A 72,089-nucleotide genomic window follows, 5' to 3' on the forward strand; every position below is an offset into this window, starting at 1 on the left:
CACCTCCTACGTTTTATGATCCGGCAACCCCGAAGTGACAATAGTCGGGACAATTCCCGGTGATGACCGTAGTTTGAGGAGTTCATGTATTCACTCAGTGCTAATGCTTTGGTCTGGTTCTCTATTAAAAGGAGGCCTTAATATCCCTTTGTTTCCAATAGGACCCCTCTGCCATGGGAGAGTAGGACAAAAGATGTCATGCAAGTTCTTTTCCATAAGCACATATGACTATATCTGGAATACATGCCTACATTATATTGATGAATTGGAGCTAGTTTTGTGTCACCCTAGGTTATAACTGTTGCATGATGAATGCCATCCGACATAATTATCCATCATTGATCCATTGCCTATGAGTTTGTTTCATATTGATCTTTGCTAAAGTTACTTTTCCATTGCCACTGTTACAATTGCTACAAAACTGCTACTGTTACTTTTGCCACCGTTACCGTTACTTCCATACTACTTTGCTACTAAATACTTTGCTGCAGATATTAAGTCTTTCAGGTGTGGTTGAATTAACAACTCAGCTACTAATACTTGAGAATATTTTTTTCGCTCCCTTGTGCCAATAAATTTGGGTTGAATACTCTACCCTCAAAAACTGTTGCGATCCCCTATACTTGTGGGTTATTAGTTTGATGTCTACTACACAACTTTATTCTTGTAGACACGTGTTGGGCCTCCAAGCGCAGAGTTCTGTAGGACAGTAGCAATTTTCCCTCAAGTAGATGACCTAAGGTTTATCAATCCGTGGGAGGTGTAGGATGAAGATGGTCTCTCTCAAACGACCCTGCAATCAAATACAAGAAATCTCTTGTGTCCCCAACACACCCAATACAATGGCAATTTGTATAGGTGCACTAGTTCGGCGAAGGGATGGTGATACAAGTGCAATATGGATGGTAGAAATATATTTTTATAATCTTAATAAATAAAAACAGCAAGGTAGCAAATAGTAAACGTGCACAAAAACGATATTTCAATGCTTGAAAATGAGGCCTAGGGTCCGTACTTTCACTAGTGCAACCTCCCAACAATGCTAATATAATTGGATCATATAACCACCCCTCAAAGTGCGATGAAGAATCACTCCAAAGTTCCTATCTAGCGGAGAACATAAGAACAAATTGTTTGTAGGGTACGAAACCACCTCAAAGCTATTCTTTTCGTTCGATCTATTCAAGAGTTCCTACTAAAATAACACAAAGCTATTCTTTCCGTTCGATCTATCCTAGAGTTCATACTAAAATAACACCAAAGCAAATTCATATTCATAATACTCAATCCAACACAAAGAACTTTAAAGAGTGCCCCAAGATTTCTATCGGAGAAACAAAGACAAGAACGTGCATCAACCCCTATGCATAGATTACCCCAATGTCACCTCAGGAATCTGCGAGTTGAGTGCCAAAACATATATCAAGTGAATCAATACGATACCCCATTGTCACCACGAGTATTCAATTGCAAGACATATATCAAGTGTTCTCAAAAAATATTCAATCCGATAACAACAAAATCTCAAAGGGAAAAATTCAATTCATCACAACAAGATAGAGAGGGGAAAACACCATATGATCTGACTATATTAACAAAGCTCGCGATACATCAAGATCATGACATCTCAAGAACACGAGAGAGAGATTAACCACATAGCTACTGGTACAAACCCTCAGCCTTAGGGTGGACTACTCCCTCCTCATCGTGGTGGCCGCCAGGATGATGAAGATGGCCACCGGAGATGATTACCCCCTCCGGCAGTGTGCCGGAAAGGGTCTAGATTGGTTTTCGATGGCTACAAAGCCTTGCGATGGTGGAACTTATGATCTAGGCTAACCCCGACGGTTTTCGGAATATTTGTGAATTTATAGGGTAAAAAGGGGGTACGGGAGGCCACCAAGGTGGGCACAAACCACCTGGGCGCGCCTGGGCCCCCAGGCGCGCCCTGGTGGGTTTTGCCCCCCTCGGGGCACCCCCCGGGTGCTGCTCTGGCCCATCTTACTCATTCTGGTCCATAAAAATCTCCAAAAAGTTTTGCGGTGTTTGGACTCCGTTTGTATTGATTTCCTGCGATGTAAAAAACAAGCAAAACACAACAACTAGCACTAGGCACTTGGTCAATAGGTTAGTCCCAAAAAATGATATAAAGTTGCTATAAAATGATTGTAAAACATCCAAGAATGATAATGTAACAGCATGAATACTTCATAAATTATAGATACGTTGGAGACGTATCATAGTTGCGCAAAGCCGGTATTAAACATGGCACTCCAATAGTTCTGGCACTTAACCCAGCTCCTACTATAGCAGAAGGAACCATAGGGGGTGGCTCATAAGCCCCCTGTTTTTTTGGCCTACTCTCGGTGGTTTCTCCCACCATCCACAATGATCTAAGCATCTGTCCATGGATTAAGTGGAGAATTAACATGGGGCAGGTTACGACGCTGCTCACTGCTGTAAACTGTCGGCGAGTCAATACGCCGGCTGTAACTGTGACTCGGGAGGGGAGTTGAGTGCACCCTTTCACGACTGTATGAATAGGTGGCTTGTTGTGTGATGGGTGTTTGTAGGCGCTCGACCGCGTTCCAGGTTTCCACCGCGGCTGGCGAGTCACCAGTGATAGGAATTGCGGCAAGCAGGGTTGCTGCCGCTACCATGTTATCCACTAGGTTAGAGAAGTTCCCAGGTGGTGTCAAGAAACAATGTGGTGTCATATGATTGGGGGCGGGTTGGGTGCCGGCTCATCCCTCCGTACCGGCTCATGCTGACGAGGTTGATCCGCCACCCGGCTTCCTGGCGTGTCAGAGTTTAATTGGGGGTTAACCTGTGCTCCAGGAGTACTCGACCCTGCTCCAAGTGTGCCAAATAGGCACCTCGGGTCATATGCCATTGGCACGCGACTCTGGTGCCTTCTCTAGAACACCGCGTTAGATGCGTTCTGGTCCAGATTCAGACGCCAAGCCTCCACCTTCAAATGCCCTGCCTCTTGGATGTCTATTATATCAAGACTAAATTCATAACTTAAGCAAATTACCATGCTATTTAAAAAGGCTCTCAAAATAATATAAGTGAAGCACGAGTTCAACAATTTCTATAAAATAAAACCACCAACATGCTCTAAAAAGATATAAGTGAAGCACTAGAGCAAAATTGCCTAGCTCAAAAGATATAAGTGAAGCACATATAGTATTCTAATAAATCACGATTCATGTGTGTCCCTCTCAAAAGGTGTTTACAGCAAGGATGATTGTGGAAAACTAAAAAGAAAAGACTCATATCATACAAGACGCTCCAAGCAAAACACATATCATGTGGTGAATAAAAATATAGCCTCAAGTAAAGTTGCCGATAGACGAAGATGAAAGAGGGGATGCCTTCCGGGGCATTCCCAAGCTTAGGCTCTTGGTTGTCCTTGAATATTACCTTGGGGTTCCTTGGGCATCCCCAATCTTATGCTCTTGCCACTCCTTATTCCATAGTCCAAATCTCTACCCAAAACTTGAAAACTTCACAACACAAAACTCAATAGAAAATCTCATGAGATCCGTTAGTATAAGAAAATAAATCACCACTGATGGTACTATTGTGAACTCATTCTTTATTTATACTGGTGTAATATCTATTGTATTCCAACTTCTCCATGGTTCATACCCCCCAATACTACCCATAGATTCATCAAAATAAGCAAACAACAAAACAGAATCTGTCAAAAACAGAACAGTCTATAGTAATCTGTAACTCTCGAATACTTCTGTAACTCCAAAAATCCTGAAAAATTAGGACAACATAGGAGATTTGTATCTTAATCTTCTGTAGAAAGAATCAGCATTTTATCACGCTTCTGTTAAAAATGAGAATTGTTTTCCTGAGTGCAAAAGTTTCTGTTTTTTAGCAAGATCAAATCAACTATCACCATAAGCTATCCCAAAGGTCTTACTTGCCAGTTGGCACAAACACTAATTAAAACACCAAAACACAATTACTACAGAGGTAATAATGTGTATTTTATTCAAGAATAGTAGCAAAACAAAAACACACAAAAAAATTGGGTTGCCTCCCAACAAGCGCTATTGTTTAACGCCCTTAGCTAGGCATAGAAACATAGATCTAAGCGTTGTCATCCTTGGTATGAAATTCTTTTCTCATCAACCCCTCCAAAACTCGTCTTAGCAAATCTATCCTTTCCTTTATTTCCCTTCTAGTAGATGAACTTAAATCATGAAAAGGACTTTGATTAGTAATTTTGACATTCATAAACCCGTAGTCGGGATCATCACCATATATATCACCATATAAAACATGTATCTCATTTCTAACGGGTTCCTTCATCATCTTATTCAACCAATCCCTATTAAATCCTACATAAATTCCCCTTGTAATCCAATCAAATTCCTCGTAGGCCTCAAGGTACAAAGCTTGAGAGATTTCTGAACAAGGAACTCGCCTTCTAAGATTTTCACTATAAGATTGATAATCCCTAGCTTCCAAACTACGCATAGTTTCTTATCATGGAGGATATCTTCAATCAGAGGGTGTTCAACATATTTATTATAGAAAGCAAAAATATCCCTAGCCTCTTGTATTATAAAATCAAATTCTCGCATAAGGATATTAGTGGCAATCTTTTTAGCTATTGGATGATTAATATTGGGAACTTCGTAAAACACCTTTTGCAAAGCAGGATGGATGTGCACAAATTGTCTTTCTAGTTTCTCAACAAGCATAACAATGGCATCCGCATAACAATTTGTATCGAGAAGAATACATTTTTTTTACTAATAGGCATAGATCACGTACAATCAAAGAATTCCTAAATAACACTTTTTCCAATAATATTACCGTCTCCCATACGAACAGTTTTTGCTTTGTAATTAGGAGGAGTTTTAGTTTCATGATCCAAAGAACAAGATCCAAGTTTTTCCTCGAGATTATCGATGATAGCCTCCCCAGATTCAGACATGGTGGCAACAAACCGAGCAAACAAAAAAGGCAAGCAAGAAGACGAACGGAAGAAGGGAGAAGAAAAGGCAAATCTTTTTGAAAACCGTTTTAGAAGTGGGTGAGAGGAAAACGAGAGGCAAATGGCGAATAATGTAATGCAAGAGATGAGAGTTTTATGATGGGTACTTGTATGTCTTGACTTGGCATAGTTCTCCCCGGTAACTACTGGGGAATGCAGTATTTCAAAAAAATTCCTACGATCATGCAAGATCTATCTAGGAGATGCATAGAAATGAGAGGGGAGAGTGTGTCTACGTACCTTCTTAGACCTAAAGCGGAAGCGTTTAGTAACGTGATTGATGTAGTCGAACGTCTTCGCGATCCAACCGATCAAGTACCGAACGCACGGCACCTCCGCGATCTGCACACATTCAACTCGGTGACGTCCCTCGTACTCTTGATCCAGCTGAATCCGAGGGTGAGTTCCGTCAACATGATGGTGTGGTGATGGTGATGATGAAGTTATCGACACAGGGCTTCTCCTAAGCACTACGACAATATGACCAAGGTGGAAAACCGTGGAGGGGGCACCGCACATGGCTAAGAGATTGTCTGTTGTGTCTTTCGGTGCCCCCCTCCCCACGTATATAAAGGAGGGGGAGGAGGAGGCCAGCCCAGGAGGAGGCACGCCATGGGGGGAGTCCTACTAGGACTCCAAACCTAGTAGGATTCACCCCCCTTTCCTATTCCATGTGGGAGAAGGGGGGGAGGAGGAGGAGGAGAGAAGGAAGGAGGGGGACACTGCCCCCTCCCCTTGTCCAATTTGGATTGGGGCAAGGGGGCTTGCACCACCTCCTGGCCAACCCTCTCTCTTCTCCACTAAGGCCCATGAGGCGCAATAGCTTCCCGAGGGGGTCCGGTAACCCCCGGTACTCCGAAACTTATCCGAAATGACCCGAACCATTCCGGTGTCCGAATGTAACCTCCCAATATATGAATCTTTATGCCTCGACCATTTCGAGACTCCCCGTCATGTCCGTGAGCTCATCCGTGACTCCAAACAACCTTCGGTACATCAAATCACATAACTCATAATACATATCATCGTCGAACGTTAAGCGTGCGGACCCTACGGGTTCGAGAACTATGTAGACATGACCAAGACACATCTCCGGTCAATAACCAATAGCGGAACCAGGATGCTCATATTGGTTCCTACATATTCTACGAAGATCTTTATCGGTCAAACTGCACAACAACATATGTTGTTCCCTTTGTCATCGGTATGTTACTTGCCCGAGATTCAATCGTCGGTATCATCATACCTAGTTCAATCTCGTTACCGGCAAGTCTCTTTACTGGTTCCGTAATGCATCATCCCGTGACTAACTCATTAGTCACATTGCTTGCAAGGATCATAGTGAAGTGCATTACCGAGAGGGCCCGAAGATACCTCTCTGATACACGGAGTGACAAATCCTAATCTCGATCTATGCCAACTCAACAAACACCATCGGAGACACCTGTAGAGCATCTTTATAATCACCCAATTACGTTGTGATGTTTGATAGCACACAAGGTGTTCCTCCGGTATTTGGGAGTTGCATAATCTCATAGTCATAGGAACATGTATAAGTCATGAAGAAAGCAATAGCAGAAAAACTAAACAATCATTATGCTAAGCTAACGGATGGGTCTTGTCCATCACATCATTCTCTAATGATGTGATCCCATTCATCAAATGACAACACATGTTTATGTCTAGGAAACTTAACAATCTTTGATTAACGAGCTAGTCAAGTAGAGGCACACTAGGGACACTCTGTTTGTCTATGTATTCACACATGTACTAAGTTTCCGGTTAATACAATCCTAGCATGAATAATAAACATTTATCATGATATAAGGAAATATAAATAACAACTTTATTATTGCCTCTAGGGCATATTTCCTTCAGTCTCCCACTTGCGCTAGAGTCAATAATCTAGATTACACTATAATGATTCTAACACCCATGGAGTCTTGGTGCTGATCATGTTTTGCTCGTGAGAGAGGCTTAGTCAGCAGGTCTGCAACATTCAGATCCGTATGTATCTTGCAAATCTCCATGTCTACCTCCTTGACTTGATCGCGGATGGAATTGAAGCGTCTCTTGATGTGCTTGGTTCTCTTGTGGAATTTGGTTTCCTTTGCCAAGGCAATTGCACTAGTATTGTCACAAAAGATTTTCATTGGACCCGATGCACTAGGTATTACACCTAGATCGGATATGAACTCCTTCATCCAGACTCCTTCATTTGCTGCTTCCGAAGCAGCTATGTATTCCGCTTCACACGTAGATCCCGCCACGACGCTCTGCTTAGAACTGCACCGACTGATGGCTCCACCATTCAATAAAAATACGTATCCGGTTTGTGACTTGGATTCATCCGGATTAGTGTCAAAGCTTGCATCGACGTAACCGTTTATGACGAGCTCTTTGTCACCTCCATAAACGAGAAACATATCCTTAGTCCTCTTCAGGTATTTCAGGATGTTCTTGACCGTTGTCCTGTGATCCACTCCTGGATTACTTTGGTACATCCCTGCTAAACAAATAGCAAGGCACACATCAGGTCTGGTACATAGCATTGCATACATGATAGAACATATGGCTGAGGCATAGGGAATGAATTTCATTTTCTCTCTATCTTCTGCAGTGGTCGGGCATTGAGTCTGACTCAACTTCACACCTTGTAACACAGGCAAGAACCCTTTCTTTGCTTGATCCATTTTGAATTTCTTCAAAACTTTATCAAGGTATGTGCTTTGTGGAAGTCCAATTAAGCGTCTTGATCTATCTCTATAGATCTTGATGCCTAATATATAAGCAGCTTCACCGAGGTCTTTCATTGAAAAATTATTATTCAAGTATCCTTTTATGCTATTCAGAAATTCAGTATCATTTCCAATCAAAACAATATGTCATCCACATATAATATCAGAAATGCTACGGAGCTCCCACTCACTTTCTTGTAAATACAGGCTTCTCCAAAAGTCTGTATAAAACCATATGCTTTGATCACACTATCAAAGCGTATATTCCAACTCCGAGATGCTTGCACCAGTCCATAAATGGATCGCTGGAGCTTGCACACTTTGTTAGCACCTTTTGGGTTGACAAAACCTTCCGGTTGCATCATATACAACTATTCTTTAAGATATCCATTAAGGAATGCAGTTTTGACATCCATTTGCCAAATTTCATAATCATAAAATGCGGTAATTGCTAACATGATTCAGACGGACTTCATAAGGGAGAAGGTACAATTACCTCATCAAGTTCTACTTTCCTCCCACTCACTTCTTTCGAGAAAAACTCCTTCTCTAGAAAGGATCCATTCTTAGCAACGAATATATTGCCTTTGGATCTGTGATAGAAGGTGCACCCAACAGTCTCCTTTGGGTATCCTATGAAGACACATTTCTCCGATTTGGGTTCGAGCTTATCAGGTTGAAGCTTTTTCACATAAGCATCGCAGCCCCAAACTTTAAGAAACGACAACTTGGGTTTCTTGCCAAACCACAGTTCATATGGTGTCGTCTCAACGGATTTCGATGGTTCCCTATTTAACGTGAATGCAACCATCTCTAAAGCATAACCCCAAAACGATAGCAGTAAATCAATAAGAGACATCATAGATTGCACCATATCTAATAAAGTGCGGTTATGATGTTCGGACACACCATTACGTTGTGCTGTTCCAGGTGGCGTGAGTTGCGAAACTATTCCGCATTGTTTCAAATGAAGACCAAGCTCATAACTCAAATATTCACCTCCACGATCAGATCGTAGAAACTTAATTTTCTTGTGACGATGATTTTCCACTTCACTCTGAAATTCTTTGAACTTTTCAAATGTTTCAGACTTATCTTTCATTAAGTAGATATACCCATATCTGCTCAAATCATCTGTGAAGGTCAGAAAATAACGATACACTCCGCGAGCATCAACACTCATCGGACCGCATACATCAGTATGTATTATTTCCAATAAGTCTGTTGCTCGCTCTATTGTTCCAGAGAATGGAGTCTTAGTCATCTTGCCCATGAGGCATGGTTCGCAAGCATCAAGTGATTCCAAAAGCCCATCAGCATGTAGTTTCTTCATGTGCTTTACACCAATATGACCCAAACGATAGTGCGACAAATAAGTTGCCCTGTCATTATTAAACTTATATCTTTTGGCTTCAATACTATGAATATGTGTATCACTACTATCGAGATTCAATAAAAATAGACCACTCATCAAGGGTGCATGACCATAAAAGATATTACTCATATAAATAGAACAACCATTATTCTCTGATTTAAATGAATAACTGTCTCGCATCAAACAAGATCCAGATATAATGTTCATGCTTAACACTGGCACCAAATAAAAATTATTCAGGTCTAAAACTAACCCCGAAGGTAGATGTAGAAGTAGCGTGCCGGCGGCGATCACATCAACTTTGGAACTATTTCCCACGCGCATCGTCACCTCGTCCTTAGCCAATCTTCGCATAATCCATAGCCCCTGTTTTGAGTTGCAAATATTAGCAACAGAACCAGTATCAAATACCCAGGCGCTACTGCGAGCATTAGTAAGATACACATCAATAACATGTATATCAAATATACCTCTCACTTTGCCATCCTTCTTAACCGTCAAATACTTGGGACAGTTCCGCTTCCGGTGACCAGTCCCTTTGCAGTAAAAGCACTCAGTCTCAGGCTTTGGTCCAGACTTGGGCTTCTTCACTTGAGCAGCAACTTGCTTGCCATTTTTCTTGAAGTTCCCCTTCTGCCTTTTGCCCTTTTTCTTGAACCTAGTGGTCTTCTTAACCATCAACACTTGATGCTCCTTCTTGATTTCTACCTCTGCAACCTTTAGCATTGCGAAGAGCTCGGGAATTGTCTTATCCATCCCTTGCATATTATAGTTCATCATGAAGCTTTTGTAGCTTGGTGGCAGTGATTGAAGAACTCTGTCAATGACACTATCATCAGGGAGATTTACTCCGAGTTGAGTCAAGTGGTTGTGGTACCCAGACATTCTGAGTATATGTCCATTGACATAACTATTCTCCTCCATCTTGCAGCTATAGAACCTATTGGAGACTTCATATCTCTCAATTGGGCATTTGCTTGAAATATTAACTTCAACTCCTGGAACATCTCATATGCTCCATGATGTTCAAAACATCGTTGAAGTCCCGATTCTAAGTCGTAAAGCATGGCACACTGAACTATCGAGTAGTAATTAGCTTTGCTCTGCCAGACGTTCATAACATCTGGTGTTGCTCCTGCAGCGGGCTTTGCACCTAGCGGTGCTTCCAGGACGTAATTCTTCTGTGCAACAATGAGGATAATCCTCAAGTTATGGACCCAATCCGTGTAGTTGCTACCATCATCTTTCAACTTAGCTTTCTCTAGGAACGCATTAAAATTCAAAGGAATAGTAGCACGGGCCATTTATCTACAACAACATAGACATGCAAAATACTATCAGGTACTAAGTTCATGATAAATTAAAGTTCAATTAATCATATAACTTAAGAACTCCCACTTAGACACACATCCCTCTAGTCATCTAAATGATCACGTGATCCATATCAACTAAACCATGTCCGGTCATCACGTGAGATGGAGAAGTTTTCAATGGTGAACATCACTATGTTGATCATATCTACTATATGATTCACGCTCGACCTTTCGGTCTTAGTGTTCCGAAGCCATATCTACATACGCTAGGCTCGTCAAGTTTAACCTGAGTATTCTGCTTCTGCAAAACTGGCTTGCACCCGTTGTATGTGAACGTAGAGCTTATCATACCCAATCATCACATCGTGTCTCAGCACAACGAACTGTGGCAACAGTGCATACTCAGGGAGAACACTTATACCTTGAAATTTAGTGAGAGATCATCTTATAATGCTACCGCCGTATTAAGCAAAATAAGATGCATAAAGGATAAACATCACATGCAATCAATATAAGTGATATGATATGGCCATCATCATCTTGTGACTTTGATCTCCATCTCCAAATCACTGTCATGATCACCATCGTCACCGGCTTGACACCTTGATCTCCATCGTAGCATCGTTGTTGTCTCGCCAACTATTGCTTCCACGACTATCGCTACCACTTAGTGATAAAGTAAAGCAATTACATGGCGATTGCATTTCATATAATAAAGCGGCAACCATATGGCTCCTGCCAGTTGCCAATAACTTTGTTACAAAACATGATCATCTCATACAACAATTTATATAATCACGTCTTGACCATATCACATCACAACATGCCCTACAAAAACAAGTCAGACGTCCTCTACTTTGTTGTTGCAAGTTTTACGTGGCTGCTACAGTCTTAGCAAGAACCGTTCTTACCTACACATCAAAAACCACAATGATTTTTCATCAAGTGTGTTGTGTTAACCTTCAACAAGGATCGGGCGTAGTCACACTCGATTCAACTAAAGCTGAAGAAACAGACACCCACTAGCCACCTGTGTGCGAAGCACGTCGGTAGAACCAGTCTCATGAACGCGGTCATGTAATGTCGGTCTGGGCCGCTTCATCCAACAATACCGCCAAATAAAAGTATGACATGCTGGTAAGCAGTATGACTATTATCGCCCACAACTCTTTATGTTCTACTCATGCATATAACATCTACGCATAGACCTGGCTCGGATGCCACTATTGGGGAACGCAGTATTTCAAAAAAATTCCTACGATCACGCAAGATCTATCTAGGAGATGCATAGCAACGAGAGGGGAGAGTGTGTATACGTACCCTCGTAGACCGAAAGCGGAAGTGTTTAGTAACGCGGTTGATGTAGTCAAACGTCTTCGCGATCCAACCGATCAAGTACCGAACGCACATCATCTCCGTGATCTGCACACATTCAGCTCGGTGACGTCCCTCGTACTCTTGATCCAGCTAAGGCTGATACGTCTCCAACGTATCTATAATTTTTGATTGCTCCATGCTATATTATTTACTGTTTTGAATGTTTATGGGCTTTATTATACACTTTTATATCATTTTTGGGACTAACCTATTAACCCAGAGCCCAGTGCCAGTTTCTGTTTTACCCTGTTTTAGGGTTTTGAAGAAAAGGAAAATCAAACGGAGTCCAATTGACCTGAAACTTCACGGAACTCTTTTTTGGAAGGAAAGAAGCCCAGAAGACTTGGAGTGCACGTCAGGGGATCTACGAGGAGGTCACGAGGCAGGGGGCGCGCCTTCCACCCTCGTGAGCCCCTCGTGGCCCCCCTAACGTACTTCTTCCGCCTATATATCTCCATATACCCTAAAAACATCCGTGAGCACAATAGATCGGGAGTTCCGCCGCCAGAAGCCTCCGTAGCCACCGAAAGCCAATCTAGACCCGTTCCGGCAGCCTGACGGAGGGGGCAATCCTTCTCCGGTGGCCATCTTCATCATCCCGGTGCTCTCCATGACGAGGAGGGAGTAGTTCTCCCTCGGGGCTGAGGGTATGTACCAGTAGCTATGTGTTTGATCTCTCTCTCTCTCTCTCATGTTCTTGAGGTGATACGATCTTGATGTATTGTGAGCTTTGCTATTATATTTGGATCCTATGATGTTTCTTCCCCCTCTACTCTCTTGTAATGAATTGAGTTTTCCCCTTGAAGTAATCTTATCGGATTGAGTCTTTAAAGATTTGAGAACACTTGATGTATGTCTTGCCGTGGATATTTGTGGTGACAATGGGATATCACGTGATTCACTTGATGTATGTTTTGGTGATCAACTTGCGGGTTCCGCCCATGAACCTATGCATAGGGGTTGGCACACATTTTCGTCGTGATTCTCCGGTAGAAACTTTGGGGCACTCTTTGAGGTCCTTTGTGTTGGTTGAATAGATGAATCTGAGATTGTGTGACGCATATCGTATAATCATACCCACGGATACTTCAGGTGACATTGGAGTATCTAGGTGACATTAGGGTTTTGGTTGATTTGTGTCTTAAGGTGTTATTCTAGTACGAACTCTAGGGTTGTTTGTGACACTTTTAGGAATAGCCCAACGAATTGATTGGAAAGAATAACTGAGGGAGTCCTGGATTAGGGGGTGTTCGGGTAGCCGGACTATACCTTCAGTCGGACTCCTGGACTATGAAGATACAAGATTGAAGACTTCGTCCCGTGTCCGGATGGGACTTTCCTTGGCGTGGAAGGCAAGCTTGGCAATGCGGATATTCAAGATCTCCTACCATTGTAACCAACTCTATGTAACCCTAACCCTATCCGGTGTCTATATAAACCAGAGGGTTGTAGTCCGTAGGCAATCAACTCCATACACAACAATCATACCATAGGCTAGCTTCTAGGGTTTAGCCTCCTTGATCTCGTGGTAGATCTACTCTTGTACTACCCATATCATCAATATTAATCAAGCAGGAGTAGGGTATTACCTCCATCGAGAGGGCCCGAACCTGGGTAAAAAACATCGTGTCCCTTGTCTCCTGTTACCATCCGGCCTAGACACACAGTTCGGGACCCCCTACCCGAGATCTGCCGGTTTTGACACCGACATTGGTGCTTTCATTGAGAGTTCCTCTGTGTCATCGCCTTTAGGCCCGATGGCTCCTTTGATCATCAACAACGATGCGGTCCAGGGTGAGACTTTGCTCCCCGGACAGATCTTCGTCTTCGGCGGCTTCGCTCTGCGGGCCAATTCGCTCGGCCACCTGGAGCAGATGGAAAGCTACGCCCCTGGCCATCAAGTCAGGTTTGGAAGCTTAAACTACACGACTGACATCCGCGGAGACTTGATCTTCGACGGGCTCGAGCCACAGCCAAGCGTGCCGCACTATCTCGAGGGGCATGATCTAGCTCTGCCCCCGGACAGTGTCCTGGAGGCTGCACACGCATCGGTTCCGACCCCTAACTCGGAGCCTATTGCGCCAATCGAGGATGAGCGGTTGGACGTCACCTCGGGGGCTGCGATCCAAAAAGCGATCAAGCCGAACGCAAGCCCCGCACTCTGCACGACCCGTGACTCCGAGGATCCGGACTCCTCCTCGGACTCCGAACCCCCCGCGCCCCTGCCAATCGAATCCGATTGGGCGCCGATAATGGAGTTCACCGCCGCAGACATCTTTCAGCATTCGCCTTTTGGCGACATCCTGAATTCTCTTAAGTCTCTCTCTTTATCAGGAAAGCCCTGGCCGGACTACGGTCAGCGAGGGTGGGATACGGACGATGAGGAAATTCAAAGCCCACCCACCACCCACTTTGTAGCCACTGTCGACGATCTAACTGACATGCTTGACTTCAGCTCCGAAGACATCGACGGCATGGACGACGATGTAGGAGACGAATAGGAACCAGCACCTGTAGGGCGCTGGAAGGCCACCTCGTCATATGACATATATATGGTGGATACTCCAAAAGATGGAGATGGCGATGGAACAGTGGGGGATGACGCCCCCAAGAAACAGCCAAAGCGCCGGCGTCAGCGGCGCCGCTCTAAATCCCGCCAAAGCAAAAACGGTGATTCCGGCATGGGAGATAATACTACCCCGGATAGCGCCGAAGAACACTCACCTCAGCAAGATTCGGCACAGGAAGATGGAGAAGCCAGCCCTCATGAGAGAGCGGCAGACCGAGAGGTCGAGGATGATAACTATATGCCTCCCTCCGAAGACGAGGCAAGCCTCGATGACGACGAATTCGTCATACCATCAGACCCCGCCGAACAAGAGCATTTTAAACGTAGGCTTTTAGCCACGGCAAGCAGCCTTAAGAAAAAGCAGCAACAGGTCAAAGCTGCCCAAGATTTGCTAGCTGACAGATGGACTGAAGTCCTTGCGGCCGAAGAGTATGAACTCGAACGCCCCTCCAAGAGTTACCCGAAGCGCAGGCCGCTACCCCGATCAGAGGAGGAAGCACCTACATCACTAGCGCATGACATGGCAGACCGTCCACCTCGCAGCCGCGACAGAGAGGCCTCTCGGCCCTCCACCCAAGCCATGCCCCGACGCCGCTCAACTAAGGCACGGGAAAATGCGCCCGACCTACGAGACATACTGGAGGATAAGGCAAGACAAACAAGATCGATCTACGGATCGCGCAGGCGCCCTACGGCATGTGACAATGATCTTCACTCCGGATACAACAAATCCGGCCGGGCCGAACACAACAGACATAGCTCTTCCGAGCTGCGTCGTGATATAGCCCAGTACAGAGGCGCCGCACACCCGCTATGCTTCACGAATGAAGTAATGGATCATAAAATCCCAGAGGGTTTCAAACCCGTAAACATCAAATCATACGATGGCACAACAGATCCGGCGGTATGGATCGAGGATTATCTCCTTCACATCCACATGGCACGCGGCGATGATCTACACGCCATCAAATACCTCTCGCTCAAACTTAAAGGACCGGCCCGGCATTGGCTTAACAGCTTGCCAGCAGACTCAATCGGTTCTTGGGAGGACCTGGAAGTCGCATTCCTCGACAACTTCCAGGGCACTTACGTGCGACCGCCGGATGCCGACGACTTAAGCCACATAATTCAGCAGCCAGAGGAATCGGCCAAACAATTCTGGACACGGTTCCTAACAAAGAAAAACCAGATAGTCGACTGTCCGGATGCAGAGGCCCTAGCAGCCTTCAAGCATAACATCTGTGACGAGTGGCTTGCCCGACACCTGGGACAGGAAAAGCCGAAATCCATGGCAGCCCTCACGACACTCATGACCCGCTTTTGCGCGGGAGAAGACAGCTGGCTAGCTCGCAGTAACAACTTATCAAAGAACCCTGGTAATTCGGATACCAAGGACAAAAGTGGCAGGACACGTCGGAATAAGCAAAAACGCCGCGTTAACAGCGACAGCAATGAAGACACGGCAGTCAATGCCGGATTCAAAGGCTATAAATCTGGTCAGCGGAAAAAGCCATTCAAAAAGAATACTCAGGGCCCGTCCAGTTTGGACCGAATACTCGATCGCTTGTGCCAGATACATGGCACCCCCGAAAGGCCAGCCAATCACACTAACAGGGATTGTTGGGTGTTCAAGCAGGCAGGCAAGTTAAGGGCCAAAAACATAGACAAGGGGCTACACAGCGACGACGAGGAGCCCAAGCCGCCGAACAACAATGGACAGAAGGGCTTTCCCCCACAAGTGCGGACGGTGAACATGATATACGCAACCCACATTCCCAAGCGGGAGCGGAAGCGTGCGCTACGGGACGTATACACGATAGAGCCAGTCGCCCCAAAGTTCAACCCATGGTCCTCCTGCCCGGTCACTTTTGATCGAAGGGACCATCCCACTAGCATCCGTCATGGCAGCTTCGCCGCATTGGTTCTCGACCCAATCATCGACGGATTTCATCTCACAAGAGTCCTCATGGATGGCGGCAGTAGCCTGAACCTGCTTTATCAGGATACAGTGCGGAAAATGGGCATAGATCCCTCAAGGATTAAGCCCACAAGAACGACCTTTAAAGGCGTTATACCAGGTGTAGAAGCCAACTGTACAGGCTCAGTAACACTTGACGTGGTCTTCGGATCCCCGGACAATTTCCGAAGCGAAGAGTTAATCTTCGATATAGTCCCGTTTCGCAGTGGCTATCACGCCCTGCTCGGACGAACCGCATTCGCAAAGTTCAATGCGGTGCCGCACTACGCATATCTCAAGCTCAAGATGCCAGGCCCTCGAGGAGTAATTACGGTCAACGGAAACACCGAACACTCCCTCCGTACGGAGGAGCATACGGCGGCTCTCGCAGCGGAGGTACAAAGTAGCCTTCTCAGGCAATTCTCCAGTCCGGCCATTAAAAAGCCAGACACTGCCAAGCGCGCCCGGAGTAACCCACAGCAGGACCGCCTGGCACACTCTGAGCCAGCGTAGCAATGCGGCCCCAACCCCAGCTTTCGTGACATAGCGAAACCAGTACCTCGCGTACATAACTACGCCCTTGAAATACCATGGGCACAGGGGAAGGGGCACAATAACGGCATGCCCAAAATACGGCTTAAAACATACTAGGGGCTGCCGGATTCTTTTTTAATTTTTTCTTACTTTCAGGACTCCATACTTCGGACGACCTGTTCGGCAATTCGACTGCCGCACAAACGATGCAAGATCCAGGGAGGCAGACAAGCTATGCCGCATTATGGAACTCCCAGGTGGTCTCTGTTATGAGCGGTATACCTTTTTTAAATACAATTCCACGGCCTGCCCCTGGTCAGGACATACTGAATAGTCCAATATCTTTTGCTTACCGCACTATTTGTATCGTTCGGCTTTGATAAATAACCTCTCTATAAACAATGCTTAGCTTCTTGTCTATTTTTTGCATTATCTTCTTTTCACATTTATGTTTATTAAATGACATGATTGCACCCGTACACCATGGTACGGCAAACACGCCAGGGGCTTCAGTACCCCTCATAATGGTGTGAGAAGTCCGTACACTTTCACAAGTGCGGCACCCCGAACTTATAGCACTATATGCATCGGCTCCGAATCATGATTTGGGTCAATAGTTGGGTTTGCCCGGCTCCTATGTTTTGGTGCCTTACGTTCCGCTCTATCGGCTAAGGTAGCACTAGGAGAACCACTGCGATTGTGCCCCAGTTCAGCTGGGTTAAGCACCTCAGTGGAGAAAGCTAAAACTGACTATCATGATGAGGCGAGAGACCGGTCGCTGTTCGAGAGGTTTTTCGAGTCCCTAAAGACTTATGCCGCTTCGAGCGAGGAGCTGGCTTTGTCCGGCCAAGGCGTGGATAGCGCCCCGAACTCGGTCTTCCGAACTAGGGGCTTCGCCGAAATTTAAAATTATAGAGTTCTATGGCTAAGTGAGAGTGTTCAAGCATTATAGTCCGATTGCCTGGCTCGTTGTGCTGAGCGCCTCCCTCGAAGGACCCAACTATGGGAAAAAGAGCGCTCAGGTTTATCCCGAACACCCCAGCACTAGTGGCATGGGGGCAGAAGCCGACGACTGGCCATCTCTCAATTTTTTGATAAACGGCCGCACAGAAAGTAATATTTTAAATTCAATAAGCATTGCTTAGCACATATGAACAAGTTTTCAGCGCACAGGATAAACACGAGTGAGTTCATTCAAAAATCACATCCTTGGTACATTCATCCGCCACAAGGCGGGCACCTGCAAGAACATCCTTGTAGTAGTTCTCGGGCTTGCGATGCTCCTTCCCCGGCGGCGGCCCGTCCTTCACAAGCTTCTCACCGTCCAGCTTACCCCAGTGCACCTCTGCACGGGCAAGGGCCCGACGGGCACCTTCGATGCAGACGGAGCGCTTGAGGACCTCGAGCCTCGGAAAGGCCTCCACCAGCCGCCGCACCAGCCCGAAATAGCTCCCAGGCAGGGCCTCTCCGGGCCACAGCCGAACTATGAAGCCCTTCATGGCCTGTTCGGCCGCCTTGTGGAGCTCGACCAGCTGTTTCAGCTGGTCGCTCAAAGGCACAGGGTGTCCGGCCTCAGAATACTGAGACCAGAACACCTTCTCCGTCGAGCTGCCCTCTTCAGCTCGGTAGAATGCGGCGGCGGCGGATACGCTGCGGGGAAGATCTGCGAATGCCCCTGGAGAGCTCCGGATTCGGGTAAGTAACAAGTACTTTACTTTTATATTTCTACTTTGCATGAAGAATGCCTTACCCGCTGCTATCTTCCTCATCTCATCCAACTCTTGGAGGGCCTTTTGGGCTTCGGCCTTGGCAGACTTGGCAGTCTCAAGGGCCGTCGCGAGCTCGGATGCTTGCGCCTTTGACTCAAGCTCCAAACTCTCATGTTTTTTCATGAGAGCCTGAAGCTCTTGCTGCACCTCGCCGACCTGAGCCCCAAGTCTGTCTCGCTCGGTGCACTCCGCGGCCGTTTTCTTTTCGGCCTCAGACAGCGCCTGCTTAAGGGTTGCCACCTCAGTCGTGGCCCCTACAATAAGTAGTACAATCCTGTTATTTTTTGCAATCACGTCTTTTTATAGGCACCTTTTTCTGTAAGGTATTTCTTACCTTCTTTCTCCTCGAGCTGCCGCTTGGCAAGGCCGAGCTCTTGCTCGGTCCGCCCGAGGTCCTGTTTCAGGACACCCACCTCCGCAGTCAGTGCGGCGGTGGATAGCAGCGAAGCCTGCATACGCATATTGACTCTTTATTGTTAGACTCCTGCGAAATTTAATAGATCCTCTATTCGGCTTTTCTTTTCGAACGCCAAACAGAGCATCAGGGGCTACTGTCTATGCGGTAATATTTTGACATATTTTTACTTACCTCGAAGCCTATCAGAAGGCTAGCGCAAGCTTCAGTCAGTCCGCTCTTGGCGGACTGAACCCTCTGGATCACCATACTCATAATAGTACGGTGCCCCTCGTCGATGGAGGCGCCGTCAAGCACCTCCAGCAGATTGTCCGGCACCTCCGGTTGGACGGAGGCCGCCGGCTTAGAAGGCTCGCTCCTCTTAGAAGGAGTTCGTCCACCGCGGTCCGGAACTGTTGAAGATTCCGGCACGGTGTTCGGCTCAAAGCCGGACTTGGAGCCCTGGGGGGCCTTGTCCCCTTCACTCCTGGAGTCCGGGAGGGTGCCTTGCGGCTCCTCCAGGACCACCTCCTCCTGCCCCGGAGTTTGTCGCGACGCCACTTCGGCGTCGTCTGCAGTGCGGGGGGAGACAGCGGGCGGAACTGAGTTCACGTCCGATGAGTCCAGGGAGCCGCCTGACGATTCGTCGAATTCGGCCCGGGGCGGACTGCATAATTACATTCGACATTAGGGAAAGCTGTGCAACAAAGGAACATCATGAGTTATTCTGATATCCGAACTTACGATTTTGCCGGACGCTTGGCCCTGTTTGGCCACTCCTCTTTGCCCTCTTTAGCGTTGGGGGCGTAGTCCGGCGGAGGGGTCTTCCTTTTCCTGGACCCTTCGGCCTCCCCCGTTGGGGCGGCCTTCCTTTTCTTTCCTCCCCCCGCTGGAGGGGGAGAGTTTTCTTCTTCCTCCTCCTCGTTCTCACGGGAGGAGAGCGTCTCGAACTCGTCGGATGACGAGTCCGACACCACCACATTACGGGCACTCTTTCGAGTCCCCGTGGCCTTCTTCTTCTTGGCCTTCTTCTCCGGCACCACATAAGGCGCCAGAACCAGCAGCTTCACTAGGAGAGCAGGGGCTGGGTCTTCGGGCAAGGGAGCCGGACAGTTAATCGATCCGGACTGCGCCTGCCAAGCCTGTCAAAGGTGAGGGAGTTTAGATCCCGCATAGAGTCAAATTATGAAAAAACTTAACATCCTGTAAAAGGTGAAAATAGCTTACCTCGCTAGCGGGACGCTGCGAGCTGTATCCGCGGTCCTCGGAAGCGGATGTGGGAGCCTCGGCGCCTTTGGTTAGCACCTTCCAGACGTCTTCATACGTCGTGTCGAAGAGCCTGTTAAGGGTTTGGTGTTGCGCCGGGTCGAACTCCCATAGATTAAAGTCCCGTTGTTGACACAGGAGGATCCGGCGGACGAGCATAACCTGGACTACATTGACGAGCTTGATCGGCTTGCTCACCAGGGACTGGATGCATGTCTGCAGTCCGGTCACCTCTTTTTTGTCGCCCCATGACAGGCCCGTCTCTTTCCAGGACATAAGCCGCGTGGGGGGTCCGGATCGGAACTCGGGGGCTGCGATCCATTTCGGATCGCGCGGCTCGGTGATGTAAAACCACCACGATTGCTACCCCTTCAGGGTCTCCATGAAGGAGCCCTCGAGCCATAGGACGTTGGCCATCTTGCCCGCCATGGCGCCTCCGCACTCCGCCTGGCTGCCGCGCACCACCTTGGGCTTGACGTTGAAGGTCTTGAGCCAGAGGCCGAAATGGGGGCGGATGCGGAGGAAAGCCTCGCACACGATGATAAACGCCGAGATGTTGAGGACGAAGTTTGGGGCCAGATCGTGGAAATCCAGGCCATAGTAAAACATGAGCCCCTGGAAAAATGGGTGGAGTGGAAAACCCAGTCCGCGGAGGAAGTGGGGAAGGAATACTACCCTCTCATGGGGCCTTGGGGTGGGGAGAAGCTGCCCCTCCTCGGGAAGCCGGTGCACGATGTCTTTGGACAAGTATCCGGCCTTCCTTAGCTTTTTGACATGGCCCTCCGTGACGGAGGAGACCATCCACTTGCCTCCCGCTTCGGACATTGCTGGAGAAGGTTGGGGTGGGAAGTGCGGGCTTGGGCGCTGGAGAACATCCCCTTATATGGGCGGATGCGGTTGTGCGTCCCCACCAGCCTAGTAAAACTCGCTTGCCTCCCAAGCGCCGTGATAAATGGCGCGGTTGGGTTGCCCACGTCCGTATTGATGAGAATCCCGTAAAGGGGGTACACGATCTCTGCTTTGACAAGACGTGCCAAGGAAACCGCCTCGCAAAACATGCTGAGGTGGAAAAGTAAAAACGATTCAAGTAAAGGACTTGGCCGTAGTGTGATGACGCACTGCGGAATACGTTAGCAGATTTGATTTGTGTTTATATCATTCTCTCTATGGCAATATGTGGAAGCTTATTTTGCAGAGCCGGACACTACTCTTGGTGTTTACAATCTTCTATGAAGGACTTGGAGGAGGAACCCGCCTTGCAATGTCGAAGACAATTTGCGCGCCGGACTCGTCGTCATTGAAGCCTGGTTCAGGGGCTACTGAGGGAGTCCTGGATTAGGGGGTGTTCGGGTAGCCGGACTATACCTTCAGCCGGACTCCTGGACTATGAAGATACAAGATTGAAGACTTCATCCCGTGTCCAGATGGGACTTTCCTTGGCGTGGAAGGCAAGCTTGGCGATGCGGATATTCAAGATCTCCTACCATTGTAACCGACTCAATGTAACCCTAACCCTATCCGGTGTCTATATAAACCGGAGGGTTGTAGTCCGTAGGCAATCAACTCCATACACAACAATCATACCATAGGCTAGCTTCTAGGGTTTAGCCTCCTTGATCTCGTGGTAGATCTACTCTTGTACTACCCATATCATCAATATTAATCAAGCAGGAGGGGAGGGGAGAGGGCGAAGTGAGTGGGAGTGGCAGGGGAGGACTAGGAGCCGGAGGGGGAGGCGTGGCCTTATCCCCTCGCCGAGGCGTCGCCGGCGAGGTGGCTCGGTGGCGACGGGCGCGCTCTGCCTCGCTCGGTCGGAGGAACAGGAGGGAGGCGCGCCTCGTGGAGCTGGGCCGGCCAGGCTGGGTGAGGTGGGCCGGCCTGCTGGGGTGGGCCGAAGCCTAAGGGGAGGCCAGGGGCCCTCTCTCTCTCCCCTCTGCTTTCCTTTTTCTTTTTTCTTTTTTTAGCTTTCTGTTTTAGTTATTTTAGGCCATCTGCACATTTTGCAAAAATGTTGGTTCACCACCAATATTACTAGAAGAATACTTTCCACATGATGAGCATTTTAGTTTTCATGTTTGAGCATTTTGAATTTCACACAAACTTTGAATTTGAATTCAACTGGAATTCTTTGAGAGAGGAGACAAAGATGATCAAGCACTTGTTTAGCAAAATGATTAGCTTAACCCCAAGGGTTACTATAGCATCATTACACCGGGGTGTTACAACTCTCCTCCTCTAAAAGAAATTCTCGTCCCGAGAATTAAGTGGTAGAAGGGAACAGATCGGGGTATTCAGCATGGAGGTTATCCTGGCATTCCCAAGTGGCTTCATCTTTAGAATGATTTGACCATTGCACCTTGAGGAACTTTGTAACCTTCTGGCGCGTTCGACGTTCAGCTTCTTCAAGAATGCAGATCGGATGCTCTTTGTATGTGAGACCATCTTGAACTTCAATCAATTCCGGATCCACTTCACATTCCGGATCCTTGAAGCATCGACGAAGTTGCGACACATGGAAGACGTCATGGACGTGAGAGAACTGAGGTGGCAACTCCAATTGATAAGCCACCAGTCCATGACGGGCGAGGATGCGGAAGGGACCAATGTAGCACGGAGCTAGCTTGCCCTTCACTCCTAACCGATGAGTGCCTCTCAAAGGAGTGACACGCACATAAGCTTGTTCACCAGGTTGATAAGTTGAACCCCAGTGTTTCCGGTCATAGTTGCTCTTCTGACGGGACTGGGCTGCCTTGAGATCATCCCGGATAATGCGAACCTGCTCTTTAGCTTGTTGAATAATGTCTGGACCAATGAGCGTCCGTTCCCCAGTTTCTGACCAATTCAAAGGGGTTCCGCACTTGCGTCCATAAAGCACTTCAAAGGGTGCCATCTTCAAGCTGGCTTGATAACTGTTGTTATAAGAGAACTCCGCATAAGGGAGAGATTCTTCCCACTTCTTGCCAAAAGAAATAACACAAGCCCAAAGCATGTATTCAAGAATTTGATTGACTCGCTCGACTTGGCCTTGGGATTGGGGATGATAAGCAGTGCTCCAGGTAATATGAGTTCCCATTGCCTCTTGGAAACTATCCCAGAACTTAGAAGTGAAAATACTGCCACGGTCTGAACTGATCTCCTTCGGAATGTCGTGGAGTGATACAATTCTGGAGATATACAAGTTTGCTAATTGACTAGCAGTGATAGTCTCCTTGACTGGCAGAAAGTGAGCAACCTTTGAGAATTGGTCGACGACGACAAAGATAGCATCATTACCTTTCTGGGACTTGGGAAGGCCTATGATGAAGTCCATCTGAATCTTATCCCACTTCCATTCAGGAATCGAAAGCGGTTGTAGAAGTCCAGCCGATTTCTGATGTTCTGCTTTGATGCGACGACAAACGTCACATTCTTCAATATATCGAGCAATATATTGCTTCATATTAGACCACCAGTACTTCTGACGGATGTCTAGATACATCTTGGTACTTCCCGGATGAATAGAGAGAGGGGTGTCATGCGCTTCTTTCATCACCTTCTCTGTCATAAGCTCAAATCGGGGTACGACAATGCGATCTCTGAAGTATAAGGTCCTATCTTCAGCAAGCGAGAAATCTCGGGATTTCTCTAAGGCAAGATCCTTTTTCATCAAATCCACGTGAGCATCTTTGGCTTGAGCAGACTTAATTGCTTTCAACAGAGTTGGTTCCAGGACAAGGTTATTCAGAGAACCTTGTGGAACTAGTTGAAGGTTCAGCTTGCATAGCTCTTCATAAAGGCGGGGTTGAGCTTTGAAGACCATGTGATTGTTGCAATAAGACTTACGGCTCAGGGCATCGGCCATTACATTAGCCTTACCAAGGGTATAGGATATACCACAGTTGTAGTCAGCAATAGCTTCCATCCATCGCTGCTGACGGAGGTTTAGATCTGGCTGAGTAAACAAGTACTTCAGACTCTGATGATCGGTGAAGATCTCGCAACGATTACCGAGAAGGTACTGCCGCCATAGCTTTAGTGCATAGATAACCGCAGCAAGCTCAAGGTCATGAACTGGGTAGTTCTCTTCATGAGAACGCACTTGACGAGAGGCATAAGCAATCACTCTGCGCTCTTGCATTAGGACACAGCCTAATCCTTGACGTGAAGCGTCGCAATAGATGACAAAGTCCTTGCGAGAATCAAGGGGAGAAAGCACTAGGGCAGATGTCAGCTTGTCTTTGAGTGCCTGGAAACTTTCCTGACATTTGTCTGTCCAATCGAACTTAATGCCTTTGTGAAGCAGATTGGTCAGTGGCTTGGCAATCTTGGAGAAGTTCTCGACAAAGCAACGACAATAGCTGGCAAGACCGAGAAAGCTTCTGACTTGCTTGACAATCTTCGGATGGGTCCAGTCAAGAATACCCTAAACGCGCTCTAGGTTGACGGCAATACCATCCTTGGAGATGACATGACCAAGGTGGTGACTTCAGGTAACCAAAATCCGCACTTGGAATACTTGGCATAAAGTTCATGTTCTCGAAGCTTCTCTAGAACAAGTCGGAGATGTTCAACATGTTCTTCTTTGTTCTTCGAATATACCAGGATATCATCCAGATAGACTACGACGAACTTGTTGAGGTAATCCATGAATATGTAGTTCATCAGACGAGAGAATGTGGCTGGAGCATTGTTCAAGCCAAAAGACATGACGGTGTACTCGTAAGAACCATAACGAGTGACGAATGCGGTCTTTGGAATATCCTCTTCACGAACACGGATCTGGTGGTAACCCAACCTCAAGTCGAGTTTAGAGAATATTGATGAACCAGCAAGTTGATCATACAGATCATTGATCCGAGGAAGCGGATATTTGTTCTGACTTATAGCTTGGTTGATAGGACGATAGTCTTGTACCAAACGATTCGTTCCATCCTTCTTTTTTACAAAGAGAGAAGGTGCTCCCCAAGCTGAGGAACTTGGACGAATGAAACCACTGCGAAGAGATTTGTCGATTTCCTCCTTAAGTTCAAGGAGTTCATGAGGCGGCATCTTGTAGGGTCGTTTGGCAATAGGAACGGTGCCTGGTTTCAAATCGATGACGAACTTGACAGCCCGGGCAGGGGGTATTCCTGGACGTTCTTATGGAAAGACATCTAGGAAGTCGCGAACAACTGGAATATTTTCAATTCCCTCAAGAGGTGTTGTGTTCAACGCATTCAAGACATAAAGTCATGCTTTAGCGTTTTGAACAAGTTGAGCATGGTAGCTTACTATCTCATCGGAAGGATGTAGGAGGTGAACGACCTTGGTGGCGCAAACGATAGAAGCAGTATGCGCTTTCAACCATTCCATTCCCAGAATGAGGTCAATATTGGAAGACTCCAGAATAATGGGGGAAACAAGAAATTCCAACCCTTCAATCTCAACGGGAACGTCGTGACCAATCATGGTAGTTTGACATCGGCCCGCAGGGGTGCGTACCACAATCGGAGTGTTCATGGGCACGCATCGAATGTCGTGTGCATATGCAAAACTTTCTGACATGAATGAATGCGATGCTCCTGAATCAAATAAAACAGATGCTGGTACTGAATTAACGAGAAGAGTACCCATCACAATGGCAGGTTGGTCTTGAGCTTCATTCAGATCAACATGATTAGCTTGACCACGACCATATGGTCTGGCATTGTTGTTGTGGGGCTGGTTGTTACGGCCAGTTGAAGGCAAAGCCAGCTGGTTCTGATTCTGAGGGCAGTTCCTGGAACAATGGCCCGGAAGGCCACACTTGAAGCACAGACCATCATTGGGATTGTGAGCAGAAGCTTGGGGTGGTACAGCCCGAAGGGGCTGCCTCTGCGGTGGAGGAGGCAGACGAGGTGCAGCATAGGACTATCTTGGTGCAGGTGCAGTTGGACGATACATGTTGTGGGGAATCCATATCTGATGCTTCTGCGCTGACGGGCCCGAAGATGAGCCAGCATCACGGCTGCGCCTAAGGGATCCCTGGTGTTCCTGAAGACCAGTCTCAACCTGAATAGCCTTGTTCACCAAGGTGGCGAAGTCGGCAAAGTCATGAGCAAGCAGTGCTAGCTTAATATCAGGGTGAAGTCCATCACGGAACTTTTCTTGCCTACGAGCATCAGTTGCAATGTCTTCTTCAGCATAATGAGACAAGTCCAGAAATTCCCGCTGATAAGCATCTACGGTATTGTTGCCTTGGGTGAGGTTGCAGAAATCTCGCTTCTTCCTGTCCATGATTCCTTGAGGAATGAAGCGGGCACGGAAGGCAGCTTGGAAATCCGGCCAAGTGATGACCGTTCCAGTAGGTAGGGTACGCCTGTGGCTGTCCCACCATTGAGCAGCAAGACCCTTCAGAAAGAAAGATGCAAAGGTGACATAGCTAGTAGGGGCCACACTAGCAGACTCCATTTCATATGTGATGTCATGGAGCCAGTCATCAGCATCAAGGGGTTGAGTTGAGCTGTGGTAAATAGTTGGGTTGAGACGCATGAAGTCCTGCAGAGTTCCTGGGGTTGGCTGTTGATTCATGTTCGGACGAGGAAACCGAGCCATCATTCCTTCCATGAATTGGCGATTCAGCTCAAACTGTTGCATCATTCCAGCAAAGAATTCGGGCGGTGGTGGATCGTTGGCACCACGGCCACAACCAGCGGGTCTAACCATCCTGCTAACATAAAATAGGGGTAGTTCAGCATTGAGCATTGTAAAAACAAGGATCATTCATGATGAAACATGCATAATGAAAGAGATACAATGGATACCACTTCGTTGTCATCACGACGGTGTGTGTACTATCCAGAACACTATTCTAAGGAAAACTATGGCTTATCCAGCTTTGGGGTGGATGTGGTCACGGGATCCTAATGTTAGAGTTAGTAAAACCATTTTAACCCGAATAGAAGAGAGATTAGTCCCAGAGTATAGACGAGAAATAAAAGATCCTAATACCACCCAATGGCGACGTGGGCCCGTAAGACACACAGCCATGTTAGTAAAAGTTTTTGTAGTGACTAGACTCGACTTCGGTCAAGGAGTTGGAAAGGGGGCTACCTACAGGCAGTCGGCTCTGATACCAACTTGTGACGCCCTCGATTCAATCGTACACTAATCATACACGCAAATGTGTACGATCAAGATCAAGGACTCACGGGAAGATATCACAACACAACTCTAGACACAAATTAAAATAATACAAGCTTTATATTACAAGCCAGGGGCCTCGAGGGCTCGAATACATAAGCTCGAAAACACAAGAGTCAGCGGAAGCAACAATATCTGAGTATAGACATAAGTTAAACAAGTTTGCCTTAAGAAGGCTAGCACAAAAGCAACATCGATCAAAAAAGCAAGGCCTCCTGCCTGGGAGCCTCCTAACTACTCCTGGTCGTCGGCGGCCTCCACGTAGTAGTAGGCACCCTCAGTGTAGTAGAAATCGTCATCGAAGGTGGCGTCTGGATCCTGGGCTCCACCATCTGGTTGCATCAACCGGAAAGAAGAAGAAAGGGGGAAAGGGGGAGCAAAGCAACCGTGAGTACTCATCCAAAGTACTCGCAAGCAAGGATCTACACTACATATGCATCGGTATCAATGAAAGGGGTTGTATCTGTGGACTGGACTATAGAATGCCAGAAAAGAAGGGGAAAACCTAGCCTATCGAAGACTAGCATCTTTTGGAAACCACCAACTTGCAGCAACAGGAGGGAGTAGAGTAGCATAAAGTAAGGTAGTAGTAGTGTTATCAACCTCGGCCAGAGATCCTTTCTCGACTCCCTGCGAGAAAGAAATCCCAGAGCCATACTCTCCAGTTATCATCACAATCCAATTCTCATCACCATCCAGTTCTCATCACAAGTATCCAGTTCTAGTTGTATCGATCGGGATACAACTCCAAGTGTCCGTTACCATAGGACAGGCTATCGATAGATGTTTTCTTCCCTGCAGGGGTGCACCAACTTACCCACCACGCTCGATTAACTCCGGCCGGACACACTTTCCTGGGTCATGCCCGGCCTCGGCCAAACAATACGCCGCAACCCGACCTAGGCTTAATAGAGAGGCCAGCACGCCGGACTAAACCTATGCCCCCAGGGGTCATGGGCCATCTCCCCGGGAACTCCTGCACGTTGCGTACGCGACCGGTGAGCAGACCTAGCTACCTCCTTCAACAAGGCAGGAGCTTATGCAGTCCAACCCGGCGCGCGCCGCTCAGTCGCTGACGTCTATTAAGCTTCGGCTGATGTATACGACGCAGAATGCCCATACTATGCCCACGTGATGGTTAGTGCTATCAGGCCAGAGGCCCCTCGGATCAAATATCCAACCCGTAGTGGATTAGGAGCACGCGGTAACGAGCAGAGACTCACGATCGATGTGACCCCGTCGCCCCGTCTCGAGTACTTGCGCCAAGGGCTAAGAATGCCCGGCCATGCCTCGTAAGTATCTCGCGGGCACCTTCCAGGTTAACCCGACTCCACATCACTCGCAATTAAGCTCGCACGGGTACCACTCAGGGTCGACCCGTCTTAAGTAACATGGTTCAGTGCAAAGTCATAGTAACCATAGTAATTGTGTGTCTAACACCAAGGGGAAAACCCGAGGAATCACCCCCGGTGAATTCCACTTGATGTTGTCATCAAGGTGAACGTAAGAGGATCCACCCTCGAGGTTCACGTTTGATGGGTTGCACGACAGAGCCGTAACGGAAGTGGTTAAGGAGGAAATCACCCTCGATGACCTCGACCATAAAACTACACTATGGAGATCTCATCAGGAGTGATGTAAGAGGTTCCACCCTCGGCACTCGATGGTAACTCTACAGAGTCGTACAACTAGGGGGGTGATGTGCGGTGTCGGGGCCTGGACGTCGATCACGTTGATCGAGTCATCGAACATAAAGCGGGGCAGCTGGGACAAGGTGGGGGTCACTGATGGATCACTAACCATCCTATACTAAGCAGTTTAGGATAAGCAGGTAAGGTAAGAAAGTAGGTAACAACAACAGGCTATGCATCAGAGTAGGATCATACAGAAAGCAGTAGCAGTTCTAATGCAAGAATGAGAGGGAAAGAAATGGGCGATATCGGGATGCTCAAGGGGGGTTTGCTTGCCTGGTTGCTCAGACAAGAAGAAGAGGTCGTCAGTGATGTAGTCGATCACAGCGGCATCACTGGTCTCGGGGTCTACCAGAGAGAAGAGGGGGAAGAAACAGTAAATACAAAGCAATCAAAGCATCACAAGGCATAACATGACGAAGGGCAGAGCTAGGGTTGCCCTAACGTAGTACTACACATTGCAGACGCAGGGGATAAACATCCGAGGATGAATTCCCGGCGTTAGGCGGATTCCGAACAGATGAAAGAGAGGGGACGGTTCCATGTTCAGCATGCTAGGGGCATGTGACAGATGAACAAACCGCGTATTCGGATTCGTTGGATTTTTCTGAGCAACTTTCATATAGAAAACATTTTCATCCGAGCTATGGTTTAATTACTATGAATTTGTAAAGTTTAAAGCATATTATGAAATTATTTATAAAGACAGAAAAGGAAATTATGATGTCATCACGGCATCATTACTACATCAGCAGTCAACACACTAGCTGACCGGTCAACGGGTCCCACGGGGGACCCACTGGCAGTGACTGGGCGATGCCCAGTCAGCCGTTGACCGGGTCAACAAGGCCAGCCGGGCCACTGGCAGTGACCTAAGGGGGTGGCCCCGGTCGGCCACGTCGGCACCGGCGCCAGTGGAGCCGCGGCGAGTGCTCCCGCGGCGGAGATGCGCTGGATCTCACCGGAATCCGGCTCCGGGCGGCCGTTTGGGGAGCGGCCGGTTGTTTTCGAACGGCCACTTCGCCGCGGGTCCGATGGTGGCGACAGAACGAGCGGAGGGGGCCGGCAAGGACGCCGGCGATGAGCCGTGGCGGCAGCCGCGTACGGACCAGGCGGAGGCATGGCTACGGGGTGTTTGCGAGCGCGTTTAGAAGGGGGACGGGCCCAGCAGCGCGCCGCGAACACGCTAGGGCGGTCGGGAGGGGCAGCAGCGGCTTGGGAGCGCGGGGCGGGCAACAACGGCAGCAACCAGAGCGCGACAAAGGCGGCAGGGGTTCGTCCTTTAGACAAAACGAAGCGGGAGCGGGTCAGGGGGTGAGCTAGGGGTGGCGCTCGGCGCTAGGGGCGCTCTGGAGCGCGCCCACCGCACGCGCTGGAGCTGGAGAGCTCGAGCGGCTCGCATAGCGCGGCCATATCTATGGCCGGATCACGAGGGTGGGTCCGACTAGCTAGAGAGCACGCGAGGACACGGGGGAGAGAGGAGTCTGTGGGGAGCTCACCGGGCCCAGCAGGTGTGCAAACATGGGCTCGGGGGAGGCTCGGCGGAGCGAATCGACCGCGGCGAGCTCGGGCGTCCGAAGGTCGAAGACGACCTCGAAGTCGATGGGGAAGGGGCTCCGTGCGTGGGGAGGTTGCTGCAATCGGCGTAGGCGAGGACGAGGAAGCTCTCGGACACGGGCGGATGGAGGATGGCGGCCGGTGGCCACGGGCACGGCGAGGCCGCGGCGATGGCTTCGCTCGGGCGGCGCGGTGCGGTGGAAATGAGGAGGGGAGAGGGCGAAGTGAGTGGGAGTGGCAGGGGGAGGACTCGAGGAGACGGAGGGGGAGGCGTGGCCTTATCCCCTCGCCGAGGCGTCGCCGGCGAGGTGGCTCGGTGGCGACGGGCGCGCTCTGCCTCGCCCGGTCGGAGGAACAGGAGGAAGGCGTGCCTCGGGGAACTGGGCCGGCCAGGCTGGGTGAGGTGGGTCGGCCTGCTGGGGTGGGCCGAAGTCCAAGGGGAGGCCAGGGGCCCTCTCTCTCTCCCCTCTACTTTCCTTTTTCTTTTTTCTTCTTTTTAGCTTTCTATTTTAGTTATTTTAGGCCACCTACACATTTTGCGAAAATGTTGGTTCACCACCAATATTACCAGAAGAATACTTTCCACATGAAGAACATTTTAGTTTTCATGTTTGAGCATTTTGAATTTCACACAAACTTTGAATTTGAATTCAACTGGAATCTTTGAGAGAGGAGACAAAGATGATCAAGCACTTGTTTAGCAAAATGATTAGCTTAACCCCAAGGTTTACTGTAGCATCATTACACCGAGGTGTTACAAAGCTATATCTTTAGATCTTGCAATCGAGTCTTTTAGTTTCTTGTTTTATCACTAGTTTAGTTTATAAAAGAAAACTATAAAAAATGGAATTGAGTTTGTCTCATACGCTTCACCTTTTTAATATCTTTCGTGAGTATGATGGAAAGGATAATTGTGCTCAAGTGCTAGAAGAAGAAATCTATAAAATGTTTGGCACTAAATATTTGAATGATGAGCATGATTGCAATGTTGTTAGTACGAATTCTTTGAATATCCATAATACTAATGATGATTGCACTAGTTATGATGAAAATGTCTCCTATAAACATGTCATTTTTTGTGGAGTGCATTGGGTTTGTAAGTACACACCAAATAGGGAAGATAGATATTGCAAGAGGCATAAGTACTTAGAAACTAAACTGTTGCAAGAAAGTCTTGATGATTGTGCTGAAAAATTCAATATTTTTCGCGCACCTTGTGAACTTTGCAATGAACATGGTCATTTAAATCTCCAATGCAAATTGTTTCATGACCGAATCGTATCCAAAAATTGTGATAATTTGATTACCCTTGAGCATCATAAAGAGCTTAGTCTTCTTTTAGGGTATGAGGAAATGAAACGTATAACTGAGGGTATTCCAAAGTTTAATCTTGATAAACTTCTTGGATTTGATCTAGAGGATATTTATATGTATTGTGCGGTGAATTGTATTGAAAATCCTTATATTGCCAACTACATAAAGAAAAGAAAAGAAATAGAAGATGAAGAGAATACTAATGAAAGGGAAGAGACTTCCCAATATCCTCCTATTATTTCTTATGATGAATCAGGTAACGAGGAGGAGCCTCCTATTCAACCAATCTCATTAATAAGGAGCTCCAAAAAGAGGATTGAACCCACACATGATGTGGTGAAGAAGAAAAGAAAAAGGAAGAGAGGTAAAAAGATATCTCTCTCAAATAATGCTGCTCCTATTACTATTGTGCCTCATGAAAATATAATTGTGGAAGATAATGATACTTCTTATGATCTTGAAAATCTTTTTGGCACTTGCTTGGAAGAATATGATAATTGCTATACTATTGGTGCTATCCATACTATTAATTATGAGAGTGATTATGCTTATGATATGAAAAGGCCCAAGCTTGGGGATGTTATGTTTGATGAAGATGATGTTTTTGAGAATGTATTTTCTGCAATTAATGTTTGTCCCAAGCTTGGGGAAGCTATAATTAATGAAGATGATATTTTTAGTCTCCCAAGTTTTGATATGCAAATTTATAATGATGATAGCATGCCTCCTACTTATGATAATTATTGTGATGATACATATGCTATAAAAAGTAGTGATTATATTTATAAAACATGTCATGATTATGATTACCCCTTCTCTAAACATTACTCTTTTAATGTGGAAACAATTTATAGTATCCAAGTCTCTTATGATACTTCCACTATCCCGAATGAGAAGAATTTTGCTTATATGGAGAGTAATAAAATTTCTATGCTTGTAGATCATGAAAAGAATGCTTTAGGTGCTGGTTATATTGTTGAATTCATTCATGATGCTACTGAAAATTATTATGAGGGAGGAACATATGCTTGTAGGAATTGCAATAATATCAAGTTTCCTCTCTATGTGCTTAAAGCTTTGAAGTTATACTTGTTTTACCCTCCTATGCTAGTTGATTATTGTTCCCACAAGTTGTTTGCTCATAAAATCCCTATGCATAGGAAGTGGGTTAGACTTAAATGTGCTAGTCATATTCTTCATGATGCTCTCTTTATGTTTCAATTCTTATCCTTTCTGTGAGCATCATTGAAATCATCATGCCTAGCTAGGGGCGTTAAACGATAGCGCTTGTTGGGAGGCAACCCAACTTTATTTCTGTTTCTTGCCTTTTGTTCCTGTTTAGTAATAAATAATTCATATAGCCTCTGTTTAGATGTGGTTTTATGTTTTTAATTAGTGTTTGTGCCAAGTAGAACCTTTGGGAATACTTGGGGAAAGTCTTGTTGATCATGCTGTAAAAAAACAGAAACTTTAGCGCTCACGAGAATTGCTGCCATTTTTATTTGGAGAGTGATATTTAGTTAATTCTTTTTGCAGATGATTAATAAATAAATTCCTCAGGTCCAGAAATTTATTTGAGAATTTTATGAGTTCCATAAGTATATGTTTGATCCATATTACTACAGACTGTTCTGTTTTTGACAGGTTCTGTTTTTGACAGATTCTGTTTTCATGTGTTGTTTACTTATTTTGATGAATCTATGGCTAGTAAAATAGTTTATAAACCATAGAGAAGTTGGAATACAGTAGGTTTAACACCAATATAAATAAAGAATGAGTTCATTACAGTACCTTGAAGTGGTGATTTATTTTCTTATACTAACGGAGCTTACGAGTTTTCTGTTAAGTTTTGTGTTGTGAAGTTTTCAAGTTTTGGGTAAGGATTCGATGGAGTATGGAATAAGGAGTGGCAAGAGTCTAAGCTTGGGGATTCCCATGGCACCCCAAGGTAATATTCAAGGACAACCAAGAGCCTAAGCTTGGGGATGCCCCGGAAGGCATCCCCTCTTTCGTCTTCGTTCATCGGTAACTTTACTTGGAGCTATATTTTTATTCGCCACATGATATGTGTTTTGCTTGGAGCGTAAATTTATTTTGTTAGGATTTGCTTTATATTATTTAGAACAATGTTTTTCATCTTTTATTTCAATAAAAGTGGCATTGATAGCCTTTACTTTGCCTATTTTAGAAGTCCACATGTTGCTGTTTGAAAACAAAAGGTTTACCGTTGTTGCAATAATTCCCTAGAAAAGTCAGAATGTGATAAAATGTTGAAACCTTTTGCATATTAAGCTCTGATAAATTTACTACATTGGGAATTTTCTTTCATAAATTTTGGAGCTAGGGATGTATGGATGTTGCAGCATTCTTTACAGACTATCCTGTTTAGGCAGATTGCTGTTATGTTTGTATTGTTTGCATATGTTTGCTTCTTTAATGATTCTATTTGAGGATAGGACTATTAAATATGCAGAGGCATTTAGTATGCAATGTTGAATAATAATTTTAGTGATTTGCTACAGTAGAGTATGATAAGGTTTTTGCAATGGTCTATACTAACTTATCTCACGAGTCCTTGTTGAGTTTTGTGTGGATGAAGCTTTTGAGATTTAGGGAGACCGTGATATGAGAGGGATTAAGGAGACACAAAGGATCAAGCTTGGGGATGCCCAAGGCATCCCAAGATAATATTTCAAGAAGTCTCAAGCATCTAAGCTTGGGGATGCCCCGGTTGGCATCCCACCTTTCTTCTTCAACAACTATCGGTTAGTATCGGTTGATCCTAAGTTTTTGCTTCTTCACATGATATTTGCTATTCTTAGATGTCATTTTATTTTGTTTTTCTTGATGTTTGAATAAAGTACAAAGATATTAAATTATTAAATGTTATAGAGTCTTCACATAGTTGCATAATTATTCAACTACTCATTGATCTTCACTTATATCTTTCGGAGTAGTTTGTTGTTGCTCTAGTGCTTCACTTATATCTTTAAGAGCATGGTGGTAGTTTTATTTTATAAGAAATATATGAACTCTCATGCTTCACTTAGATTATTTTGAGAGTTTTAAATAGCATGGTAATTTGCTTAAATAATCCTAATATGGTAGGCATCCAAGAATAGTAAAAACTTTCATATAGAGTATTGAATACTATGAGAAGTTTGATACTTGATAATTGTTTTGAGATGTGGAGATGGTGATATTAGAGTCATGCTAGTTTAGTGGCTATGAATTTGAGAAATACTTGTGTTTAAGTTTGTGATTCCCATAGCATGCACGTATGGTGAACCGTTATGTGATGAAGTCGGAGCATGATTTATTTATTGATTGTCTTCCTTATGAGTGGCGGTCGGGGACGAGCGATGGTCTTTTCCTACCAATCTATCCCCCTAGGAGCATGCGCGTAATACTTTGCTTTGATAACTTGTAGATTTTTGCAATAAGTATATGAGTTCTTTATGACTAATGTTGATTCCATGGATTATACGCACTCTCACCCTTCCACCTTTGCTAGCCTCTCTAATACCGCGCACCTTTCGCCGGTATCATACACCCACCATATACCTTCCTCAAAACAGCCACCATACCTACCTATTATGGCATTTCCATAGCCATTCCGAGATATATTGCCATGCAACTTTCCACCGTTCCGTTTATTATGACACGCTCCATCATTGTCATACTGCTTTGCATGATCATGTAGTTGACATCGTATTTGTGGCAAAGCCACCGTTCATAATTCTTTCATACATGTCACTCATGCATCATTGCACATCCCGGTACACCGCCGGAGGCATTCATATAGAGTCATATCTTGTTCTAAGTATCGAGTTGTAATTCTTGAGTTGTAAGAAAATAAAAGTGTGATGATCATCATTATTAGACCATTGTCCCAGTGAGGAAATGATGATGGAGACTATGATTCCCCCACAAGTCGGGATGAGACTCCGGACGAAAATAAATAAATAAAAGAGGCCAAAGAAGCCCAAATAAAAAAAGAAAGAAAAGAGGCCATAAAAAAGAGAAGGCCCAAATAAAAAAATAAAAAATGAGAGAAAAGAGAAGGGGCAATGCTACTATCCTTTTACCACACTTGTGCTTCAAAGTAGTACCATGATCTTCATGATAGAGAGTCTTCTATGTTGTCACTTTCATATACTAGTGGGAATCTTTCATTATAGAACTTGGCTTGTATATTCCAATGATGGGCTTCCTCAAAATGCCCTAGGTCTTCGTGAGCAAGCAAGTTGGATGCACACCCACTTAGTTTCTTTTGAGCTTTCATAAATTTATAGCTCTAGTGCATCCGTTGCATGGTAATCCCTACTCACTCACATTAATATCTATTGATGGGCATCTCCATAGCCCTTGATATGCCTAGTTGATGTGAGACTATCTTCTCCTTTTTTGTCTTCTCCACAACCACCATTCTATTCCACCTATAGTGCTATGTTCATGGCTCACGCTCATGTACTGCGTGAAGATTGAAAAAGTTTGAGAACATCAAAAGTATGAAACAATTGCTTGGCTTGTCATCGGGGGTTGTGCATGATTTAAATATTTTGTGTGGTGAAGATGGAGCATAGCCAGACTATATGATTTTGTACGGATAGCTTTCTTTGGCCATGTTATTTTGAGAAGACATAATTGCTTAGTTAGTATGCTTGAAGTATTATTATTTCTATGTCAATATGAACTTTTGTCTTGAATCTTATGGATCTGAATATTCATACCACAATTAAGAAGAATCGCATTGAAATTATGCCAAGTAGCACTCCGCATCAAAAATTCTGTTTTTTTTATCATTTACCTACTCGAGGACGAGCATGAATTAAGCTTGGGGATGTTGATACGTCTCCAACGTATCTATAATTTTTGATTGCTCCATGCTATATTATTTACTATTTTGAATGTTTATGGGCTTTATTATACACTTTTATATCATTTTTGGGACTAACCTATTAACCTAGAGCCCAGTGCCAGTTTCTATTTTTACCCTGTTTTAGGGTTTTGAAGAAAAGGAAAATCAAATGGAGTCCAATTGACCTGAAACTTCACGGAACTCATTTTTTGGAAGGAAAGAAGCCCAGAAGACTTGGAGTGCACGTCGGGGGATCTGCGAGGAGGTCACGAGGCCGGGGGCGCGCCCACCCCCCTGGGCGCGCCCTCCACCCTCGTGAGCCCCTCGCGGCCCCCCTGACGTACTTCTTCCGCCTATATATCTCCATATACCCTAAAAACATCCGTGAGCACAATAGATCGGGAGTTCCGCCGCCAGAAGCCTCCGTAGCCACCGAAAGCCAATCTAGACCCGTTCCGGTAGCCTGTCGGAGGGGGCAATCCTTCTCTGGTGGCCATCTTCATCATCCCAGTGCTCTCCATGACGAGGAGGGAGTAGTTCTCCCTCGGGGCTGAGGGTATGTACCAGTAGCTATGTGTTTGATCTCTCTCTCTCTCTCTCATGTTCTTGAGGTGATACGATCTTGATGTATTGCGAGCTTTGCTATTATATTTGGATCCTATGATGTTTCTTCCCCCCTCTACTGTTGGGGAACGTTGCAGAAAACAAAAAATTTCCTACCCGTTTCACCAAGATCCATCTAGGAGTTCATCTAGCAACGAGTCATTGGATGCATCTACATACCTTTGTAGATTGCGCACGGAAGCGTTCAAAAGAACGGTGATGATGTAGTCGTACACGACGTGATCCAAATCACCGATGACCAAGCGCCGAACGGACGGCACCTCCGCGTTCAACACACGTACGGGACGGGAGACGTCTCCTCCTTCTTGATCCAGCAAGGGGAGGAGGAGAAGTTGATGAAGATCCAGCAGCACGACGGCGTGGTGGTGGATGCAGGGCGTCACAGTAGCAGGGCTTCGCCTATACTACGAGGGAGAGACGTAACGGGGAGAGAGGGAGGCGCCAAGGCTCAGGTATGAAGTCCCTCCCTCTCCTCAACTATATATAGGGGTGCCAAGGGGGGGGCGCCGGCCCTAGTAGATGGATCTACTAGGGGGGGCGGCGGCCAAGGGGTGGGGGGCTTGCCCCCCAAGCAAGGGGGCGCCCCCTCTAGGGTTTCCCCTCAACCCTAGCCGCATGGGCCCTTGGGGGGGTGGCGCCCCAGCCCACTTTGGGCTGGGTTCCCTCCTACTTCAGCCCATGGGGCCCCCGGGATAGGTGGCCCCACCCGGTGGACCCCCGGGACCCTTCCGGTGGTCCCGGTACAATACCGGTGACCCCGAAACTTGTCCCGATGGCCGAAACAGCACTTCCTATATATAATTCTTTACCTCCGGACCATTCCGGAACTCCTCGTGACGTCCGGGATCTCATCCGGGACTCCGAACAATATTCGGATTACTGCATATTCACATCTTCACAACCCTAGCGTCACTGAACCTTAAGTGTGTAGACCCTACGGGTTCGGGAGACAAGCAGACATGACCGAGACGACTCTCCGGTCAATAACCAACAGCAGGATCTGGATACCCATGTTGGCTCCCACATGCTCCACGATGATCTCATCGGATGAACCACGATGTCGAGGATTCAATCAACCCCGTATGCAATTCCCTTTGTCAATCGATATGTTACTTGCCCGAGATTCGATCGTCGGTATCCCAATACCTTGTTCAATCTCATTACCGGCAAGTCACTTTACTCTTACCGCAATGCATGATCCCATGACCAGACACTTGGTCACTTTGAGCTCATTATGATGATGCATTACCGAGTGGGCCCAGTGATACCTCTCCGTCATACGGAGTGACAAATCCCAGTCTTGATCCATGTCAACCCAACAGACACTTTCGGAGATACCCGTAGTCTACCTTTATAGTCATCCAGTAATGTTGTGACGTTTGGTAGACCCAAAGCACTCCTACGGTATCCAGGAGTTACACGATCTCATGGTCTAAGGAAAAGATACTTGACATTGGAAAAGCTCTAGCAAACGAACTACACGATCTTTGTGCTATGCTTTAAGATTAGGTCTTGTCCATCACATCATTCTCCTAATGATGTGATCCCGTTATCAATGACATCCAATGTCCATAGCCAGGAAACCATGACTATCTATTGATCAACGAGCTAGTCAACTAGAGGCTTACTAGGGACATGTTGGTGTCTGTTATTCACACATGTATTACGATTTCCGAATAACACAATTATAGCATGAATAAAGACAATCATCATGAACAAGGAAATATAATAATAATGCTTTTATTATTGCCTCTAGGGCATATTTCCAACAGTCTCCCACTTGCACTAGAGTCAATAATCTAGTTACATTGTGATGAATCGAACACCCATGGAATTCTGGTGTTGATCATGTTTTGCCCTAGGGAGAGGTTTAGTCAACGGATCGGCTACATTCAGGTCCGTATGTACTTTACAAATCTCTATGTCTCCATCTTGAACATTTTCACGAATGGAGTTGAAGCGACGCTTGATGTGCCTTGTCTTCTTGTGAAACCTGGGCTCCTTGGCAAGTGCAATAGCTCCAGTGTTGTCACAAAAGAGTTTGATTGGCCCCGACGCATTGGGTATGACTCCTAGGTCGGTGATGAGCTCCTTCACCCATATTGCTTCATGTGCTGCCTCCGAGGCTGCCATGTACTCCGCTTCACATGTAGATCCCGCCACGACGCTCTGCTTGCAACTGCACCAGCTTACTGCCCCACCATTCAAAATATACACGTATCCGGTCTGTGACTTAGAGTCATCCAGATCTGTGTCGAAGCTAGCGTCGACGTAACCCTTTACAACGAGCTCTTCGTCACCTCCATAAACGAGAAACATTTCCTTAGTCCTTTTCAGGTACTTCAGGATATTCTTGACCGCTGTCCAGTGTTCCTTGCCGGGATTACTTTGGTACCTTCCTACCAAACTGACGGCAAGGTTTACATCAGGTCTGGTACACAGCATGGCATACATAATAGAACCTATGGCTGATGCATAGGGGATGACGCTCATCTCTTCTATATCTTCTGCCGTGGTCGGACATTGAGCTGAGCTCAATTTCATACCTTGTAACACAGGCAAGAGCCCCTTCTTAGACTGATCCATATTGAACTTCTTCAATATCTTATCAAGGTATGTGCTTTGTGAAAGACCTATGAGGCGTCTCGATCTATCTCTATAGATTTTGATGCCTAATATATAAGCAGCTTCTCCAAGGTCCTTCATTGAAAAACTCTTATTCAAGTAGGCCTTGATGCTGTCCAAGAGTTCTATATCATTTCCCATCAATAGTATGTCATCTACATATAATATGAGAAATGCTACAGAGCTCCCACTCACTTTCTTGTAAACGCAGGCTTCTCCATAAGTCTGCGTAAACCCAAACGCTTTGATCATCTCATCAAAGCGAATGTTCCAACTCCGAGATGCTTGCACCAGCCCATAAATCGAGCGTTGGAGCTTGCACACCTTGCCAGCATTCTTAGGATCGACAAAACCCTCCGGCTGCATCATATACAATTCTTCCTTAAGGAAACCATTAAGGAATGCCGTTTTGACGTCCATTTGCCAAATTTCATAATCATAAAATGCGGCAATTGCTAACATGATTCGGACGGACTTCAGCTTCGCTACCGGTGAGAAAGTCTCATCGTAGTCAACCCCTTGAACTTGTCGATAACCCTTAGCGACAAGCCTAGCTTTATAGATGGTCACATTACCATCCGCGTCAGTCTACCTCTTAAAGATCCATTTATTTTCTATGGCTCGCCGTTCAACGGGCAAGTCAGTCAAAGTCCATACTTCGTTTTCATACATGGATCCTATCTCGGATTTCATGGCTTCCAGCCATTTTTCGGAATCCGGGCCCGCCATCGCTCCTTCATAGTTCGAAGGTTCACCGTTGTCTAACAACATGATTTCCAAGACAGGGTTGCCGTACCACTCTGGTGCGGAACGTGTCCTTGTGGACCTTCGAATTTCAGTAGGAGCTTGATCAAAAGTATCTTGATCATTATCATTAACTTCCTCTCTAGTCGGTGTAGGCACCTCAGGAACATTTTCTTGAGTTGCGCCATTTCCCGGTTCAAGAGGTAATACTTCATCAAGCTCTACTTTCCTCCCACTTACTTCTTTCGAGAGAAACTCTTTCTCTAGAAAGGACCCATTCTTGGCAACAAAGATCTTGCCTTCGGATCTGAGGTAGAAGGTGTACCCAATAGTTTCTTTTGGGTATCCTATGAAGACGCATTTTTTCCGACTTGGGTTCGAGCTTTTCAGGTTGAAGTTTCTTGACATAAGCATCGCATCCCCAAACTTTTAGAAACGACAGCTTAGGTTTCTTCCCAAACCATAATTCATACGGTGTCGTCTCAACAGATTTCGACGGAGCCCTATTTAAAGTGAATGCGGCAGTCTCTAAAGCATAGCCCCAAAAAGATAGCGGTAAATCAGTAAGAGACATCATAGACCGCACCATATCCAATAGAGTGCGATTACGACGTTCGGACACACCGTTACGCTGAGGTGTTCCAGGCGGCGTCAGTTGTGAAACTATTCCACATTTTCTTAAGTGTGCACCAAATTCGTGACTCAAGTATTCTCCTCCACGATCTGATCGTAGAAACTTGATTTTCCTGTCACGTTGATTTTCAACCTCACTCTGAAATTCCTTGAACTTTTCAAAGGTTTCAGACTTGTGTTTCATTAAGTAGACATACCCATATCTACTCAAGTCATCAGTGAGGGTGAGAACATAATGATAGCCACTGCGAGCCTCAACACTCATTGGACCGCACACATCAGTATGTATGATTTCCAATAAGTTGGTTGCTCGCTCCATTGTTCCTGAGAACGGAGTCTTGGTCATTTTACCCATGAGGCATGGTTCGCACGTGTCAAATGATTCATAATCAAGAGACTCTAAAAGTCCATCTGCATGGAGCTTCTTCATGCGTTTGACACCTATGTGACCAAGGCGGCAGTGCCACAAGTATGTGGGACTATCATTATCAACCTTACATCTTTTGGTACTCACATTATGAACATGTGTAGTAATACGCCCGAGATTCATTAAGAATAAACCATTCACCATAGGAGCATGACCATAAAACATATCTCTCATATAAATGGAACAACCATTATTCTCAGATTTAAATGAGTAGCCATCTCGAATTAAACGAGATCCCGATACAATGTTCATGCTCAAAGCTGGCACTAAATAACAGTTATTGAGGTTTAAAACTAATCCCGTAGGTAAATGCAGAGGCAGCGTGCCGACGGCGATCACATCAACCTTGGAACCATTCCCGACGCGCATCGTCACCTCGTCCTTTGCCAGTCTCCGTTTATTCCACAGCTCCTGCTGTGAGTTACAAATATGAGCAACGGCACCGGTATCAAATACCCAGGAGTCACTACGAGTACTGGTAAGGTACACATCAATTACATGTATATCAAATATACCTTTTGTTTTGCCGGCCTTCTTGTCTGCTAAGTATTTAGGGCAATTCCGCTTCCAGTGACCGCTTCCCTTGCAATAAAAGCACTCAGTCTCGGGCTTGGGTCCATTCTTTGGCTTCTTCCCGGCAGCTTGCTTGCCGGGCGCGGCAACCTCCTTGCCGTCCTTCTTGAAGTTCTTTTTACCCTTGCCTTTCTTAAACTTAGTGGTTTTATTGACCATCAACACTTGATGTTCCTTCTTGACTTCTACCTCCGCTGACTTCAGCATTGAGAACAACTCAAGAATGGTCTTTTGCATCCCCTGCATGTTGAAGTTCATCACAAAGCTCTTGTAGCTTGGTGGAAGCGGCTGGAGGATTCTGTTAATGACCGCATCATCCGGGAGATTAACTCCCAGCTGAGACAAGCGGTTATGCAACCCAGACATAGTGAGTATGTGCTCACTGACAGAACTATTTTCCTCCATCTTACAGCTGAAGAATTTATCGGAGACTTCATATCTCTCGATCCGGGCATGAGCTTGAAAAACCATTTTCAGCTCTTCGAACATCTCATATGCTCCATGTCTCTCAAAACGCTTTTGGAGCCCCGGATCTAAGCTGTAAAGCATGCCGCACTGAACGAGGGAGTAGTCGTCAACACGTGTCTGCCAAGCGTTCATAACGTCTTGGTTCTGTGGGACGGGTGGATCACCTAGCGGTGCTTGTAGGACATAATCTTTCTTGGCAGCTATGAGGATGATCCTCAGGTTCCGGACCCAGTCCGTATAGTTGCTGCCATCGTCTTTCAGCTTGGTTTTCTCTAGGAACGCGTTGAAGTTGAGGACTACGTGGGCCATTTGATCTACAAGACATATTGTAAAATATTTTAGACTAAGTTCATGATAATTAAGTTCATCTAATCAAATTATTAATGAACTCCCACTTAGATTAGACATCCCTCTAGTCATCTAAGTATTACATGATCCGGGTTGACTAGGCCGTGTCCGATCATCACGTGAGACGGGCTAGTCAACGTCGGTGAACATCTTCATGTTGATCGTATCTTCTATACGACTCATGCTCGACCTTTCGGTCTTCTGTGTTCCGAGGCCATGTCTGTACATGCTAGGCTCGTCAAGTTAACCCTAAGTGTTTTTGCATGTGTTCCGAGGCCATGTCTGTACATGCTAGGCTCGTCAACACCCGTTGTATGTGAACGTAAGGATCCATCACACCCGATCATCACGGCGTGCTTAGAAACGACGAACTTTAGGAACGGTGCACAGTTAGGGGAGAACACTTCTTGAAATTGTTATGAGGGATCATCTTATTTACTACCGTCGTACTAAGTAAACAAGATGCAAAACATGATAAACATCACATGTAATCAAATAATTAACGTGACATGATATGGCCAATATCACATAGCTCCTTTGATCTCCATCTTGGGGCTCCATGATCATCTTGTCACCGGCTTGACACCATGATCTCCATCATCATGATCTCCATCATCGTGTCTCCATGAAGTTGCTCGCCAACTATTACTTCTACTACTATGGCTAACGCGTTTAGCAATAAAGTAAAGTAATTTACATGGCGTTTCTCGATGACACGCAGGTCATATAAAAGAATAAAGACAACTCCTATGACTTCTGCCGGTTGTCATACTCATCGACATGCAAGTCGTGATTCCTATTACAATAGCATGAACATCTCATACATCACATATAGATCATTCATCATTCATCACAACTTTGGCCATATCATATCACAAACCACTTGCTGCAAAAACAAGTTAGACGTCCTCTAATTGTTGTTGCAAGTTTTACGTGGCTGAATTAGGGTTCTAGCAAGAACGTCTTCTTACCTACCTTAAAGCCACAACGTGATTTGTCAACTTCTATTTACCCTTCATAAGGACCCTGTTCATCGAATCCGCTCCAACTAAAGTGGGAGAGACAGACACCCGCCAGCCACCTTATGCAACTAGTGCATGTTAGTCGGTGGAACCGGTCTCACGTAAGCGTACGTGTAAGGTTGGTCCGGGCCGCTTCATCCCACAATATCGCTGAAGCAAGAAAAGACTAGTAACGGCAAGAAAGTTGACAAATCTACGCCCACAACTAATTGTGTTCTACTCGCGCAAGAAGAACTATGCATAGACCTAGCTCATGATGCCACTGTTGGGGAACGTTGCAGAAAACAAAAATTTTCCTACTCGTTTCACCAAGATCCATCTAGGAGTTCATCTAGCAACGAGTCATTGGATGCATCTACATACCTTTGTAGATTGCGCACGGAAGCGTTCAAAAGAACGGTGATGATGTAGTCGTACACGACGTGATCCAAATCACCGATGACCAAGCGCCGAACGGACGGCACCTCCGCGTTCAACACACGTACGGGACGGGAGACGTCTCCTCCTTCTTGATCCAGCAAGGGGAGGAGGAGAAGTTGATGAAGATCTAGCAGCACGACGGCGTGGTGGTGGATGCAGGGCGTCACAGTAGCAGGGCTTCGCCTATACTACGAGGGAGAGACGTAACGGGGAGAGAGGGAGGCGCCAAGGCTCAGGTATGAAGTCCCTCCCTCTCCTCAACTATATATAGGGGTGCCAAGGGGGGGGGGCCCTAGTAGATGGATCTACTAGGGGGGGCGGCTAAGGGGTGGGGGGCTTGCCCCCAAGCAAGGGGGCGCCCCCTCTAGGGTTTCCCCTCAACCCTAGCCGCATGGGCCCTTGGGGGGGTGGCGCCCCCGCCCACTTTGGGCTGGGTTCCCTCCTACTTCAGCCCATGGGGCCCCCGGGATAGGTGGCCCCACCCGGTGGACCCCCGGGACCTTCCGGTGGTCCCGGTACAATACCGGTGACCCCGAAACTTGTCCCGATGGCCGAAACAGCACTTCCTATATATAATTCTTTACCTCCGGACCATTCCGGAACTCCTCGTGACGTCCGGGATCTCATCCGGGACTCCGAACAATATTCGGGTTACTGCATATTCACATCTTCACAACCCTAGCATCACTGAACCTTAAGTGTGTAGACCCTACGGGTTCGGGAGACAAGCAGACATGACCGAGACGACTCTCCGGTCAATAACCAACAGCGGGATCTGGATACCCATGTTGGCTCCCACATGCTCCACGATGATCTCATCGGATGAACCACGATGTCGAGGATTCAATCAACCCCGTATGCAATTCCCTTTGTCAATCGATATGTTACTTGCCCGAGATTCGATCGTCGGTATCCCAATACCTCGTTCAATCTCGTTACCGGCAAGTCACTTTACTCTTACCGCAATGCATGATCCCGTGACCAGACACTTGGTCACTTTGAGCTCATTATGATGATGCATTACCGAGTGGGCCCAGTGATACCTCTCCGTCATACGGAGTGACAAATCCCAGTCTTGATCCATGTCAACCCAACATACACTTTCGGAGATACCCGTAGTCTACCTTTATAGTCACCCAGTAACGTTGTGACGTTTGGTAGACCCAAAGCACTCCTACGGTATCCGGGAGTTACACGATCTCATGGTCTAAGGAAAAGATACTTGACATTGGAAAAGCTCTAGCAAACGAACTACACGATCTTTGTGCTATGCTTTAAGATTAGGTCTTGTCCATCACATCATTCTCCTAATGATGTGATCCCATTATCAATGACATCCAATGTCCATAGCCAGGAAACCATGACTATCTATTGATCAACGAGCTAGTCAACTAGAGGCTTACTAGGGACATGTTGGTGTCTGTTATTCACACATGTATTACGATTTCCGGATAACACAATTATAGCATGAATAAAGACAATCATCATGAACAAGGAAATATAATAATAATGCTTTTATTATTGCCTCTAGGGCATATTTCCAACATCTACTCTCTTGTAATGAATTGAGTTTTCCCCTTGAAGTAATCTTATCGGATTTAGTCTTTAAAGATTTGAGAACACTTGATGTATGTCTTGCCGTGGATATCTGTGGTGACAATGGGATATCACGTGATTCACTGGATGTATGATTTGGTCATCAACTTGCGGGTTCCGCCCATGAACCTATGCATAGGGGTTGGCACACGTTTTCGTCGTGATTCTCCGGTAGAAACTTTGGGGCACTCTTTGAGGTCCTTTGTGTTGGTTGAATAGATGAATATGAGATTGTGTGACGCATATCGTATAATCATACCCACGGATACTTGAGGTGACATTGGAGTATCTAGGTGACATTAGGGTTTTGGTTGATTTGTGTCTTAAGGTGTTATTCTAGTATGAACTCTAGGGCTGTTTGTGACACTTATAGGAATAGCCCAACGGATTGATTGGAAAGAATAACTTTGAGGTGGTTTCGTACCCTACCATAATCTCTTCGTTCGTTCTCCGCTATTAGTGACTTTGGAGTGACTCTTTGTTGCATGTTGAGGGATAGTTATGTGATCCAATTATGATATTATTGTTGAGAGGACTTGCACTAGTGAAAGTATGAACCCTAGGCCTTATTTCCACACATTGCAATACTGTTTACGCTCACTTTTATCATTAGTTACCTTGCTGTTTTTATAATTTCAGATTACAAATACCTTTATCTACTATCCATATACCACTTGTATCACCATCTCTTCGTCGAACTAGTGCACCTATACAATTTACCATTGTATTGGGTGTGTTGGGGACACAAGAGACTCTTTGTTATTTGGTTGCAGGATTGCTTGAGAGAGACCATCTTCATCCTACGCCTCCTATGGATTGATAAACCTTAGGTCATCCACTTGAGGGAAATTTGCTACTGTCCTACAAACCTCTGCACTTGGAGGCCCAACAACGTCTACAAGAAGAAGGTTGTGTAGTAGACATCAAGGCCGATGGTGAGTTCCGTCAACACGACGGCGTGGTGATGGTGATGATGAAGTTACCGACGCAGGGCTTCGCCTAAGCACTACAACAATATGACCGAAGTGGAAAACTGTGGAGGGGGGCACCGCACATGGCTAAAAGATTGTCTGTTGTGTCTTTGGGTGCCCCCTCCCCACGTATATAAAGGAGGGGGAGGAGGAGGCCGGCCAAGGAGGAGGCGCGCCATGGGGGGGGAGTCCTACTAGGACTCCAAACCTAGTAGGACTTATCCGAAACGACCCGAACCATTCCGGTTTCCGAATGTAACCTTCTAATATATGAATCTTTATGTCTCGACCATTTTGAGACTCCTCGTCATGTCCGTGATCTCATTCGTGACTCCGAGCAACCTTCGCTACATCAAATCACATAACTCATAATACATATCATCATCGAACGTTAAGCGTGCGAACCCTACGGGTTTGAGAACTATGTAGACATGAACGAGACATGTCTCTGGTCAATAACCAATAGCGGAACCTGGATGCTCATATTGGTTCCTACATTATACGAAGATCTTTATCAGTCAAACCGCACAACAACATACGTTGTTCCCTTTGTCATCGGTATGTTACTTGCCCGAGATTCGATCGTCGGTATCATCATACCTAGTTCAGTCTCGTTACCGGCAAGTCTCTTTACTCGTTCCATAATGCATAATCCCATGACTAACTCATTAGTCACATTGCTTGCAAGGCTCGTAGTGATGTGCATTACCGAGAGTGCTCGAAGATACCTCTCCGATACACGGAGTGACAAATCCTAATCTCGATCTATGCCAACTCAACAAACACCATCAAAGACATGTGTGGAGCATCTTTATAATCACCCAGTTATGTTGTGATGTTTGATAGCACACAAGGTGTTCCTCTGGTATTCGGGAGTTGCATAATCTCATAGTCATAGGAACATGTATAAGTCATGAAGAAAGCAATAGCAGAAAAACTAAACGATCATTATGCTAAGCTAACGGATGGGTCTTGTCCATCACATCATTCTCTAATGATGTGATCCCGTTCATCAAATGACAACACATGTCTATGGCTAGGAAACTTAACCATCTTTGATTAACGAGCTAGTCAAGTAGAGACACACTAGGGACACTCTGTTTGTCTATGTATTCACGCATGTACTAAGTTTCCGGTTAATACAATTCTAGCATGAATAATAAACATTTATCATGATATAAGGAAATATAAATAACAACTTTATTATTGCCTCCAGGGCATATTTCCTTCAGCAACGACGCCATAAATTCTTCTAGCTACTTCTTGAGATTGCGTTGGTTTTTCCCTTGAAGAGGAAAGGGTGATGCAGCAAAGTAGAGATAAGTATTTCCCTCAGTTTGAGAACCAAGGTATCAATCTAGTAGGAGAAGAACGCACAAATCACCAATACCTGCACAAACAATCAAACACTTGCACCCAATGCGATAAAGGGGTCGTCAATCCCTTCAAGGTCACTTGCAAAGGTAAGATCTGATAGAGATAGATAAATAAAACTAAACAAAAGATAAAATATTTTTGGTTTTTTTGTTGTATAGATTTGAAAGTAAAGATTGCAAAATAGTAGATCAGAAACTAATATGATGGAAAATAGACCCAGGGGCCATATGTTTCACTAGAGGCTTCTCTCTTGAAGGCAAATAATATGATGGGTGAACAAATTACTGTCGAACAATTAATAGAAAAGCGCAAAGTTATGACGATATCCAAGGCAATAATTATGTAATATAGGCATCACGTCCGTGTCAAGTAGACCGACTCCTGCCTGCATCTACTACTATTACTCCATACATCGACCGACTCCTGCCTGCATCTAGAGTATTGAGTTCATGAAGAACAGAGTAACACTTTAAGTAAGATGACATGATGTAGAGTAATAAACTCAAGCAATATATATGATGTAAACCCCATCTTTTTATCCTCGATGGCAACAATACAATACGTGCCTCGCTACCCCTACTGTCACTGGGTGAGGACACAGCAAGATTGAACCCAAAGCTAAGCACTTCTCCCATTGCAAGGAAAACCAATCTAGTTGGCCAAACCAAACCGATAGTTCGAATAGAATTGCAAAGATATCAAATCATGCATATAAGAATTCAAAGAAGATTCAAATAATATTCATAGATAATCTGATCATAAATCCACAATTCAACGGATCTCGACAAGCACACCGCAAAAGAAGATTACATCAGATAGATCTCCAAGAACATCGAGGAGAACATGATCTTGAGAATCAAAGAGTGAGAAGAAGCCATCTAGCTACTAGCTATGGACCCGTAGGTCTGAGGTAAACTACTCACGCTTCATCAGAAGGGCAATAGAGTTGATGTAGATGCCCTCCGTGATCGAATCCCCCTCCGGCAGGATGCCGGAAAAGGCCCCAAGATGGGATCTCATGGGAATAGAAGGCTGAGGCGGTGGAAAAGTGTTTTTGTGGATGCTTCTGGAGGTTCAGGAATATATAGGAGGAAGAGCTAGGTCAGTGGAGTCATGAGGGGCCTACAAGGTAGGGGGCGCCCTACCCCCTGGGCGCGCCCTCCACCCTTGTGGCCGCCTCGTGGCTCTTCTGACTTGATCTCCAAGTCTCTTGGGTGTCTTCTGGTCCACGAAAAATCATCGCGAAGGTTTTATTCCGTTTGGACTCTGTTTGGTATTCCTTTTTCGCGAAGCTAAAAACATGGAAAAAACAGAAACTGGCACTTGGCTCTAGGTTAATAGGTTAGTCCCAAAAATTATATAAAATAACATATTAATGCATATAAAACATCCAAAACAGATAATATATTAACATGGAATAATAAAAAATTATACATACGTTGGAGACGTATGAGGTGGCCGGATCAGATGTCACAGTCGCAGTCCTTGAAGAATTGAGAACCGGCGTCGTCCAGCCATAAAGATGGCAGCTCATATGGGTCTGGAACCATGTTGCATCGGAGCAGCCCCCGAGCCCGCCATCTTGTAGTTGATAGATTGACTCCGTCTCGCCGGTGGAGGACTAATCACTTGAGTAGGGTTTCCGCAAGTTCCACCCCTTGCGTGAAGCCAACGAAGACACGCTTTTGGCCGGCTTGGATCCGAGCGGGTCGCGCGCGCTGGGCCGACTCGACGAGGTTGGTGCAGGTTTCCGACTCAGGTTCAGACCCGCCGATCTTGCCGATGAAGACGTGAATTCCGTCGAAGGGGACCCGACACCCGTATTCGATTGAGTTGGCCTCGGGACCCCAGCCAGCGTCGTCGATGTAGAGCTTGTCGCGGTGACTCTTGGTCATCCTGCCAACGGCGTATCCCTCGATCCCTAGGAAATAGCCCTTCAAGAACTCGAAATCACTGTGCGCTGGCCCCACGGTGGGCGCCAACTGTCGTGGTTTTGTCACGACAGATGTCCTAATGAAAGGACTTAAGCGTGAAGCCATCACAACGATGATTAGCTTGTCGGGGTTGAGCGAGACGAGAGACACGAGTTTACCTAGATTCGGCCCCTCACGGTGGAGGTAAAAGCCTACTCCTGCTCTTGTTGCTTATTGCTTGAATATCGATTACAAGGGAGCGGATTCGCTTGACCTAGATCTCGATTGATTGTAACCTATCTATTCTATGTTGGGGACTCGCCTTTATATACCGATCGAGGCCACCGGCTTACAAGAGTCCGGGTCGGGTTACGATACGTGACGGAACCTTACTCTAAGTCGCCTTGCTTTACAAGGTAAATTATTACATGGCGGGTTACACTCTTGGGCTGCCTTTTGACCTTGGGTTCTAAGCCGACCCATCTTGTGGGCCGCCCTTCTTATACGGCGTCTTGTCCATCTTGGCCCATCAGAAACTCAGCTCTTTAAGTCGCCAATGATCGTGGGGTTATATCCCCAACGCTAGGGAAAAACAGAAGTTGATATGAACGCGGCAAAACTTGATAACAAGTTTTTGGCCATGACATAATCATTATCTTAGTGCGAGACATGTCTAATTAGTAAATATACGCGAACACTATACAGAAAAGATGGTGCAAAAAGAATGACGTCTCGTGTTAAACTGGAGTAATTAGAAAGCTAGCAACCGTTTTGCATCTTTCTGGCGATATCACGTTGGTTTAAAAAATGATGCAAAACCAACATGATATCACCATAAAAATGGTTCTCCAATACTTTAGATGGACCTCAAACTTTCCTTTTCCCTTTGCCCCTTATAGAAAAGAAACCTACTGAGAACCCTAATAATGTTTCTATTTCTGATGCTAAAACTCAGGAGCGTGAAGAGCATGAACCTAGTCAGGATAATGATAATAACGATGATGATAATGATGCTACACCTAATGATAATAATGAACCTGAAAAGGAGGTAGAGGTAGAACCTGAAGTAGAACTTGATGACCCACCTCCAAGGAATAAAAGATATGATAAAAGAGATTATGTTGCTAGGAAACATGGTAGAGAAATGGAACCATGAATACAAAAGCCTATGCCTTTTCCTAATAGGACATTGAAATCTAAAGATGAAGACATTTAACCAATTTGTTGAATTACTTAGACCTCTTTGCCTTCATGTTCCTTTGATCAGTGATATTGAAATGCCTCCTTATTCCAAGTACATGAAAGATATTGTTACTAAAAAAAGGAAAATACCTGAAGCTCAAACAATGCAAACATGGGGGATATTGTTACTAACAATGCAAACAAACCATGAGCCACAAATAAGAACATGACCGATAAAGGGGGATCAAGTTCGCAATCCATGAGTACAAAAGCCTATGTCTTTTCTGTGCATTTTGTCCTCACTCGTGCGTGCCTGAGAGCAACTTCCCGGTCGGTCATCCATTCTTAAATCGCTCCAAGCCAAACAAGCTTAATTTTAGAGTTCTTTTCGAATGGGCTCCCAAAAAAGAAGAAATTCCTTATTGATATGAGTAGCCTATGATTCCTATAAGCCAGACTCTCACACCACATGCTGGTTCGTTCAAATCCAAGCAGACTACATTAAATTTCAGGAAGTATCACACCAAGGTAACACAAGTCATTATCCAGCTTACCCACCTGTGAGCAAAGCCCAACTTTCACATCGCTCGCTCCAAGAACACCAAATCCACATGAGCATTGGCCTCGAACAGATCCAACTTATAAGCACAATAACTATTGTGCATAGGGTTTTCGCATGCTGAATATAATGCAAAGATTCAAAAGACAATAAGGATAAGGCGGCAAGGACGTATGCACTCCGAAACACATGGGTTGACCAATACTAGGGAGAAATAGAAGTAGATATGAATATGACAAAACTTGATAACAATTCAAGCAAGCACTATATATCTTTTGGCCATGACATAATCAACATCTCAGTGCCAAACATATATAATTAGGAAATATATGCGGACAGGACACTGCAAAAAGAACGGCGCGGAAAGAACGGCGCTTCTCTAGCGTCATTCGTCAAACTCTAGCCACGGTTTCCCCTCAAAAAAAAAAAAACTCTAGCCACGGTTCTCCAATGCTTGAGATGGACCTCAGACTTTACTTTTCCCTTTGCCCCTTATTGAATCGACCTCAGGTCGGTCTAACGTGCGAAGAAAGGGCAAAAAAGGGTTAGGCTGGCGTAGAAAAGGTCCAAACTATACTAGCCAGGGAAAGAAGCGATGCTCTAGGCCTAGGGGTTCGGGTCAAGACACAAGACCAGATCCACGGAATCCGACCAAAATAATGCAGTTCCATCGATATAAAGGAGAGAGAGAGAGGGGAGAAATGAAAAGCGAAAAGGGGAGGAGAAAAAGTTGTATAAAAACGCCGCAGCCTCGCCGTCGCTTCTTCCCTGCCAAATTCCAATTCCAACCCGAGAGGGCTCCTGCCCCCGTTTGATCCCTCCCCTCCCTCCCCCCTCCTCCCATCCCAGCGCCGCCGCCGCCTCGACCCCCTCCTTCCTCCGCGCTGACCGCCCCGTCGCACCAGCCGCCGCCGCGGCGACATTCATTACCGCGTTCCTTCGTTTCTCGGCCTCCAGCTCGGGGCGGCGCCGGGATCGCGGGATCTCGTCGGGGAAGCCAGGTTTGTGCCCGGCGTATCTGGTTTTCGGTCCTGCACGGCTCGATTTAGGGTTTCCTTGATTGTTCCTGGAATGGTCGCGACGGTGGTTGGTGCCTCGTTCTTAGGAAGACGGCACCCCCTATGGCTGCGTTTTGTTGGATCTAGCCTTGGAATGGTAATGGCGCGTGTGATTAGTGTAGCTTGGTCGCGTAGCCTGTCGTCCTCGTTGCGGAAAGCTCGATTCCTGAAATGTGTGAGAGCAAATGAAAGGTTCGCTTCTTCTTTTGGCGGTGGATGTTGGGATGAATTCATCCACCTGGGTCTTATTCTCTGAGTAAATCAATCTACTGTTTAAAATATTTTTCCTGATCATTTGTCTATGCTCACTTTTATGAACAGGACGCGCCAGGCTCGTAGCATCTGCTCCCGATCACGGCTTATTTTATGGTGAGTTCATCACTAGCTTTTTGTGCGCTCCTTTTTCTCTGTTCTTTTGATGTTGTAAGTTAGGTAGCATGTCAAGGAAGATTAGGCGGAGATTATATTAGGTATCATGCCTAACAGAGTCCAAATTTTGGTTTGATGTGATAAACAGGGTGAAGAGGCTCCTGAGTTTCGCGTTGACCGCATCACCTTGGGGTCCAAGGATTGCCAACAGAATGCCATAGTTGTTGGCGATAAGACTGTGAGTCCCTTGAATAAGTCAACTCATATACATATGCTTTCAATTTGATTTTAGATATGTTTGACTGCCACTATTTCTTGTTCATAGTTATTGAAGTCACCACCTCTATTATGTTGCTTGCAAATTAACAAGATTTGAGCTTAGAAAGCTGGCAACAGTTTTGCATCTTTGTGGCTAGATCATGTTGGTTTTGGTAGAGATGTTGCAAGAATGTGTTGCGCTAGAATTGGAACAGCAAGCAAGATATGCCATCCTTTTTATTTTGAGATCAAAAGGAGAGCTGAGCTGTTTGTTTCATTAATAATTATAAAGTTACTGTAGGTATAATGTATGGTACCGAATGACCTTCCTGTAGTTATCTGGCTCACTGGCTGCACCAACTTACACCTACTGTTTCCCATATCTTCAGTAAAATAATCTTTTCCCATGTAGCTGCAATGTTTATCATACCAAGGAGCACCCTAAAGTATAAAGCTAGATTGTAACAACACTTTTTTTTGCAGTATGTAATTGGCAGAACAGATGATGACTCAAAGTCAACCTTTGGCATTAAAATTCTGGACAAACTAACTCAGACTTGGTATAGTACTTCTCATTTTTGTTCTTGCCATTTTTATAATTTTCTTGTTTCTTAGTGGATGGTCATTCAACTATTTCTTTTGTGGCAGGATTATGCCGACAGTACTTGGAGCACAGCCTCCATCCAAGTCGCACTCAGCAATTCTTGTAAATGAGGAGAAGATATTGGTTGTTGAGAAGGGCATTTCCTTGAATGATTCCATCTGGTTCCTTGAGGTAACATTACCTAGATTGACAAAGAGCTATCCTTCTTGGTCCGTCTAGTGTTCTTACTTTACAAAAATACAGAGGAAGGATTTGTTACCTTTTTAATGGTGGGCCTGGTGAGCTTCAAGTAAACTTGATACTCTTTGGTTGCCTACACAAACTCAGAGTTACAAACTGAAAAAGTGGTCTTTTTGGTTTGTGCTATCTCACGATGCAGTGTTGTTTGTTTTGTAATGATGTACTTCGTCTTACTGGCAAGCCAGAACTGTATTAGTGGCATGATGGTAACTGGTATCGTGTCTTAGCTCATCTATTGTTCAGTAAATGTAGATCTCTCTTTCTGTGTGTGTGTGTGTGTGTGTGTGGGTGTGTGTGTGTGTAGCACAGGGTATAGTAGACACTGTATATTTTTGCGTGACAATATTTCATGATTATTAATTTTCATTTTTACTAATTGACCTGTCTGAGCTCACCCTCTTTTTCTTTACATCTCAGATAGATACCCCCTTTGTTAAAAAACAGCGGAAAATCAAGGGTTCAGAAGTTGTTTCCTGGAGCAAGGGAGTACTTGGCGTTGCCCAAAAACCAGTTGTGATTAGTGGGCCATCTGGTGTTGGTAAAGGGACGCTGATAGCAAAATTGATGAAAGAGTACCCATTGAAATTTGGGTTCTCTGTTAGCCACACTACAAGGTCTCCAAGGGTGAAGGAAATAGATGGTGTCCACTACCATTTTGCTGGAAGAAGCAAGATGGAACAAGACATAAGTGAGGGGGAATTCCTTGAATTTGCTCATGTTCATGGAAATCTCTATGGGACGAGTATTGAAGCAGTTGAGTCTGTTACTGACGAGGGGAAGGTAAAATCACTTCCACTTCTATACTAGTTTCTGAAAGGTGAGTTATTCATCTTTCCATTGCTTTTCATTGAAGAGGTGCATTCTCGACATTGATGTCCAAGGAGCACGATCTGTGAGGGCTTCTTCTCTTGAAGCAAAATTCATCTTTGTATGCCCTCCGTCATTCGAGGAACTAGAGAAGCGCCTTCGGGCACGGTATATTTGTAGATTATAGTATTTATGCCTTGATAGCCTTAAGCTTTCTTTGTTTGATAATTCAGTTACAACATTATAAGGTGAAGATATGCTTCATTGACACTCTGGTCAATTGGTTATACAGGGGCACAGAAACAGAGGAACAAATCCAAAAGCGTCTAAGGAATGCTCGTGCTGAGCTTGACCAGTCCAATTCACCAGGTCTTTTTGATCATCTTTTGGTGAATGATAACCTTGAATCATGCTATGAGAATTTGAAGGTAGTTACACAGCTCACTGGTTACATAAGCTTTCCTTGCCTGGTTTTTTGAATGCAAGGCACTGTCATCGCGCCCTTTTCTTTGTATTAAATTATTATTGCAACCTGCAGAAGTTGCTTTCACTGAATGATGACCACAAAGATTCAGATGGTTGTTGTAAGTTACATGAAACTTCCTATTTCCAATTATTATTAATGCTTCATTGCGTCAAATTTTAATGTTAAATCTGTGCTTCAGTCATCGAGGATGGGAAAGCAACTGCATGTTATTCTATCCTGTCCAAAACAGAGTCAGAAGTTTTTTTGCAATCTGAAACTGGCGAAGTAGTAAAAGGAGCTGCAAGCTTGTAAGTCACCTTGCCCCTTCTATGTATTGCGTTGGTGTTAACTAATGATATGCTTCTTACTCGTGCATGTTCGAATTTTTGAACAGGCTGGCGGTCGACTTATCCTCTCTCACAGGTGGTGCTCCTGGACGAACAAGAGGTCTTAAGATACACTCAATTAACTCAATTGACAATGGTCTGAAGGGCATTAGATAACCCAAAACATTCTTACAAACGATGTCGCAGAAGTGTTAACTGATGGATTTTGGATCAATTAGTGAGATATAACAGCTTCAGAAACATATTAGTTAGAGAAAGGAAAACATAAGTGGGATTTATTTCCATTTATCATTTGTTCGCCGGAGAGGCGCTTTGTTTGTTCTTTGTACCAGAAAGAGGTGAGGTCATGCCAGAGGGATTGTACCTCTTATTGTTGAGGGTTTGTGTACCTTATATTTGTTCAGTGGAACATATGTCGAGGGCCTATCTGAACCATGTTTTGTTTGTCTGCGAGAATGAAGAAATCAGGTGATGTTATAATGTTAGTCCAATTGCTGCAAATGCATTCCTGTTTCTTTAAATCCTAATATTCAGAACCTGTCTTGGTTATCATGAGGAGTTTCAGAACTTGCCTTTGTGGAAATTGTGACCCTGTTCTACACATGTACTCCCTCCGTTTTTATTTATTTCACATATGAACTTTGACCTAGGTCAAACTTGGTAAACTTAGATCAAGTTTTCTTACAATCTAAACTTTCACAAAAAATATCTATGGTATGAAAATACTGTGACCCTGTTCTACACATCTACTCCCTCCGTTTTTATTTATTTCACATATGAACTTTGACCTAACTTTGTAAACTTAGATCAAGTTTTCTTACAATCTAAACTTTCACAAAAAATATATATGGTATGAAAATATATTGAATGATGATTTTATTGGTATCGATTTGGCATTGTGGATGTTAACGTTTTTCCCTATAAATTTGGCCAAAGTTTAGAAGTTTGACCCAAGACAAAGCTAATATGCGAAGTTAACACAAATGGAGGGAGTATATTAGTAAATACCGCATGCTTTTAAAACATAATGATATCATTCTCCAAAATACTCTCTTTGTAAGGAAATATAAGAGCGTTTAGCAGTGATCTAAACGGTTTTATATTTTGTTTTTTCTTTACAGAGGGAGTACAAACACAGCAGATGGAACGATAAATCCATTTGCTTTTGAACCAATCCCCTAAAAGAGCACTTGTACTCTGCAAACAGGTCACAGATATATACAGGCCACACACAAGTCGTCGCAAAAAGCAGAGGCTGCTGTGTCGAGCTAAAATCTGAAGACGTCGCTGCCCACCTCAACTCAACGCACAGGACAGGAGGGAGGAAGAGCATGTACATGGCATGTGGATCCAACGGAGGCCAGGTGCGTGTTCCTGGAAAATGACAGATGCTAGCATATCAACTCCCCATAGATTATGAGTTTATGACACTAGGAGTACATTGCCGAAAGCTTATGTAACCAGTGAGCTGTGCAACTAGTTACTCCCTCAGGTTTTTTTTACTCTGCATATTAGAATTCTCTGAAGTCAAACTTCACAAAGTTTGACCGTATTTATATGAAAAAATATTAACATCTGTCATGCTAAAGTTATACAATATGAAACTTTAATTCAATGACACATCTATTGATATTGATATCAGATTGTAAATGTTGGTACTTTTTTCTATAAAGTTGGTCAAACTTTACGAGGCTTGACTTCAGTTAAATTTTATATGCGAACTAAAAAAGACCGGAAGGAGTATACATTCTAGGAATAAATAAATGTAGCAGCAGTATTGGAGAAAGTTCTCTCGAGATTCAATGTAGCAGTCGTATTGCGCCACCTTTGATCGTTTACCGTGAAAATATGGTCAAGTCAACTACATTATTTTTTTCTGATTTGAGGAACTGCAATGCCTATATATTAAGAGGGAATAAATAAAGCATTACAATGCTGGGGTTTAGGTGTCCCGCACCATTGTCTCAAAAAAAAAGGTGTCCCGCACCAGAATGAAAATGAATGGGTCCAGAATTGTTTTCAACATCAGAAAGCCAATAATTAGAGAGAGCGGGCTGAAGAATATCTTGCCTGATGAGCTGCAAAACAGCAAATTCATGAAGGGCCTTGTGATCAAAGACTCGTCGATTCCGTTCCTTCCACGTGTTCCAAGCAGTGTAGATTGCCGCGGATTTAGCCTTCTTGCTTAAGGCCCTGTTCAGGAACATCCAACTCCGTCAAATACAGGAGCGGACGGAGCGCCATTTTCGCTACTCCCATAAAATACACTATGGGGCGCTCCACTCCGGTCGCTTCAGAAGCGGAGCCGGAGAGCTGCCGAACAGGCTCTAAGTTGGAAGCCATGTCGTTCCACCAGTGGTTGATAGAAGTTGCATTCAAGCGTGGGAGGCAAGTGAAGTTGCATTCGAGAGTGCGAACATATGGGCATTGGAGAATTAAGTGGAAAGGGATTTCATCGTGCTGGTTGCATTGGTCGCTGTGTGGGATGCCTCTAGTTTTCAGATTTTTGTTGGTGAGGATCCTGCCTCTCAGCCACAACCACATAAAAAAGCGACACTTGGGCTCAACATTTGCCGGACATAATTTATCAAACTGCAGGTTGGTGAAGGACCCTATGAATTGGCACTGGTAAGGAAGTAAATAGCATAATTAGGCTAGGGTTTTAGAAAACCACAACTTTTTAAAAAATTCTAATATACTACCACAACTTTGGTTTGCTGTTTCAAAATACTACCATGTTGCACTAATGATCGTGTTGGTTGGTTAAATTTAAGCGCGATTATGGCATATGCGGCCCACTCGTCAGGCTGGTGTGGCTTACAGGTTAACTCCGTTAAACTGAACCGTTATGACAAATGAGGCCCACTTTTTTTTTTGAAATGGAGGATCACCCCTGACCTCTACATCAGAATGATATATACAACCATATTATTAAGCAAAGTATCCGAAAGGTCTGCAGTCCAGTTCAAGCTCGCTCGGAGCTAAAAAGGTTAAAAAAAGGTAAAACTTGCCACAATCAGCAAAAATAGGACGAGATGACTAAACACCTAGCCTATTATTGGACCGCATCCAAACCGGTTGTAGATATCTCGAGCTACCATCTCCCACCGGGTAGACCCAATAACCAAAGGCTCACTGGCTTCCGCATGAGTGAATAACAACCACGTATGGATCCAAGTAGTGGCCCTGTAGATAACCCGCAAAAGATTTATATGATTTTTTCTGTTAAAAACCATATCATTTCTGCATTTTCATATAGCCCAAAGTAATGCACATACTCCTATCCAAATATGCCTTGCAGTATTTGACTCTACTCCATTTAGCCACGTCCCAAATAACGTGTGAATACTATTTGGAGAGGTGATATTAAAGGCCATATGAATTGAACGCCACAATAGTTTGGCAGGCAGACAATTGAGAAAGAGGTGTTTAATAGTTTCATCTTGATCACAAAAGCAACATCGTGGACTACCCTCCCAACTGCGCTTTGCCAAGTTATCCTTGGTCAGAATCACCTCCTTGTGAACAAACCACATGAAGACATTGATTCTTAAAGGCACTTTAATCTTCCAAATATGTATCGATTTCGGAATTGGACCAAAGTCAATTAAGTCTACATACATAGATTTCACTAAGAAGATCTCGTTCACAGATAGTCTCCAGTGAATAGTATCTGGCTTATCAGAGAGGTGAATGTCCATCAACCCGCACACTAGATGTAGCCATGCGGCCCATCGGTCTCCTACTAAAGATCTCCGGAATTGAGAGTTTTGAGTAGACTGTAACACTGTAGCAACATAAACCTCCTTACGCTATACAATATTATACAGAGAAGGACCAGGTCAGTTTGGATGGTGCCCTGGGTTCCATACCAGACAATAAATAATGCCTAGATGTAGCCTGGAAATGCAATTATTTCTGCCTGGCAAGGCACGGTGCGTATGTGGTGTTTGCTTGTTGTCTAGGCCTGAGAAAGCTGGTACTATGCTTTAGGTTGCAATGGCACATAGTCCAATAAAAAAGTATTGTGGAACATATGTAATTAAAATAAAGAAGTACAAGATTAACAAGAGGAAAGAAGCTGCCTGGTTCCCAGGCGTCCGTTTTTGGTTGCCTGGGCTTGGTGCCTCGTGCCTGGACCAGGGAGCAACCCGGGCATGTTGTCGTGTGGGAGAAAATCAAGGTAGCAACCAAACAGACTCCAGACATACTTCACGCAGATGTCCAAGCTAGGCATCCAAACTGACCTGGATATTGTGTGGCTAAAGACGTCCCCCTAACCAAGTATCCTCCCAGAATCTAGTCGAATTACTGTTTCCAATGATGAATTTAGTCCTATGGAAGAAGGCTGCTTTCGTTCTCCTTAACCACTTCCAGAAAGGTGAATCATTGGATTTAACGGTGACCTGGGCCAAGGTCTTAGATTTATTGTAGGTACTTATTATGCAAAATTTGCACCCACGTGCCTTCGGTCTCAGTAGAAAGCCTGTATAGCCATTTACTGAGCAGACATCTATTCTTTATCTCTAAATTCTCAAACTTGAGTCCACCGTGGTTCTTCAATCTACAAATGATATCCCACTTAGTAAGCCTGTACTTTCTCCTTATTTCACCGCATTGCCAAAAAAAATCATGATCGGTAGAAATCTAACCTTTTTCATACCCCTACGGGTACTTCAAAGAAAGACAAAAGGAACATCGGCATACTCGTGAGCACCGAGTTTATCAGTACCAACCGACCACCATAAGACATAAGCTTATCCTTCCAGCAGCTTAGTTTTTTCGAATCGATGTTCAATACGCTTCCACTCCTTGTTAAAAAGCTTGCGATGGTGAATTCGTATGCCTAGATAACTAAACGGTAGGGTACCCAGTTCACATCCGAGCAATTTTCTATAAGCATCTTGTTCATCTTTGGCTTTCTCAAAACAAAACAATTCACTTTTGTTAAAATTAATCTTTAATCCCTTGTTCAAAAAGGCATAGCACGAGCTTCATATTTCCGGCCTTTGCCAGATCATGTTCCATGAAAATTATAGTGTCGTCAGCGTATTGTAGTATGGACACCCCACCATCCGCAATATGTGGCACTAGTCCTCCTACTTGGTCGTCCTCTTTAGCTCTACCTATGCGAATTGCTAACATATCTGCCACTAGAACAAGATAGGAGACATCGGGTCCCCCGGTCTTAGACCCTTTTGTGTTTGGAAGTAATGATCTATGTCATCATTCACTTTATCCTGATGCTGCCTTTTTTACAAATGAATCAATCCGCTTCCTCCAGGAATCATCGAATCCCTTCATACATAAGGCTTGTTGGAGGAATGTCCATTTAACCTTATTGTACGTTTTTTCAAAATCCAGCTTGAAGACCACTCAATCTAGTTTCTTGGAGTGGATTTCATGTAGTGTTTCATATTGGACAACCACACCCTCTAGTATGTTTCTGCTCGACATAAAGGTCGTCTGAGTTGGTTGCACCACATTATGTGCAATCCGCGTCATAAGGTTTGTACCAACTTTAGCAAAAAAAGTTAAAGCTCACATTGAGCAAACATATCGGTCTGAACTGCTTAATACGAACCGCCCCCTTCTTCTTTGGTAACAACGTTATTATTCCAAAGTTTAGGTGTAATAGTTGCAGTTGACCATTAAACAAGTCATGGAACATTGTTACGAGGTCATCCTTAATGACATGCTAACATTTCTTATAAAATTCTGCTCGGAAACCACCCATGCCTAGTGCCTTATTATTATTCATCCATGATATGGTCTCAGACACCTCATTCTCCGAGAATGGTGCGGATAAAATCCCATTCTCGTATGTCCTAGGCCGAGGAATATCCCCTACCATTTGTTCGCCGAGAGATACAAATTGTCTTCAGGAGCACCAAAAGGTTGTTTATAGTAGTTAGAGATGTACAAATTTAGGTTCTCATGTCCTACAATTATATCCTCATCCTGCTTAAGCTGGAAAATTTTCTTCTTTCCGTGTTTTTCATTTGCAATCAAATGAAAAAAAACCGAGTGTTGTCGTCCCCTTGGACGACCTGCCGCACATTAGCTCTAGGTGCCCATTTCATCTCTTCTTCTCTGAGAAGCGCATGTAATTTCTGCTCAGCTTCCGTCTTAAATGCCCGTTCGTCCGCATCTAGTAAGATGGATTCGGCCTTTAGATCAAGTTAATTTGTAAGGTGGATAAGCCTATCTTTTTCCACCTTATAAATCCCGCTTTCATTTTTAGCTCATCCTGTCAGAAACTGCCGCAAATGCCTAATCTTATTTTGCCATCGCTCAATATTCGACATCCCTCCTGTGACCTTAGCCCATTCCCGAGCTATTAGATCAATGAAACACTCTCTCTCAAACCATGCTAGTTTGAAAGAGAAGACATTCTTGCTTCCCACATGGGTCGCTTCCCCAGAGTCAACAAACAAAGGAGTGTGGTCAAAAATTCCTCTCCGTAAAGCTTGCACCGTCACCAAAGGAAACTTCTGTTCCCACTCAATACTGGTGAGAACTCGATCCAACTTCTCATAGGTTGGATTCTACAATGTGTTCGCCCAAGTGAACTGTCTGCCTGTGAGGTCTATCTCCCTCACGTCCATAATTTCGATAATGGTATTAAACATGAACGACCATTTGCCATCAAAGTTATCATTATTATTTTTCTTCTCTCCTTCTAATGATGTTAAAATCACCTCCAACCAAGATAGGTAGCCTCTCATCCCCGCAAACCCACACAAGGTCGGCTAGGAAATCCGACTTGAGTTCCGGTTGTGCGGCTCCATATATGGCAACTAGCACCCATCGAAACCCATCAAATTCTGAGCGCACCTTGAATTTGACGGCAAACTCACCAAGCACAACATTCACCACTTCTAGTGTCCCGCACTTGACCCCAAGTAAAATCCCGTCAGATCTTCCTCTTGGGGGGTAGACAGTGTTGAAAGTGCAACTATCCCTGGGTGTTTTTGGTAATTCCTAACAACATATAGCTCATTGAGCTAATGATATCTCAAGATAAATATTTCAGGAAAGCTCAGTGATTGGCATGGCAAGGATTAGAAATGTGTACCCCTCAAAATGCTAAGGACAAAAGATTGGCTCAAGCTCTAAAGCTCAAGACTCTACATTTTAATTTTAGTGATCCAAGATCACATTGAGTCCATAGGAAAAGCCAATACTATTAAAAGGGGATGAGGTGTTGCTTAATGGGTTGTGAGGGAGTCCTGGATTAGGGGGTCTCCGGACAGCCGGACCATATCCTTTGGCCGGACTGTTGGACTATGAAGATACAAGATTGAAGACTCCGTCCCGTGTCCGAATGGGACTCTATTTGGCGTGGAAGGCAAGCTAGGCAATACGGATATGTATATCTCCTCCCTTGTAACCGACTCTGTGTAACCCTAGCCCCCTCCAGTGTCTATATAAACCAGAGGGTTTTAGTCCGTAGGACAACATACAATCATACCATAGGCTAGCTTCTAGGGTTTAGCCTCTACGATCCGTGGTAGATCAACTCTTGTAATACTCATATCATCAAGAACAATCAAGCAGGACGTAGGGTATTACCTCCATCAAGAGGGCCCGAACCTGGGTAAACATCGTGTCCCCTGCCTCCTGTTACCATCCGCCTTAGACGCATAGTTCGGGAGCCCCTACCCGAGATCCGCCAGTTTTGACCCCGACATTGGTGCTTTCATTGAGAGTTCCACTGTGTCGTCGCCATAAGGTTTGATGACTCCTTCGATCATCGATAACGATGTGGTCCAGGGTGAGGTTTTCCTCCCCAGACAGATCTTTGTATTCGGCGGCTTCGCACTGCGGGCCAATTCGCTTGGCCATCTGGAGCAGATTGAGAGCTATGCCCCTGGCCATCAGGTCAGATTCGGAAACTTGAACTACACGGCCGATATCCGCGGAGACTTGATCTTCGACGGATTCGAGCCCATGTCAGGTGCGCCACACAGTCACGACGAGCATGACATAACTCTGCCGCCGGATAGTATTCGGGAGATCGCATCTGTAACTACTCCGGCTGTTAATCCGGAGCAAATCGCACCATCCGAGAGCGGAGGGATAGACCCCGCCACGGAGGTCGCGCTCTCAGCGACGATAGAGCTAGATGCTGACTTCACCCCTTACGAGAGCCGTGTTGCCAAACCATTGGATTCACCCGCGGCCACGGACTCTGAGCCGCTTATATCCGTGCCCGTCGAACCCGACTGGGCGCCGATCATGGAGTTCACCTCCACGGATATCTTTCAGCACTCGCCTTTCGGCGATGTGCTAAATTCATTAAGGTCTCTCTCCCTTTCAGGAGAACCTTGGCCGAACTATGTTCGGCTAGAATGCGGACAACGAAGAAATTCGCTGCCCACCCACCACCCACTTGGTAGCCACTGTCGACGACTTAACCGACATGCTTAACTTCGACTCAGAAGACATCGACAGCATGAATGAAGATGCAGGAGACGAACAGGAACCAGCACCCATAGGGCGCCGGACAACCATTTCATCACATGACATATACATGGTGGATACACCCAAAGAGGGCAATGGCGAAGAGACAGCGGAGGATGCCCCCTTCAAGAAACCCAAGTGCCGACGTCAGCGACGCCGCTCTAAGTCCCGCCATAGCAAAAACAGCGATAACAGCGCAAGAGGAAATAGCAGTCCAGTCGACTCTAGAAGAAACGACGACTGCGCCGCCCCGCTGGCAGAGCACGATCAAGATGCAAACGGCAAACACAGTGCGGATCCGGCGTCCGAACACGATGACGCCAAGGATAAACCTCATCAAACCCCGTCCGGGGAGGAAAACAGTCAGGACGAATATGCACACATCATCCCAGAAACACACTTGGAGCAAGAGAACCTCCGCAAAAGGCTTATGGCCACAGCGAGGAGCCTGAAGAAGCAGAAGCAAAGGCTTAAGGCCGCACAAGATACACTCAACAGCAGGTGGAACAAAGTGCTCGACAACGAAACAAAGTATGGTAGAACTTACCACACAAATAGCTATCCAAAGCGCAAACTATTACCTGAATTCGACGATGAGGCCTTAGAGCCCACACAACCAAAAAATGATACGACCAACCGGCCGGATCCACCACCTTGTGACCGCGATAGAGCGGGTAACAAAGTTGCACATAAGTCAACACACGATCTACGTGAGAACTTGCGCCAAAAATCCGGCGCGACCAGATCCATCTATGGATCTAGGAAGCGCGCTCCGGCACAAAATCAAAACCGAATACTACAATCATCCGAACACCATGGCATATCCCAATACAGGGGTGCCGCACACCCCCTATGTTCCACCAATGAGGTGCTGGATCACGAATTCCCAGAAGGATTCGAACCAGTGAATATAGAGGCGTACGACGGGACCACATACCCTGGAGTCTGGATCAAGGACTTTATCCTCCATATTCATATGGCTCGCGGAGACGATCTCCATGTCATTAAATACTTGCCCCTCAAGCTTAAAGGGCCAACTCGGCACTAGCTGAAAAGCCTCCCCGAAAACTCAATTGGAAGTTGGGAGGAGCTCGAGGACGCTTTTCGGGCTAATTTTCAAGGGACTTATGTCCGACCTCCGGATGCAGACGATTTAAGTCATATAATCCAACAGTCCGGAGAGTCTGCCCGAAAGCTTTGGAACAGGTTCCTCACCAAGAAGAACCAAATCGTCGACTGTCCGGACGCCGAAGCCTTAGCAGCTTTTAAACACAGTGTCCGAGACGAATGGATCTCCAGAAACCTCGGCCAAGAAAAACCGAGAACAATGGCAGCCCTAACAAGCCCCATGACCCGCTTTTGCGCGGGCGAAGACAGCTGGTTGGCCCGTAGCAGCACCAGCGACCCAAGCACATCCGAAGTCAGGGATGGCAATGGAAAACCATGACGCAACAAAAACAAGCGTCGAAATAAAGAAGGTAGCCCAGATAATACATCGATAAACGCCAGATTTAGGGGCTCTCGACCCGGTCAGCAGAAAAAGCCTTTCAAAGGAAGCAGAGAAGGACCATCCGGCCTAAGCAAGATTCTTGACAAGCTCTGTCAGATTCACGGCACCCCCGACAAACCTGCAAATCACACCCACAGAGAATGTTGGGTCTTCAAGCAGGCCGGTAAGCTAAACGCTGAACACAAAGGGGAAGAGACACCAAGCGAAGACGAGGATGAACCTCGCCAGCAAAGCACTGGAGGACAGAAAAAGTTTCCACCAGAGGTTAAAACGGTAAACGTGATCCATGTGACGAAGAGGAGAAGCAAGCATGCACTCCGAGACACGTGCCATAGAGCCCGTCACCCCTAGGTTCAACCCCTGGTTGGCCTGCCCGATCACTTTTGATCATAGGGATCATGCGGCAAGTATCCCACACGAAGGACTGGAAGCCTTGGTGTTATACCCAATAATAAACGGGTACCATTTCACACAAGTCCTCATGGACGGCGGCAGTGATCTAAATCTGAAATATCAGGACATAGTCCGCAAAATGGGGATAGACCCGACACAAATAAGCCACAGTAATACTACCTTCAAGGGAGTAATACCAGGCCAAGAAGCCCGCCGTACGGGCTCTCTAGTGCTAGAGGTTGTATTCGGTTCTCCCGATAACTTCCGAAGCAAAAGGTTAACTTTCCACGTTGCTCCATTCCGAAGTGGTTATCAAGCACTACTCGGAAGAACGACTTTTGCCCGTCTTAATGCAATACCGCATTATGCTTTTCTCAAGCTTAAGATGCCCGGTCCACGTGGCATCATCACAGTTAGCGGAAATACCGAACGTTTTTAAGTACGGAAGAGGATGCGGCGGCTTTAACAGCCGCGAACTAGACGGCCTCACCAACTAGAAAAAAGGACAGGTCGTCAAGGCCACGGACATGGTTCGACGAGTCCGGCGCTCCACCACATATACATGAGATTGGTTTGATGATCAAACCCTCATAGACAATACCAGGGGCTTCCCGCGTGTACTCAGGGCCAGCCCGGCTCAACTTGACTTCTCTTGAATTTTGATAGTTCATTGATAATAACCAATTCCTTTTTTGGCACGACAACTTTCACCTAAGTTCTTTCCTTTTATAGATGACAACCGTGCTACACCCATCCAGGACACGGCACTATGGAGACACAGGCGCAGACGTGCAGCAGGGACCTGCCCAAAGGTTTCTTTTTAGATTAAGACCCCGTGTAAACCTTTTTTACTGTCTCTTGTTGCTCACATCCTCCGGATACTCCACACAACCGAGAAGGATGCTGACGTTCTTGGCATGTGGCCATGTCAGGATATTGCACGTACCTGGACACATGGGGTTCATTATTAAGGGCAATGTTTAGCCCGGTATATGTTATAAAGACCGAACACCTTAGGGAGTGTTCGGCGTCGCGAGTTTGGCCCTATATGCATCAGCTCCGAATCATGTCTTTGGTCAAATGTTGGGTTTGCCCGGCTCCCACGTTTTGGTACCTTGTGTTCCGTTATATCAGCTAAGGTAGCACTGGGAGAACTACTGCGATTGTGCCCTGGTTCATCCGGATGAGCACCTCAATAGAGAAAGCCGAAAACTGACTGTCATGATATAGCGAGAGACTGGTCAACCACTCGATGACTCAGCGGAATCTTCGGGATTCCTCCGCATTAATGAAGGGCCGTTTTCCGGTCATGTACGTACGCGCCCCGTATTCGGACAAGCGCAGAAGTACCAGTGGCTATATAGTAGCCCCACCGTCAAACTCCTATGGCTAAGTGAAAGTGTTAAAGCAATATAGTCCGATTGCCTCGTTCGCTGCGCTACCACCTCCTTAATGGACCAAGACATTGGATCAAGTGTGGATTCACGTTTTCTGTGAACACCCCCGCATTTTATGCGTGGGGGTGGAAGCCGGCGACTGCAAACTTTTAGGTTATATACATATATACATAAACGGCCGCACAGGAGGCATCATAGTACTTTCGGGCAGAAGTATAAATACAACCTTGATAACTCAATAAAACATTGCTTTTACAATGGAGGTACATGTCACTAGAACATAATATTCTTCGAGCACTGAGCCTCTATCGAACGAGCGCCTTCAAGAACTTCTTCAAAGTAGTGCTCGGAAGCCACTCGGCCTATGGCCGAACCCTGTGTCACAACAGTGGTGGCCTCCATCTCCGCCCAGTATGTCTTGACACGGGCAAAGGCCATCCGCGCACCCTCTATGCACGCCGATCTCTTCATAGCATCGATGCGCGACACATCACCAAGGAATTGTTGCACTAAACTAAAATAGCTATTCAGCCTTGGCCCTCTCGGCCACAGATGATCCACAACGGACCTCATGGCAAGTCCGGACAACCTATGAAGCTCGGCCCACTCGGCCATTCCCTCATTCAACAGTAGCGGACGAACTGGAGCATGAAACTGTGACCAGAACAGCTTTTCCACTTCGTGATCTTTCTGATCCTTAAAGTACTCGGCCGCATCAGCAGCACTTGCAGCCAAATCCACGTAGGCGTCCGCAGAACTCCATAGTCGGTCAAGAGGAGTATACTTCGGATCTCCGAATTTAGTCCGCAACAAGAAGGGCTTCCCAGACACGATATCTGCAGCTTGATGCAGCTCCTCCTTCGCCGCTCTAATTTTGGAGCGGGCTTCCTTGGCAGCTACCAGGGCCTTCTCCAGGTCCGCCGCCCTCGCTCGGGTTTCTTCTTCAAGAAGCTAGTAACGGTCAGCGACATCTTTTAACTCTACATCCATTTTGGGCATTCTTTCCTTGCTCTCGCAATGCGCGGCCTGTTCGGCCCTCAACTCTTCGGCCGCCTTTAGAGCGGCCACATTGCTACTCCTTGCTTGTTCCTTGGCTCGGGCAAGCTCCGCCCAAAGGGTCTCCACGGTGGCAGCTCCATCTGCAGTCACAACATATTAAAGATATTGGCATCATGCTCCTATTATTATGTTACGATCACCGGAGAAATCACTTACCCTGTGCCTCGTCAAGCCGCTGGTTGACAAGCACGATATCGGCATCGGCCGCATCAAGTTGCCGCTTTAGCTCAGTAAACCCATCAGTTCGGCTAGCCATCGGAGCCTTAGCCGCCTGCACATAAAGGCAGTCGGGTTATTACCTGGGAATATGATCCTCGGGTTGCCACCGTTCTCGACGACAACCAGAGTCTCAGGGGCTACTATCTGCATAGGGCACACCTAACGTGTGCGATACTATCAAAAATATACACTATTTCATGTACCTCAAAGCCTTTCAGCAGACTCATAAAGGCTTCGTGCAATCTGTTTTCAGTGGATGAAATCCTTTCAATTACCGTACCCATCAGTGTACGATGGGCTTCTGAGACGGCCGCTTGCCCCAGAAGATCCTTCAGTGCGTCCGACCACACACTGTACGGTTTCGGACTCTTGCTGCCACTCTCCTTAGGAGCCGGATATTGGGGATTCCGAGTAGCCAAAGGGTTATCCTCTGGCCTTGGCGGATCCGGAGATACCCTCCGCGACGACACTTCAGGGTCGCCCGCCTCATAAGGCGGGGTGTCAGGGGGAGGCGTTTCGCTCTCCATCATCTCCGGAAGAAGATCCCCCGAAGACAAACTCTGTCGAGAAGGCCTACGATCCGGACTACAATTTATAAGCATCGGTTATTGTCTTCGGAAGTAAGGTAGGATATTTTCACTCTTAAGTACTTTTTTACTTACAGCTCGGTAGAGGGCTGATCCCCGCGCAGACATTGTGCAGCAAGAATACCCTCCGAGGCAGGACCCTCTGGAGAAGATTTCTTCTCCCGTTTGGAAACCTTAGATTCTGGATCTTCAAAGGTAGTCCTCTTCTTTCCCCGGGGAGAGAGAATGTCAGATTCTTCCCCTAGTTATCCTCCCTCGCGGAGGCGCCCATCCCCTCGGTTGGGACGAGTAGCGAGTGAGGCCCGCCGTCGGCCTCTTTATTCCCCCCTTCATCTTCCTTTGAGGGCACTTGATAAGACACCGACTTGAGCATTTTGTCCAGTACCAGATTGTCCAAGCCTTCAGGAAGGGGGGCCGGACACCTGATCATCTTCGCCTTTGTTATCTAGTCCTGGTCAAAGAGCAACTTTTTAGAATGATGTCATGATAAATAAAAAGATAGTGTGTTCGGCCATGGGATTACTTACTTGGGTAGCAGGGCGGTTGCAGCTCAAACCCACATCCTCGGTGGTGTCCGGACACTCTATTTGGGGTCCGAAGAACGATTTGTACATCTCTTTGAGCGTCATGCCGAGGAAATGCTGAATAGCTCGCGGTCCTTCTGGGTTGAATTCCCACATACGGAGGGGCCGACGTTTGCAAGGCTGGATTCGACGAACTAGCATAACTTGCATTACCATAACCAGACTGAAATCTCTCTCGAAGAGATCTCGGATACGGCTCTGCAATATTGGCACGTCCTTTGCTGGACCCCAGCTCAGCCCCCTGCTGATCCATGACATCAGTTGCGATGGGTGGCCCGAGCGAAAGGTGGGGGCGGCTACCCACTTGGCACTTCGGGGAGCTGTGATGTAAAACCACTCCCGCTGCCACAACCTGGACACCTCTGGGAAGGAACCCTCTGGCCATGGAGCATCAGCAATTTTGCTTATTAAAGCACCTCCGCACTTTGTGTGCCGCCCCTCGATCATATTCGGCTTCACATCGAAGGTCTTGAGCCACATGCCGAAGTGAGGGGTAATGTGGAGGAAGGCCTCACATACGACAATAAATGACGAGATGTGAAGAAGGGAATCCGGGGCCAGATCATGGAAATCCAGCCCATAATAGAACATAAGACCCCTAACAAAGGGATCCAGAGCGAGGCCTAGTCCTCGGAGGAAGTGGGAGATGAACACGACACTCTCTGTGGGTTCGGGAGTAGGGATGACCTACCCTCGGGCAGGCAGCCTATGTGAAATTTCGGCAGTCAGATATCTGGCCTCTCTCAGCTTCTTGATGTCCTCCTCTGTGACAGAGGAAGGCATCCATCGACCTTGAAGGTTGGATCCGGACATAGTTGAAGGTCTGAAGCGCCTGACCTGAGCTTTGGGTATTAGAACTCGAGGCGGGGGAAGGATTTGATTGAGCACGAGAGGGAAAAAAGAAAAAAAGCCTCATCCTCTTTATAAAGAGGATGAATATCAAGCGTCCTCCTCGTGGCCGTGTTGGACTTGCCTAAAATCTAGGAGTCATACCAACAGGCACTGTTGGGTTACCCACGCCCGTATTGATGAGAATCCCATAATAAGGGGGACACGATCTCTGTTTTGACAAGACGTGACAGAAAAACCACCTCGCAATATGCGCAACGCTGGTTGAGAAAAATGGTTCAAATAATGACCGAGCCATGACATAACATTGTGCTGTCAGAACGCGTCAACAGATTAGATTTGTGAAAATATTATTCTCTCTGCGGTAGTATGTGGAACTTGTTTTACAGAGCCGGACACTATTCTGGTGTTCAATATCTTCTATGGAGTATTTGGAGGAGGAACCCACCTTGCAATGCCGAAGACAATACCACGCGCCGGACTCATCGTCATTGAAGCCTGGTTCAGGGGCTACTG

General features: G+C 45.8%; 2 protein-coding genes across 2 annotated transcripts; one reads left to right on the forward strand and one right to left on the reverse strand.

Annotated features, from left to right (window-relative positions):
- Positions 1 to 26,183: 26,183 nt before the first annotated feature.
- On the reverse strand, positions 26,184 to 26,978 carry LOC147970643 (uncharacterized). Its single transcript, XM_087523543.1, has one exon. The coding sequence runs from the start codon at positions 26,976 to 26,978 to the stop codon at positions 26,184 to 26,186; it is 795 nt and encodes a 264-aa protein (XP_087379669.1).
- Positions 26,979 to 53,059: 26,081 nt separating this feature from the next.
- LOC125527966 (guanylate kinase 1) lies at positions 53,060 to 56,994 on the forward strand. The gene is made up of 11 exons (XM_048692481.2): positions 53,060 to 53,361; positions 53,740 to 53,787; positions 53,936 to 54,025; positions 54,529 to 54,605; positions 54,694 to 54,820; positions 55,307 to 55,669; positions 55,743 to 55,864; positions 55,989 to 56,124; positions 56,235 to 56,280; positions 56,362 to 56,470; positions 56,557 to 56,994. The coding sequence occupies exons 2-11, from the start codon at positions 53,785 to 53,787 to the stop codon at positions 56,663 to 56,665; spliced, it is 1,182 nt and encodes a 393-aa protein (XP_048548438.2). The 5' UTR covers positions 53,060 to 53,361; positions 53,740 to 53,784; the 3' UTR covers positions 56,666 to 56,994.
- Positions 56,995 to 72,089: the final 15,095 nt, after the last annotated feature.

This window comes from Triticum urartu, chromosome 5A, assembly GCF_056163025.1.
Source record: "Triticum urartu cultivar PI428250 chromosome 5A, HENAU_Tu73, whole genome shotgun sequence".
Lineage (NCBI taxonomy): Eukaryota > Viridiplantae > Streptophyta > Magnoliopsida > Poales > Poaceae > Triticum > Triticum urartu.

What these genes read in the sequence shown, in the direction of transcription:
- LOC147970643 (XM_087523543.1), bottom strand. Translation starts at nt 26,978, where the DNA reads ATGGTTAGACCCGCTGGTTGTGGCCGTGGTGCCAACGATCCACCACCG.
- LOC125527966 (XM_048692481.2), top strand. An exon ending in ATTCCATCTGGTTCCTTGAG is followed by an intron (nt 54,821 to 55,306) that starts GTAACATTACCT and finishes TTTACATCTCAG; the next exon opens with ATAGATACCCCCTTTGTTAA. An exon ending in GAGAAGCGCCTTCGGGCACG is followed by an intron (nt 55,865 to 55,988) that starts GTATATTTGTAG and finishes TTGGTTATACAG; the next exon opens with GGGCACAGAAACAGAGGAAC.